The sequence below is a fragment of the Acomys minous genome (genome assembly GCF_964271855.1).
Source record: "Acomys minous genome assembly, chromosome: 6".
Classification (NCBI taxonomy): Eukaryota; Metazoa; Chordata; class Mammalia; order Rodentia; family Muridae; genus Acomys; species Acomys minous.
In genome coordinates, this window is record NC_140487.1 from 116,236,013 (window position 1) to 116,290,364 (window position 54,352).

A 54,352-nucleotide genomic window follows, 5' to 3' on the forward strand; every position below is an offset into this window, starting at 1 on the left:
GCCTTCAGGTGACAACAATACTTGGATAGGAAATGTCACCTCTCCTGAGAAGGCTGCAGGCTTTCTAGTAACCTGGATGTGACTCTGATGCCATGCTCCCGTGCCACCTCTCAGAGACAGTACACAGTATCTGTCCAATCCCTGAGGCAGTATTGTGTCCCTAGTCTGTATGTGAGCACATATGTGTGTGGGGGTGTATGTACATGTGTATTTAGAGTCTAGAAGTCACTGTAGGCTATCATCCTTGAATCCTCTTCATCTTATTATTATCTTTTGTTTGTTTGGTTGGTTTTGGGTTTTTGGGATGCTGGGCTGCCTTCCTGCAGGAGCTGTGGATCAGATGGAGGTGTGAGAGATGAGGGAGGCAGTGTGCTGATGGACACAGGACAGAGACTTGGCTGAGCCAAGAGGAGCAGGGAAAGGCACAGAAGGCAGCTGTGTTGGTTCAGGACTTCCACCAGCACACTGCTGGTACAGTGTAGGATTGAATGCAGGGTTAGAGAGCTGTCTGACAGTGTCTGCTAGCACTGACTTTGCTTGTGTCTGTTACTGCAGTGATCCATTTCTGGGGCTGTACCCAAAACAGACAAGTAGGTAAGTTCACCAAAAGCATCTTTGAGAGGGTCTGTAGCAGCACCTAGCACCCCCGATCTAAGGAACAACCCAGGTGCCCCCGGCAGCAGGATGAATGAGTCCACCCTGAGGTGTTTATACCATGTGACAGGACACGGCTGAGGAACAAAAAGGTGCTGTACGCACACTGTGTGGGAGAATCTCACATACAGGCAGGGAGAAATAAGCTGAGGACATCATGTGCCAGAACATGGAATTCTAGAATGGACTGGAAAGGAACCAAGGGTGAGAAGTGTCTTCACACCTCTGGGAGCAGATTGAAAGGGAACAAGCTGGAGCTCTCCCATGTGTGGGATGTGGTCTGGTGAATAAAAATGTACACTGATACATTTGTTTAGCTGGGCACTTAGTACCTGCGCACTCACCAAATGTAAGTTATGCTTCTGGGCAAAGTCAAAAGAAGAAGCAAGAAAGGCTCCCCAAGAACTGAAGCTATGATAAGCAGGAGCCAGTCATCCAGAAAAGCTGGGCATTGAGTTCTGGAGGGGGGGGGGTCACGTGTGCAAAGGCTCAGCATCATGAGTACATGAGGAGGTTGGTTCTGGGTTCACAGATGGCGCAACCATCCCTTTCTTCTTCTTTTTCTTCTTCTTCTTCTTCTTCTTCTTCTTCTTCTTCTTCTTCTTCTTCTTCTTCTTCTTCTTCTTCTTCTCCTTCTCCTCCTCCTCCTCCTCCTCCTCCTCCTCCTCCTCCCCCTCCTCTTCCTTCCTCTTCCTCCTTCTTCTTCCTCATCATCTCCTCTTCCTTCATCTCTTCCTTCATCTCCTCTTCCTTCATTTCCTCCTTCTCCTCCTCTTCTTCCTCCTCCTCCTTCCTCTTCCTCGTTCTTCTTTCTCATCATCTCCTCTTCCTTCATCTCCTCTTCCTTCATCTCCTCCTCCTCCTCCTCTTACTCCTCCTCCTCTTCTCCTTTTGGTGAGGCAGAGTCCCTCTGTGTATACCTTGCTGTCCTGAAACTCACTCTGTAGAACAGACTCAAACTCTGTAGAACAGATGCCCCAGCTTCTGCCTCCCGATTGCTAGGATTCAGGGTATCACCACCACCACCAGCTCATCCTTTCCTTCTCTATTCTTCTTGCTCATTTGAAGGTTGCTGAAAGCACAATTCGTTCCCTCACCCCCTTTAACATATTATGGGAGGGGCCATTGAGATAGCTTAGCCAGTAGATGCCTGGCACTAAGCCAAAGGACCTGAGATCCACCCCTGGGAACTACATTGAAGTAGGAGAGCATCGCCTCATACGAGTTGTCCTCTGACCCACACATGCATGCAGTGGCACACGTACTCACATATGTACTGCCCCATACACACTAAATAAAACTGTAGAAGAAGGTGTTATGGGAGGGGAATATAGGCAGAGCAGGAGGGCCGGCTGGAAGGTCGGGACTTGGATTCAAGGCTGAGCTGTGTCAGCTTGCTTCTCTATCTATAGGAATGGTCTTTGATAGATGGTGTTTTCGAGAGAGGTGGGGGTGGGGGAAAGGACACATTCAACAGATGCCTCTCCTGTTTGTGGGGGCAAGTGCATCCCTGCATGAACAAACATGACATGAGCATGGCTGTGTTAAGGACACACCAATGCTCCAGACCCATGGCAAGGCCCTCCCCCCCGGCTCACAGTTGACCTTTATCTAAAACTAGTATGACAGAAAGTAAGGCAGTATGTCCCACCTCCTCCTCAGGGGTGACTGCATCCTGAGACCACTCTCTACAGAGATCCCCTCCACTGACATTAGCTAACACCTCTTGCATCTACCACCTGTGTATAATAAACACACCGAGTGGCCCAGTCGATGCTGCATCCTTCCTGTATGAGGCTGTCATTTCTGCATCCCCTGTCATCTGAGTGAGGTCAGTCCTGTGGGAGTCAGGGATAGAGGCTGATTGCAAGGCTCTCCAGTTCTGTGGCTCTCCATGGAGTGACCCAAGGTGGCACAGACTTGGTGCTGGCCCATGACAATTAGTACATCACAGCAACCCTATAAACAGTCCCCACCCCACTTTACAGAAGGGGAAACTGAGGGATAGGGATGTCGAATAACTTATCCAAGATCACAGTTAATGGCCTGAGGGGCCTGGCTGTGGGGCCCCTGTTCCCAACTACACCATAGAACAGACAGTGGCACCCAGGCTAGCATCCTCCATTGGAAAGGTGCCAGAAGCCACCAGGGGCTCCCTCAAGACTGCTGACCAACATCAGCCCTGTCAGGGCATCCAGCAGGCACCCTGACTTTAGTGAGATCCACACCCTTTTCTAGGAAGGTGAACTCACCCACAATAATTGTGGAGTGAACACACAGCCAAAGCCGTGTATAGCCTGGAGGTCTCAGGAAAGACAAGGTTCGTGCAACGTGCCGCTGAGCCCAGATGAGCCTGGCTACCCTTTCTGCCAAGTTTTTTTTTTCTTTCTTTCCTTTTTTTTTTTTTTTTTTTTTGGCTGCTGTTTTCATTATTGTTTCTTGGGGGAGAAGGAATGGGACATCTCAAGAACGGAGCCTGTGCAAGTTAGGGATGGCTTTTCATCTGGCACTGTGAGAACTCATGGACACTCCCTCCCCTTGGTGCCGTGGTGCTTTACCACACTCTTGGGTTTCACTGGAGAGGAAGCCTGACTTTAGACTGTTCTAGAAGCCTCCCAGGCAGCAGGCTGAATTTAGGTATCGGTCAAGGTGCTGCATAGAGTTGCAGAAGATGCTTCTCAGTGCATAACGGGCTTTCCCTGTTTGCTTAAGCAAACAGCGCAGAATAATGATGTCACTGGCAGTCACTGCTGTCAGGAAGGCCAGGGAACAGAGGCCTCAGAAGCTTCCAGCTCTATGTGGGTTGCACGGGCCACAGTTGATCTTGCGTTTGGGCACTGACTGCTGGCATCAAGAAAAGCTCTCAAGTTCTAGGCAAACTGGAAGGTGTTTGGTCCCTTACCCAGTGGGCTATTTGGTATTTCTCCCTCTCACCTTAGGCAAAACACGCAGGGCTCTACAGCTCACTGCTGTAGATGCTGCTACCACTCTGTGGTGAACAAGCAGCATCCCAGCTCTCTAGTTTGTAGGTATCGCCTCTGTGTACAGCTCTGTTGGAGCCCTGTGAGCTCAAGTCCTCTCTCTGTAGTCCTCTTCAGATCTGCTCTCTATACAGCATCACCTCCTTCACACCCTGGAAGGTCTAGTGTCCCCGGCAGCTCCTCTTCTAGCACCTTCCTCAGCTTCTAGTCCAGGACTGTGCCCAAGCAGGACTCCATCCAGGGTCATGGGATGTCTGAGCCCCTCAGTGCTCGGGACAGGGCTGTCCCTCCCCAAGAGGGCTTCACACCCCACTAGGGCAACTTGGTAGGATAAAGCTATTCTGGAAAAGCCTGTAGGGAGCACCTTTAGAGGTGTGGCTTCTTAACCTTTTCTGTACCAAAGCTTCTCAGACATCAAGTAAAACCTACAATCCCTGCTTACAATGATTTATAAGAATGCATTATAAGGGGCTACAAATGGTGGTGTACATCTTTAATTCCGACATTCCAGATGAAGAACAAATAGGTTTCTGAGAGTTCAAAGCCATCCTGGTCTATATAGAAAGTTCCAGAACAGCCAGGGCTACATAGAGAGACCCTACTGTCACAACAAGCAAAGGAAAGAATGCATTTTGATGTAGCTTTTGGAAAAATGATTGCCTAGCCTGCACAGGATATTGATGCATAAACCATGCCTGATGTCCTATGCCTCTATTCTCAGCACTTGGGACATGGAGGCAGGAAGATCAGAAGTTCAAGGCTAGCCTAGTCTCCATGATACCCTGTCTTGAAAATGAACAAACAAATGGATTCTGACAAAATTCATGCAATGAAAATAGTTTAAAGCCGGGCGTGGTGGCACACGCCTTTAATCCCAGCACTCGGGAGGCAGAGGCAGGCGGATCCCTGTGAGTTTGAGGCCAGCCTGGTCTACAAAGTGAGTCCAGGACAGCCAAGGCTACACAGAGAGACCCTGTCTTGAAAAACCAAAAAAAAAAAAAAAAAAAAAAAGAAAGAAAGAAAGAAAGAAAGAAAGAAAAAAATTTAAAATGTAAGTCACCAAAGTATTCAAAAAGCAAATTTGCAGCATCGGGGTATATACATTTATTTGCACATTAAATAACGGGGCTTGGGAGATGGCTCTGGGCAAAGCCCTTGCTGCTGTGATATCCTGAGTTCAGATCCCCAGGACCCATTATGTAAGACTGGATGCAGTGGCAAACATCTGTAGCTGCAGTGTTCCTACGACAAGATAGGAGGAGACAGGAGACTCAGCAGAACCTCCAGGGCCAGCTAGTCTGGCGTAGAGTATCTAACAAGAGGTCCTGTCTCAGGCAAGGTGGAAGGTGAGGACCAGCATCTGAGGTTGTGGCATGTGTGTGCTTGCACACAACACAGACATACACATGTACACACACACACAAGATTTTTTCTTTCTTTCCTTCCTTCTTTCTTTCTTTCTTTCTTTCTTTCTTTCTTTCTTTCTTTCCGTTTTTTGAGACAGGGTTTCTCTGTGTAGCCTTGGCTGTCCTGACTCGCTTTTGTAGACCAGGCTGGCCTCAAACTCAGAGATCTGCCTGCCTCTGCCTCTCGAGTGCTGGGATTAAGGGCGTGCACCACCATGCCCAGCCTAGATTTTTAAATGCAATTTAGGGCTGAGGATGTGGCTTAAGCAGTAGAGGCTTACCTAGCAATTGGGATGTGCTGAGTTCCATCCCAAACACCAGATACAAGCAAACAGATAGAGCAGTAAACCCAATATACCTTTCAGAGTATTGGTAGCTTAGGTCTCAGGATATTTACAGCAACTCTCGCGATATGGGAGCATCTGATTTCTGAGGGTGGCAGAAGACTTCATTCAAAATCAGAGGAAATGCTGCCTAGCATTCAGAGACCATAAGGGTGGGAACTGGATCTATCCCAGGGTCAGAACCCTCTCAGAATTCTATCCTCAGTCCACCTGGGAGCCACAACTGCAAGGCAAAGGCTTCTGGATTCTTTGCGGGTAGGTAAGGAAAGTATTAAAGATTACGTGATCTAAGGCTTAAGAGCAGTGACCAGGAAGGGTTGGGTTCAGAGGAGGAAGGCCACCAGAAGGGAATGCCAGAGCTCAGAGATGAGTTCATTTGGCAGGGAGCGAGGGAAGGCAACATGACCAAACCTGAAACACAGCAGTAACGTCAGGGCACAGCACCGCCCCAGAGCACAACGCTTCTGTCTCCTCTGTCACAAAGAACACCAAGGCATTGTCCCTGTACACAGGGTACCTGTCCATAAGCTTACCCACAGCAGACAAGACAAATATGTAAGTTAGTAACAAGAGAGAATGGCAGTGAAGAAAAAAAAAAGATGTGGCTGGAAGAATCTAGAACATGCCACACATCTGGTTAAGAGCTGACAGTGTAAGCCACAGGCATTCAAGGTGGGGTCCCTCCCTTATGAAGTGTGTGGGGAGCACCAAAGGCCAGCAGCTCAGAAGGCTGGTTAGAGCTTGCTTTGAAATGGTGGTAACTACTCAGATCTCAGTGAGATCTGTAAAGTGGAGGTAATACTTATGTAGGCATCTATTATATGCTTGTATTGGGTGCAGGAGACACTGACTTTAGGGGTGGTAGGTGTGAAGACATCTGAATGGATGGATGGATGAATGGATGGGATGGATAGGTGTGTCCTCCACACTGCAGCAAGGCAGAAATGATGGACAGACCCTCAGCTCTGGGCTCAGCTATAGGGCCTGCCTGTGAAAATGTGGTGATGGGTCGTGGTTAGTCAGGGCTGTGAGGACAGTCACGATCATTGCTTGCTTTTCCCCAGCCCACCTCTCATCCCTGCCTCTGGGTTTGCCATGAACTAGTGGGCTTGAAGGCTGCTAGCAGAGGCTGGCCCGGAGCTCTGAACCTGCCCAGCAGGGGACAGGAGGGTGATCTACGCCCCCGAAGGCTGGAGTAGGGCAGCTGGCGTGCATGCATCTTCGCACACTATGGTTGTCAGACCTTCGCAGGCTACAGTCACTCGCATGTGTGAGAATCTGGGGCAGTGAGATTTGGGGCGCGTAGGGAGGGCAGGCAGGAAGTCAAGCCCGCCAGGCAGACTTGGTGGGACAGGGCTCCCCAGGAAGGCAAGTGAGCGGACCAGGCCATCTCCCTTTTCAAGAGGCTGCAGCGCTTGGCTCTGCCGCGTTCCCGATTGCAGCTTCGCATGCAGACTGCGCTAGATTATATGAACCCCGCTAGGCCTGCAGCGCCGCACGCAGGCAAGGGCTTTCTGGGCCGTTGGTGAGAGGAGTCTGAGCTGGCAGTAGCCGAATGGCGCCTCGCAGACAAGTAAAGCAGCTCGTGGGTAGGAGGAGTCCAAGGACCTGTGGGCGTGGCCGGGGCTGCAAGCCTGGAAGCGGAGTCTCAGCGGGTGAAATCGCTGCATTGGGAGGATGGGCGTGGCCTACGTCCGCAGAGGGCGGTTCCGACAAGGGGGCTTGGCCTTCGCCTATAGAGGGCGGACCAGGCAGGGGCGTGGCTTTCGCCTGCAGAGGCCAGCCGGGAAGGGGGTTTGGTTTGTGTCTGCAGAGGGCGGGACATGGAGGCGTGGCCTGTGCCTGCAGAGGGCGGGGCCCGCCGCAGAGTGGGCAGCGCCAGCCGAGAGTCCTCTACGCGCCGCTACTGCAGCCGGTCCACAGCAGTTCTGACAGTCGCGGCACAGGCACCGAACCTCTCGCCAACCCCACGCATCCACCGCGACCTCCAGCTCGTCCCACCATCTCTCCCAACGCCGCGGAGCCGCATCTGGCGCGCACCTGGCACCACCCCGGCCGCGCTGGAGCCCGCGCCCGCCCTTGCCCGGCCGCGCCGGGAACCCGGCCCCGAGCTGGAGCCGCATCTGGAGCCGCGGGCCCGGGGCCCTGAGCCACGCAGCCGGCGCATGGTCAATTCGCTGCTGTTCGGGGAGATGGCCTTGGCCTTCGGCTGTCCGCCGGGGGGCGGCGGCTGCGCAGGCGGCGGCGGTGGCGGTGGCGGCGCCGGGCCGGGGCCCTCGCCGGTAACGGCGGCGCTGCGGGACGATCTGGGCTCCAACATCCACCTCCTTAAGGGGCTCAACGTGCGTTTCCGCTGCTTCTTGGCCAAGGTGCACGAGCTGGAACGACGCAACCGGCTCCTGGAGAAGCAGCTGGAGCAGCAGCAGAGCGAGCGTGACCGGCGGCTGCGCTACAAGACCTTCTCCCGCGAGCAGGCCGTGCAGACCGGGCCCGAGCTGCTGCGGCCGCCGGCTGCGGGCGGCGGGCAGGCCCTCGGCGCGGCCACCGGCGTCAACGCCAACGCGGTGGCCCTAGGTGGCCTGCCTCCCGGCGGCGGCTCACACCCGCAACACTACGGCCGCCTGCCCGGGACCATCTGGAGCTACACGCAGGTGCGGCGCACGGGCGGCGGCGGCGTGGAGACGGTGCAGGGCCCCGGCGTGTCCTGGGTGCACCCAGACGGCGTAGGCGTGCAGATTGACACCATCACGCCAGAGATCCGCGCTCTCTACAACGTGCTGGCCAAGGTGAAGCGCGAGCGTGACGAGTACAAACGGAGGTGAGTGGGCGCGCCCCTCCTCCGTCGCTCTCAGGACCTGGAGCAGGGCCTGTCAGGTGGGCTGCGAGCTGCGAGCTGCGGGGAGGACTCGGTCATCTAAATCCTCCAGCGCAGGCGCGCGCGGGATACCTGGGCGCCCCCCTCTCCTCCGGGGCCGGGCACATTGTTTCCCAGGGACGCAATAACCAGCGGACTTGCGGTGATCTCATTCTGTCCATATGACAATGCGGTGTGAGGCAGCCTTGTCCCCATACTTCAGATGAGGAAACTGAGGCGAAGAGGTACTAAGTAGCTTGCCCAAGGCGGCTTAGCTAATCCGTGGTGAAAGTTAAGACTTAATCTATTGATGGAGTCCTGGCTGGTGTGTCTCCTAGCCTAAGTATTTCCCGAGGTGTTGGTGGTAGATTCCCTTGCCATAGCAAGTGTAGAAAAATACCCTCAACTAGCTTATTGCCAATTTTTGTCCTTGAGTTTAATTAGCTCACTTGCGGAGATGGATGGATCTGGTCCTAGGGCTCTGGCATCTGCTATCTTGTTCCAGGTCTGTAAGGCCCAGATCCCTGGGCTGCAGAATCAGAACCGGCCAACCAGCTTTTTAAAAAATTCATCCTCCTATTCACACTGTCCCAAGTCTCATGGTTTATTGCGGTCCCATGAGTCCAGCCTAAGAAACCGCCAGGGAAGGGACACCTATGGGTTAGGTATTGGGTGGACCCAGATGGTGAGGTTCAGCTGGAGGTCATGGGTAGACTGCCTGCAAGGTGGCCAGTGTGTTCCTTGCCGACCGTCCAGTTTCCTTGGCTGCAGCACTGACACTGCTTTCTGCCTGCAGCCTGGCTGACAGTACTGTCTGCTCAGCTTTCTGACACAAGGTGGGGGAAGAGGGTCTGTGTGGGGGAGGGGCCCTCTGGTCTTAGGCTCAGGTGTGTGTAACTCTACTTTTGTTGTCCTGACTCTTGAGGGGGTGGGGCCATTCCCCCCCCACACACACATCCCCCATTCCTACAGTCTCCCTGGAAGCTGGGCTTGGGTCTCGTTTCTTCCCCCCTGCTGAGGGTTCCTGACTGATGGGAAGAAGTCAGGTGCTGTAGCTCCCATCACCTGTGGGGGAGATTGTCAGCCACTTGGAAACCTATTTATTTGCTCCTCAAGGGGAAATGGGAATAGAAGACTCCAGCCAGTGTTCCTGAGGAGAGTGGGATGAGGCTCGTGTGTTTTGGAAGGTGTAAAGTAATTACCTGTGATAAGCAGAAATGCCTGGATTCCTGGTTGCCCATGCCGGGCCTAGCTGGGAGACACTTTTATCTCTGATCTTGGGAATGTCCGTGCCATTCATAGGGAGGGCACCCATCTGCCCTAGGTGTTCATCCCCAGTCAGGGCGGGCTAGGGAAAGAGACACTTGCTTTCGATGGTGAAATTCAAGAAGGAGGGATGGGCTGGCGCTCCCGTCTGCCACCTTCGACTGTGTAGGCATGACATGGGCTTGCGCTGTGTTTGCTTAATTGTTTGTGTGCTTTTTGGCCCTGGCTACTAAGGTGATAGAAAGCCTGTGCCCAGGCTTCGAGGGAGATGGTATTGAGCAATGAACCGTTCAGGTGGCACCCAGGGTGTGGGCTGTGATGTCAACTTCTGGCACGTTCCTGGTATGAGCCGGCCCTGCTGAGACAGGTGGGGGGGTGTGTGTGGACGTCTTTCTTCCCGCCTTTCTGGGAGGCCCATGGACACCATCCATCCTTTTCTTTATTGTCTTATGAATTGCCAAGACCTACCTTCTCTGAAGTTGATTCAAAGCTTTGTATTTTTCCAAAGCCAGTATTCTGACTTCCTCGGGCCTCAGTTTCCCAACCTGTGAAACAAGGTGGTTGGACAGCAGCTGTGTTTCTTGAAGTTAATAAGAATATGGGGCCTGTGAGATGGCTCAGCAGGTAAAGGTGCTAGCTGCCAACAAGCCTGATGACCACAGTTCTGTCCTTGGGACCCACACGGTGGATGGACTCCTGCAAATTGTTCTCTGACCTCCACACGTGTGCAATGGCATGGACGTGTACACAAACCAAATACACACACACACCCACACACACACCCACAGAGAGAGAGAAATAAATGTAACAGAGAGCCCCAAATACATCAAATGTTAGTCCAGTCATGGAAGTGCTCTTGCTTTTACACTGATGTCCGTGCACCTGATCCCCCGAGCATGCTAACTTTTAAGTCTTTAGCTCCAAGTAAAAGCCTCTTTCTTTGGAGACTATTGACCAGGCCGGCTGCTTGCCCATCATCTATCTGAGTGCGACAAGCTACTTCTGATTTTCTGCTCATAGCCTCATCAGTTGCGTTCACTGAACCTAGAACAGATAACTCCTGTACACATATATTATAACAAGTCTACTATATAAATATAGCGCCACACAGCTTTCTGTTTTCACTTGCCGCTGGATTGGAGTTTCTCCTAAGGCTTTTTTTTTTTCTTTCTGAGAGAAGGTAGGAAGACAGTTAACTATTTAAAAAAAAAAAAGTTAAAAAAAAAAACTCTCTGGGCTACATGATCTGAGGGGACTGCCGAGGCTTGTCATTATATGACATTCCACGACAGATCTTTGGCCTAGCGTGCAGGGGATTTTGGGTTGCAATAAGTAAATATATCTGAGCTGCCAGCCTACTTCTGGTACTCTTGACTATTATGAGGTCACAGTCCAGGGGATGAGACCAAAGTGTTTGTCTACCTGGTCTGTGGATGACTACCAAAGGCATTGTAGCTTTCTAGGGTGTTTAGTGTGGAACCAGCCCAGTGCTGAGAACCAGACAAGTCCTGGCTGGAGAGGAAAGGGCTCTAGGGTTCTCTAGCATCGACCCAGAGGACCCCAGAGGCTCCTGCTTGCTACATGGTAAGCTGGATGTCAAGCCAGTTCTGTAAGCTTCAGAGCCTTGTGATCCCATCTCATGATTGGTTCCTAGCCGTCTACACCTGCAGCTTCTTGGGTTTGCAGAGGTAGAGTTGGTCCATCTTAAAAACACCCACTTGAGGTTCAGCAGTGATCTTTAGAAAATTTAGGGTCTAGTTTAGAACATTCGATCCCTCCCCTGCTCCCCAAACTCCTTCCAGTCTTTTTGCAAACAGCTACCCTCTGCAGCAGTCACCAACCTGCCTCCGTGTCTCTCTGTCCATCTGCTTTTTCTGGCTGACTCAGAAGCAGGAAGCCCATGATATGTAGTTCTTTTTGTACCTGGCTTCTTTGACATAGATAGTGTTTTAGGGGTCCTATTGTTGTACTTGCGTGTATCTGTAGAATGTCCCTCACTATTGCTAACTCACACGTTCTGGCGTGGTCCACCGTCAGCAATACCCAGCAGGTCCTTTGCACACACCAACCCGAATCAGAACTTCTGGCTCCGTGTGCCCCCACCCCCTGCCCTAGCTCTGCTCACTGCTTCACTGGTTTCCCTTGGGCGCAACCTGCTCTTTACTGTGTGGGATGTGTGGTCACCGAGACTGTGTAGAGGGCAACGTTGTGAGGCAGTGTTGATCTGGAAACCAAAACAAACACCTCTCTCCGTCACCACCCAGGGCTGCTGAGATCTCTTGTTCTGAGTTTGCAAGTTGGGGACTTTCCCTGGGGGGGAGTCCTGTCATATAATCTGAACTTTAAATACATGCATTTTCTGAGTTAGCCTTTACGGGACTTGGATTCCCTTTCATGATCCCTGGGTCTGTGTCATGGCTGGTCTTTTTGCCTTTTCAGATGACTTTGTGTTCATTGTGCCTCCTATGTCTTGGGCATCTGGTCTCCTGTCTCTGCTTTGGATGACCAGGGCCTATACCATAGCGTCTTTCCATGACATCCTCTCTCATTTACTGGGGAAAGAGGGTGGGTCACTTTCTGGTTGTAAAGCAAAAGTTTTGTGTAGGTCCCACCAGCTGTGGCAGGAAAGTTGCCACAGCTGTTCCAGTAAGTAACAATTACTGGCAGAGGCAGCCCAGCTGCCGGCAGGGCAGGGTGACTTTCTAGTGTCCCAGGTCCGAAGCCCCTAGCCCTGTAGGCCCAGTATGATGAAGGGCTGGCTGGCTTTCTTGCCTCTCTGTAGGTAGGCAGGCAGGGTTTAATGTGCTCTTGGCTGGCTTTATCTTTGGCGCCTGGGCTGAGTGGACAATTGTCGGAGGGTCTGAGGAACCTGTGTGGTTTTTTTGTCTTGGTGGATTTCAAGTGGGCCCTTCAGATCTCTGGAGCCCATAGTAAGGCACCCCATGGGTGAATCTGGGGACAGTGGGAGGCCGAGCCTCAGAGATTTGATCCATGCTGACCGCTGGCTGCTTTTCCATGACTCTAAAGAGTAGTCTGTATGGAAACAGGTTTGCTATTGGTAAAAGAAAAAGAAATCACCAATTCTACTGTGTGCTTTGATTTCAGAGGTAGGGAAACTGAGGCCAGGGTGGGGCTATCCATAGCTGGCTTTGGGCAGACCCTCTCAGCACGCCCCCCTTTTTTTTTCCAAGACAGGATTTCTCTATATAGCTTTGATTGTTCTAGACTCACTTTGTAGACCAAGCTGGCCTCGAACTCACAGCGACCCACCTACCCCTGCCTCCCTGAGTGCTGGGATTAAAGGAGTATGCCACCACACCAGGCTTGGGCAGCCCTTTTAACTGTCACTTACTGCTCTCATCCTAGCTCTGATGTGATGGCCCCACCAGTCTCCAGCAGCGGCTTCTCAGAGGCTTTCCACCTTCTCCTGTGGCTGTTTTCAGAATTCTTTTTAAAAAGCTCATTCCCAGGATAGGACGGACTTCTGTCACAGCTATTTCTGACTGCGAGACGGAAGGGGCTGGGCTGCCAGCTAAAATGGAGGGCTCCAAAAAGAGATGCTAAGTGGGCAGCTGGAGTGCCCCTGCCTTTCCCAGCATGCTCCAGGGAGGCCCTCCAGCAGGTGAGCGCTGGCCCCTTAATGCCCCAAGATCCAAAGACTGCCTCAGAAGATTGTCCCTAGGCCAAGCGCCCAATAATAGAAGGTTTTTTTTTAAATAATAGGGCCTTTAGTTTCCCAGTGAGGCGGCCCGGGATGGTGAGAAGGTGATCGAATCCTGCCTCTGCCATTCTGTAGGACCAAGGGCAAGTCTCTTGGCCTCTGAGCTTGCCCCTCTGTACAGAGGAATGCCGGGAAGGAATCAGTTAGTTCTGTAGTGAAGGCCTCCATGGTTTGAGAAGCTCGTAAGGATGTGCTTCACTGTAGCCTTCAAAGTCTGTTTCCTTAATTTATGGGGCCCTCTGGGAACAGCCCTGAGCTGCCCAACAAATCCATTTCAGGACACATTGCCTCTCTCTGTGTCCCATGGAAGGCGCCAGAGATGGTGTTGGGGGTGGAGGAAAGCCAGGCCGCCTCTTTGTCCTGCTGAAGGGCAGTTGGGCCATTCTCAGTCGTGATTTGTGCCTCCGGAACTCTCAATACCCCCACCAGCCCTTTGTCTCAAAGGAACCCGCACCCACACCCCCTCCTTCTGGGACCTCAGTTCACTAGAGAACCAGGTTACTGAGTCTCTTGGCCATGTCCCTGGGGACAGATTTGGGACGGACTCTCAGAGCCAGAGGGGAGGGGAGGGAGGGAAGGAGGTCCCAGAAAAGAAGGGAAACCAAGGGACAGCTGACTCTAAAGATTCCTTCCTTCCCAGAGGAATGCAGGCGAGGCTTTTGCCAGGGGCCCCACCGGATGCATGCCTACCCGCCCCCTCCCCCAGCCGCTGTGCCCAGCCACACGTGCACAAATGCGCTCATACGTGCATGCAAGCACCTGGTCTCTTGAAGGACACGGAAGGGTAGAGCAGACTATAGCAGCATCTCGCGTGTATCCTTTGCTGCAACCAGACTCCTCGGCTTCCAGCAGAACTGATCTCAACTGGTATCAGGTCCTGGAGGGTGGGACTTTGCAGTCCTGTCTTTTGTTGGCGTTGGGGACAGGAAGCCAGGCTGGCATTCTGTGTAGGTTGCGGAGAGCTGGAAGCCTGAGACAGGCCTACCTTCTATTTCCCCTGCGCTCAGCACTAAAGGGGTGAGCCCATAGTGTTCCCAAGACCACACTTCCTCCCACCCTGGAGCCCCCACACGCTGAGCCCCAATTGCCCGGATGTGTCCGCTCCCCCAATGCACTGGAGCTCCGCTACTCCCAGCTTCCTTCTGGTGCTCAGAGTGCTCAGACAAGCTGACCAGAGTCCACGCTGAGTAAATATTTGTGCAGCCTGGGAGGACTACAAGTCTGGCTGCTGTATGCTACGAGGCTACCCAGGAGACTGGGAGGTCAGATGACGCAGAATGGGCATCTAGGGAGTCTGGCATGGTAGGAGGAGGGGTCGGCCTCTGGAGTCAGAAGACCCTGCTTCAGTCCCAGCTCAGCAACTCCACGAGCTGGCAGGATGCCCAGGCCTAGCACAATAGTGAAAAGCTGTGCGAATCTGGCCTAGGTGCCGAGCCTCTCCCAATCTCAGTCTCCCCGTCATGAGAACGGGAAGGCTCCCCTTTGTGGTGCCACACATCAGTCATGCCAGCGCTCGGGAGGCTGAGGCAGGAGGATCACCATGTGTTTGAGGCCAGCCTGGGCTACTTGGAACAGCCAGCACTACAGTGTAAGCGTGTTTCAAAAGGCAAAAATCAATCAGTCGGATCGACTCAGGAAGCTAAGCTCTGTGCCCAGGATGTGGGAGGAGTCTGTGGGCTCACATGGCCAAAGGTTACATATACACAAGGAACGAATTGTGTGGGCATAGTGTGTAGGGTGGTGTGGGAGCTGGGCCATTCAGCCCCCTGCCCTTCAGAGATGCCCCTCATTTGGGGGAGGGGAAGAAGACCTCTAAATGAGGGGGGCTCAAGGCTGAGTGAGCAACGGTGTCTTTGGGTTGCCCGTGAGAGTGCTTGCTCAGCACTCTTACCACACGGGCACAGAGAATTGCACACCTGCTCATGGCTCCCCAAATAGTCTCAGCCCCATGCAGCAGTTTAGTGGGAAGGCACAGGGCCCCTCAGTGCACGCTGAAGCCAGGCCAACTGTGTGTATCACAGGCTCTCTGTAAATACTCCTGCTGTCCCTAGGACAATGACTTGAAAAGTCTTTTCTGTTTACAGCAGGCAGGAAGGAGCTGGAAACATTTTGAGGGTAGTACGGGAGCTGGAGGGCCCCCTAACTTTTTGCTCCTGGTCACATTGTAAACTTCGCCCGGGCATCAGGTCCTGGTCAGCGTCTTCTCTTGTCTCTTGCTGGGGATCTTGGGCCTGGTGAGTATGATTGTCAGAGAAGTCAGAATTCTGTCCTCCTCATGGCAGATGCTCAGCACTTTACCTGAGCACCAGGGAGCAGCCACCCTCTGCTTCTGGAGCTCGGTGTCTAGGGCTGATGGATGTGTCATGACGTGTGGTAGTGACACTGCTGCGTGCCACGTGCCTGTCAAACCATGCCTCTGCATAGGAACCCCTTAGTTAATTTCATAGACATATATATATGTGTGGCATTCACCTGTTAGCAGGCTCCACTCAGAGAAGGGCACTCACATCTAATTCCCTGAACCTCACTCCAACTTGAGAGGTGGGCACCCTCCTCAAGCCATTCTAGAGATGCTGAGCTGATGAGGGAACTGGACCAGGCAGGATTTAACCCAGGGAATCGGCCTTCAGACCCAGCCTTTTCACTGTGCTCAGAGAAGGGAGCCCACAACAACCCTCAACTTTCCCTTCTGTGAAAAGAGTGAGCAGGCTGACCTCAGGAGGCTGGGCACAGCTGCCCTGATGCCTGGGGACTTGCCTTCTGTGCTGGATCTGACACGGAGCTTCCTCTGACTTCAGTGCCACCGGGGTACCCCACACTCCGTGACATGCTTCTCCCTCTTGCCCTTGCCATCACAGCTCCCCTGGACCTCAACAGCAACCGTCATTGTTGGATGAGAGACTTGTTGAGGGAGGCTCCTTGGAGCAGGGCATTTGCAGAACCCATCCGGAGAAGGAGAAGGAAGGCCTTGTCTCTCAGAGTCTCCTTTTCTTTGCCTATGGCTGGTCACACACACTGGGCCGACTGCACTCGAGGAGCCATGGGGGTGGTGGCGCTCAGGCCCTCACAGCTGCTCTGGATCCTCAGCCCAGGCTGGGGCTGGAGAGAGGAACAAAGTAGGCCCAGAGTGGCAGTGTGCACTGTCCCTCCAAGTACTCTGATTGCAAGACCGCCTGAACCGCACCTAAGATGTGCGCTCTGTGTGTGCTCCGAATCCACCTTGGCCCAGCCTCTGCCCTGCCCGTCTGTCGCTTGGTGGGAAGAGGCTCCTGTACTGAACATATTGCCTTCCACCCTCCTCACTGGTCATTTTTATTATTCAGTTTATTCAAGGCAGTTCTTGGCTCCCTGCCACCTATTGGCTGTCTTGAGGGAGAGGAAAGTTCTGGACCTTGTGAAATCCCCTGGCATTCAGGCTCCTCTCTGAACAGGGACAACACAGCTTCCCAGACCCACTGGGAACCCCCTTTGTGCTCTGGTCCACTGCAATACTGGGCCGAAGGCCATCCTGCCCGAGTCGGGGCAAAGTGGAAGTTTTGCAAAGTCAGGAGCAGAAAGTCCTGGAACTCTGACTTGGGCATTGGTGAGGCTCTGGGGTACCTCCCCCCACTAGAATCAGAATTCCAGGAATTACCCTAGCACAGTGAAGGGCCAATCAAGGAAGGCTCCCCAGAGGAGGCAGACAGCGGTTACATCTTGAAGGGCCAGTGGGAGAAGCTGAAGAGGAAGGGGACTCCAGCTGAGGAGAACAGCACGTACTGAGGCCTGGAAGGGTGCTGCCGCCAGGGTCGCGAGCTGCGCCTGCGCCTTGGTCTTTTATTTTTCAAAGCTCTTCTTGATTTCAGTCCTCCATCATGGTCTTCCATGCTCTTGGCTTCCGCTCCTCTTCTCATCTCTACTGCTCTTTCTGGTTCCGCTTCCGGGCTCCGCTCTTCATGGCTTGTGCTCCTGCCCGTCTGAGGCATCTCTGGATGAGAATAGGTTGATGGGACTGCTGGTGGGAGTTGCTCTCTCAACCTACAGAGGAGACATTGGAGGTCGCCCCCAGGGCTCTCTGCTTACATCCAAGGGCACCGAACCAGGCTCAGCCTCATTTTGAGGTCTTGGGGTATTGACTGATCCCCCTGTCCTGATCTGCCAAGCATATGTACAGTGGCATTGTTTTTCTGTGCCTCAGTTTCTTAAGTGGAGTCTGGTGGAGAGACCAACAGGGCCTGGGCCTGGGTGCTGGGCCTCTCCCCTGGCCTCTAGGAGAGGCCCCGGAGTTGTAGTTTGGGATATTGGCCAAACTTTCTGACCCTTGACCCTACAAAACCATGTCCCCAGAGCCCCCCCACCCCCGTTTCTGCCTGGGGGTGTACCTAATGAGGGGGCTTTTTCCTTCGTAGACACCTCCCTCTGAACATCTTAGTTTTCTTGGCAATGGGGCTACATCTGTCTTTAAGGAGAACATATTAAAAGTGCCAGGTTTACCTGCCCAGTGGCAGCAGAGATCAGAGCTCTGGCTGTGGACCCTCATTCACCCAGTTCAAGGCCTTCCAACTTGCAGGTGCTTCCTTCCTGGGCCTTAAGGCACAATTAAACTGTGGGGACATAGAGACACTGCTCTGGTCTGTCTTAATTGGGGGTCACCATTGGCCCATGTAGAGTGGGAGCCCCGACCTAGGTTCAGGCAACCAGAGTTCGCCTCACTGCCCCCGACCCGACCCTGGCAGCCTCTGTCTTTCTTTTTGGCAAGTGGGAATGACCCCTTAGACATAGGTTGTCACAGGGTTTCTGTGGCAGAATGTGTGACAAATGCTACTGCTCTGCCTTCAGCTCTCCCCAGCCCCCACACAATGGGAACTGGTCTACTTCCTCCTGCTCCCAAGGCTGACTGGCCTTTTGTGTTCTGGTTTCCTCTCCTTAGCATGGTCTGGTGTAGAGGAGGTCATGCCCTGTCCCCCTCTCCAGCACTCTGGTCATCAGGGTGCCCAGGAGACCCGGCATGGCTTGGCATTCAGGGCACAGGCTGCGGCTGCCAAGTGGCAGGAATGGGGGAGTGTCTCTGTCCCTGCCTCCCTGGGGATCTTGGAATGTCACTGCCCCTTTTTTGTGTGGCTGTGGAAGTGGCCCTGTTGGCCTGCGGGCTGGTCGCGAGGGGGAAGTGAGCCGTTTACCCAGAGGACTGAGCTCACTCTACCAGGCTGAGAACTGGGCTCCTTGTCTCCCTGGGGTTGAGAGGCAGGCATCTGATTACAGGGTTCCATCTGGGCCTCAGGGGAGAGACAGGTAGCCTCCGAGGACCTCATGGAAGGCCTCTCCCAGGCCCTGGCAGAGAGGTGACATTGAAGGGTGGCTCGGTGTCGTTTTTCCAGCACTGACGTCAGGGCTGTGGTTTAGAGTTCCTTCCCAGACAAAAGCTGCTTTGTAGCTATGGGAATCTCACTCCAGGTGAGAGGCCAGGTGGAGGAAAAGCGGGGCTAGGCAGAGAAGGCCTCAGAGGCCTGCCTGCCCTCAGATCCATAACGCCATCTTGTTTGCTTCCCAAGAGCCACTGCGTGCCCCTTCAGACGGCCTCTCTTTGCCACCATCATGCTCTAGGAGTGAACTGGGCTCTCACCCATTGCACAGATGGAAAAGCTGAGTCTTGGAAATGGAACAACCAAGTTCTGGTCTTAGCCAGAGCAGAGCAGAGCAGAGCTGGCAGTGGGCTTGTGGGCTTGAGTGTCTTTAGCTTCAAGGATTACCTGAGGTTCAACCCAAATCAAGCCACCAGCTTTTTTTTTTTTTGGCAGTGTGTTTAAAAAGTCCAGGGACTCCAGGAGAAAAACAGTGTAGGCAGAATCAGCTTTCAGCAGGGACAGATCTGAGATTCTGAATTGGAGTGTGTGTGTGTGGCATGTGTGTGTGTGTGCATAGGAGTACTCACACGTGTGTACATGTTAGAGAAAGGGGATTGGTCACGGGAGGGTCTGTAGTCATTGGGAATGATTCCAGCGAGGCCTTGTGGGCAGGTGTAAGTAGTCATCCCAGGGACATCTAGAACCTTCTGCTTCTCTTTTCCAGGATCCATCTATCCACCCATTTTTCATCTTTTATCTAGTCATCCATCTATACATCCACCCTTCCATATATCTATCCAGCCATCCACTTTTCTACCCGTTGTCCATCCACCCATCATCCATCCACCCACCCATTTAGCCATCCGTCCATCCATCTGTCCATCTGTCCGTCCTTCCTTTTTCTGTAGTCCTGTGCTCATTCCTTGAGCTTTGGGAACAACTCTCTGTGGACGGGGCCCTTCCCAGTGCCTGTGAAATCAGAGCAAGAAAGAAGCCTTATAGGTTATTCAGCCCTGCCCCCCCCCATCCCCTTTTACCAGCGACTGTCCAGGTTGCACAGTAAGTTAGTGGCAGATCCAGCATTCAAGCCAGCCCTGGGTCTTCCCCTTTCTGCTGGGGTGACAGACAGCTGTCACCCTTAGCTGGCAACGCCCTTAACCTACCCCCTTTCCCCTCCATTTCTTTCACGTTTGCCCTCTGTTTGGAGACATCGAGAGACAGCAGGATGCAGCCCTGGGCTGGAGCCCAGATTAGCTTACCAGCTGCGAGATGCCTTCCTCAACCTGCACGCCCAGTTAGTGGAGCTCCCGGGAGGCCATCTTTTCCTTGTTGGACCAGTTTGAGGGTCCAGAGATCGTTCAATCCTGTTCCCTGGAGGCTAGAAATGTTGAAAATCCTGCTCACCATTCACAGTGCTTGGGGCCTGCCCCTACACTTCCAGCCACCTTTCCTGTTGGGAATTATGTCCTGGTATCTTGACAATGTCCTGGATGTGCCGTTCCCCTTTGTTTGGTTTTCTACAGAACAAGGAGAGGTCATCTGAGCATCACTGCCTGGGGTAGTGGAGGCCCCTAGCGGGTCTCATGCAGGCCTCAGACCCTCTTCTCTCCCGCGGCTTTTGCTGCTGGCCTGAGGGCCTGCCTTGACTCAGGCACACTCTAGGGCATGCTCTGTAAGGAGGATCTGTTTGAGTTTCAGGATATGGCTGGTCCTGGGAGGAAGATAAACTCCTTCCTCTGGACTCACGAGTCCCTCTACGATAGAACTGGCATGTCTCCCCAGCCCAGGCCCACCCTTCTTGGTGCGGAAACTGAGGCCCAGAGAGGTTGAACCATGTGGCTTTGGCTGCTCAGCCAATGCAGTGGAGCTAGGCATTCCCCAGTCAGATAGAGCCCTGGACTCCCAGCCTGAGGACTGTGGCTGGAGTGGTGGTGGGCTGTTCTGGACTGCTATCCCGAAGAGAAAAAGCCAGTGCCTTGTGGCACCATCGGCACTTCCATAGATCCCTGATGCTCCGGGACTTCTCTCACCTGTGTGTGTCAGGAGGCCCAAGGTTCCTAGACCCTAGACCCTCACTGGGCCCCAGGGAGGTCCCTCAGTTTCTCACTCTAGGTGGGTAGCCCGAAGGCCTGAGAGTGCACTTGTGAGTAAGTGGTCTTTGGGATGTGCCCTTGTGGCAGGGCAGGAAGGGGTTAAGCAGTTCTGTTTTCCAGGCCTAGGTTCCCAGCTGGTGTCTTGGCCCCTCAGGTCAGCCAGGCCATCTGGCTAACAGATGCAGTACAGTGTCCCATCTGCCCCCAAGGCAAAGTCACCAGGAGGAGACACACGCCTGCTGCCTTTGTGAACCTATGGGCAAGTCGACTCCCCACTGTCTGTCCCTGTGAGAGGACCCATGTCCAGCAGACTGGCCTCTGGTCACTTTCCCTGCTGCCTGGGGTAGCTGTTGTATGGTGCCCCCCCCAAAGTGAAAGAGTCTGAGCTTTCTGTAAAGAGGTGCAGGGACAGGCCCAGGATCACACAGTGAGTCAGTATAGGCAAGTGGGGGGGGGGGCGAGGGGCATGCACCCACTCCTGCTAGGCTCCTGCTCTCTCCCTTGTGGCTCCTAGCAATCATCACCTGAGGGTCTACTGTGTGCTTGGTAATTGGAACGTAGGGTACCAGACCTCCCCAGCATCGGGGAGCAGGGACTATAAGAACAAAAGCTCCAAGGAAGGAAGGGCACCCTGCACCCTGGCACACACCCAGGGCCTGGATGCTGTGTCAGCTCCCCCTAGCAGCCAGCAGCTGGCCCTGGGCACATCCTCACAAGCCAGTGTTGTTACCCCATTTTACAGATCAGGAGACTGAGGCTCAGAGAAATGAATTCACTTTTGCTAGATCCCTGGCTGGTGGAGTGGGGCGTCGTGTGTGGGGGCGGTAACTGAGTTGATTCATCCTTTGCTAATTTGTCTGATGTCAAAGAGTTGGGGACAGGTAGACACGGTCTCATCCCTGCTGTGACACAGACTCCTTATTTTTCTGTACTGGAGTGTCTCCCTTTGGACATTTGGCTGAGTCCAAGCTTCGGGGGTGGTCATGAAGTTGGAAGAGCCAGTCTCAGAGTGAGTTTCAAAAGGAGATAGCTCAGTCAATAAAGTGCTTGCCTTGCAAGGAAAGGGATGTGAGTTCAAGCCTGGAACCCACATTTTAAAAAGCCGAACACAGGGGCATGGGCTTCTAATCCCAGAGCTAGAAAGGAGGAGACGAGGGGGTCCTTGGAGTTTGCTGGATAACCAGCCTACCCTAAATGGCCAGCGTTAGGTTCAGTGAGAGACGCTGTCTCCAAAGAAAAAGACAAGAAAAAGGTACACGGCATCTAAGGAATGACCTCTGGCTTCTACGTGCATGTGCACACGTGTGCGTGTATGCCCTACGCATATACATACTCATACACACGTACATATATGTACATGCATACATGCACAAACACTTGCAAACTGGGTGGGAAAGGGCAGCTATTGTTGCTGTACAGCAGGGTTGGTGGCCTTGCTGGCTTACCTAGACAACACGTAGGGGACTCTTTGGGTTGTTAAAGGAGCCACACAGGCCATGGCATTTCTGATCTTGGGGAAACTGAGGCACTCCTCATCCTTCTCTCTTCTGGGAAATCACCTAGCCCAAGAAAACTAGCCCAGGCTTTGGGATCAGAGAGATCACCCCAGCTCAGAGGAAGCAGGGAAGTCTGCTGGCCACGGGCACGCACCTCGGAGCCAGTCAGGAGTCCAGTCCTGGTTCTTCCACTGCCCAGCAGTTGTGACCTTGGCAGTCGCTTTACTCCTCAGTCTTTGTCTTCTTGTCTTTACGGCGAGCACAGTAGTAATTCCTGTCTCATAAAGCACCTCTGAGCCTCAGTTTCCCCTCCAGCCAAATGCAGATAAGGACGTGGGAGACCCCAAAAAGATACAGTGCCAGGGACCACAACATCACAGAAGATTCCCTGGGACTCTTTGCTCCAGCTTATCCCTCTGTCCTCAGGAAACTGACCGTGTGAAGGAGACCCGGTCTCACAGAGAGTTGGTAGCCACCCTGGGTATTGAAGTGGGGGTGCCTGTTACCTATCTCTGTCCTTCCCTATGGTTTACACCAAGTTGACTGCCAGGGTTGCCATGGTAACCCAAGTTTGCTAATAAGAGACAAATCCCCCCCACTCCCCCCACCCCCACCCCCACACACATTGAGCAATGTTGAGTCACTAAACTCTTCCCCTTCTTGGGCTAACCCAGGCTAATTACCCATCGCAACACAGCCTGGAGCCTGCCTCTTCCCAGCCAATTAGAGTGATGACGGGAAGGCACACGCAGGCAGGCGCTCCCTGCTGCAAGCCCTCTGCGGTTGCATCAACTCATGGGTAATTGGCAGGTCCTCTCAATCTTCTGCCTTCTTCCTGGAGAAATCTCAGAAGTGTCTTCTTCCCCTTGTCAGAGGCATGGCCTGAAGCACGCCTACTTGTCCTCCCCACCTCTGAGCTTCCCCTTGAAGAATGGCCCGGACACTATGTGTCCCCTCTGACGTGATGGCACCCTGTATTCTGGGCTTTTTTTTTTTCTTCTTCTTCATACCCCTGGAGAGCCACTTTGTGCTTGACCATTCTCATTAGATCCAGGGAGGGTCTCTCCCACTTAACAGATCAGGAGACTGAGGCCTGGGCAGGGGACCTGACTCCAAGCTGAAGAGCCCGGTGGGAACCCTGTCTTTGCCTGGCTGCGGACCCTTCAGGCCTCAGATGATGATACATTTGGGGTCTAGCCAGTGACATGGCTCTGATGGGACATCACCCGAGCTCCTGTCTCACACTGCCCACACTCACCTGCTGCCACTCAGCCACTGGCAATAAACAGTGGAGAGGCCCAAGGTGCATATTAGCTTTCCAGAATAGCCTTGGGGGTTGCTTTTCTCAAGGCTGTAAACATATCCCTGGGTGAGGCTCACACCCTGCTGGGCACAGGCCCTTGGAGCCTCCTGCTTCTGGGCCTGCGTGTGCAGAGATGTGGTGCCCAGACCCTCTGCTGGCCTCTGACACTGGGGCAGGGAGGGGGGAAAGTCACTGAGAGCTTGGCCAGGCCCAGGCACTGAGGCAGTGTCCTGCAGACAGCTGTGGCCCCAGAGTTTCCAGAGCTGGGTAGGCCCAGGCTTTAAAGTGGACAGGAGAGAGTGGCAGAGCTGTCCTGTGGCAGTCCTGTGGAGACTGGGGCAACTGATGGGAGACCATGCTCAGGGCTACAGGGAATCAGAACTTTGCAGTGGACATCTCAGGAAGGAACGGGCCTGGAGGCGATAGCTGATAGAGTCCTTTTATCCAGCGAACACTTATGAGATGGCTGTGTGCCAGGTTCTGGGCTGGACACTGAGTTGCGGGCTGCAAGTTTGAGATTGGCCTGATAGTGTAAACCCTGTGTTAAGTGGGGGAGGTGGGGGGGGGGAGATGTGCAGGTAGCAGAAACTCTCTGAATCCAGTGACTCAGAACCATGTATACAAGAAGGGGCTTGATCCTGACCTAGGATGGGCAGAGGAAGATTCCCAGAGGAGGCCGTGTATAAGCTGAGTCCTGAGCTGGTATTAGATTAAATTATAACAACAACAACAACAAAAAAAAAAAAAAAAAAAAAAAAAAAAAGAAAAGAAAAAAGAAAGAAAGAAAGAAAAGAAAGGGATATATATATGTGTGTGTGGAACCTTCTAGACCAGCGGTTCTCAATTTGTGGGTCACAACCTCTTTGAGGGTTGAATGACCCTTTCACAGGAGTCGCATATCAGACATCCTGCATATCAGATATTTATATTACGATTCATAACAGGAAAGTTGTTACAAATATGAAAAAGCAACAAAATAATTTTATGGTTGGAGGCCACCACAACTGTATTAAAGGGTCTCAGCATTCGGAAGGTTGAGACTGTTCTAGACAGAGACCAACTCACAGGCAAAGGCCAGAGGGGAGGGGAGGGGCCAGGGGTGATGGGACAGCAGGAGCTGGGGATGGACGGGAATGGGGGATCTTGCTTTCTCTCAGAAACTCCCCGGGGCAACTGGGAGCCTGGTGTGGAGTGGGATGCCAAGTGCCTTCCCTCTGCTGCTGTGACCCATGAGCGAGTAGCCTTGTCACACCCAGACTTTGGAGGGTTACAAAGGCCTTTTCTGAGTCTGCCCTTGGTCACAGCAACCACTGTGGGAATAACATAGCCAGCATGTGGATGTGAGTGTACAGAGATGTTCTGTGCAGTGTGACTTGCACTACTAGGACACAGGGATGACAGTGAAGGACCCTTAGTTCGTGGTGCCACACCCACCAGCTGATTCCGTAACATGAGCTGGTGAAGACGTGGGGCCTGTTAATGGGACCCCAAGTCTTTAGGAATGGGGATTTGGATGATGATGATGATGATGATGATGATGATGATGATGATGATTATTATTATTAGTTTGGATCCTCTGTTTTTGTTTTCTCTTGTCCGTTCCAAGTCATTGTAAAACTCTCGCGCAGTTTCAAACAGTGGTGGGGGTGGGAGAATGAAGGAACAGGTGGCTTTGTTTCGTTAAAATTGAAGTGGTTCTGATGTGTGACATCATTCAAAAGTCAGAAGATTCAGAGGGCAAATGTATCGGCCCGTCATAGAACACCCGAGACTAGGTAACTTGAAAAGTTTGGTTCAGCTTGCATGTTTGGAGACCGAAAGACCCAACAGCATGGCGCCAGCCATGTGGCTGTGTTACTTCCAGGTGGATATCTTGGAGGGGGTTGTATTGGGAGGAAATGATTGCCTGATGGGACAGGAAGGCAGGGAGCAGGGAGGAGGTGGGCGGGCTCACCCTTCTATAACAACCTCTTGAGAGAACCAACCCAGACCCGTGAGAACCTTAATCCCTTTAGAGGGAGGCCTGGGAGTAGAAAGGAAGTCATTAGGCCAGGGACCAAGTGACCTGGAATATTGAGGTCTGAGTTCTGTTCCCACTACCTTGAAGGCAAGTGTCTTTTGTTCCCTCACTGTCTCCTGCTGGTCACTTTAGACAGTTAGAAAAGAGCAGCTGACTCAGGCGTTGTTGATTTAGGAAGGTTCTGGGTCCTGAGAGGTGAGTTCACAAGCAAAGAACATATCCTGGCTGAAGAGCCCTTGTCCAAGTAAGTGACCTTGGTTCTGTGTACACAATTGAGTGAGTACACCCCCCTCCACTGCCCGACTCCCCCCACCCCTGGCACTGTAACCCTGAACATTTCCTGAGCAGTGTGCTAGGGCACCAGACTAGGAGTTTGTGGAGCCTGGAGCATCAGTCTTACCACCGACACTAAGGAGCTGCATGTGGCCCGAGCCTCAGTGTTCTCATCTGTAGAGTGGGGTGGCAGTGCCTGTCTCAGAGGTGCGGGGAGGACACGAGGAGGTAAAAGGCTCAGTGCATGTTAAGCATTGTGTGGTCAAAGCACGTCTCTCCTCACCTCTTGGGAGTGTGGTGTGTGACCACAGTGGTAGGAAATAGAAATGTATGAAGCTCTGGATGCCAGAGCCGAGTCAGGGCTCAGGGCTGAGAACTACAGGACGGACATAGCAACAGCAGCAGCAGATGCAAGGGAAAGCAAGGAAGGCTCCCTGGAGGAGGTGATGGAAATATCCTAGCCCTGGAAGGGGTTGGAAGTGGTACCCCAGGAACCTCACAATGGCCGGCAACTTGGGGCCCAGATTCTTTGCTAGGAGATAGCCCAAGAATCCCTTTCCTTTTTGGAATGGGGCAGCGAGGGCAGGGGCTTAGTCAGGGACGCTTGCGAGAAGCATCATTGGCCAGCATTGGCTGTCCAGCATGCCACTCAGGAGATTGCTATTGTGAGTATCCTGAAGCTGCCCCAGGTGTCCCTGACACTGGGAGGCAAGACACACAGGGACACTAGACAACAGGACAGTGGCTTGTAAAACAGTCAGGTAGTCCACACCCCTCTGGAGCCTCCTTTGCCTGAAGATCCTGCAGCTGGCCTAAAAGGATATTTTTCTTTCTTTCTTTCTTTCTTTCTTTCTTTCTTTCTTTCTTTCTTTGACAGGGTCTTTTTATGTAGCCCTGTAGACCATGCTGGTCTTGAACTCACAGAGTTCCCTCTGCTTCTGTCTCAAGGCCGCTGGCACTAAAGGCAAGTGCCGTGACGATGCTCTTAATGCCTTGTGCCGGACAACACATCTCACTTGATGCCCTGGGGGCCCTGGTTGGGACAGCACTCAAAGGACCAGGCAAAGCCCACTGATTCTTAGGGTGCATTGTGGGTGTGGCAGGCAGATGCAGATGTTTGCCCGCAGAACACTGGGTGGCATCAATGCCTGCCGTCTTTTCCTCTGTTGCCCATCCCTGTGTGCTGTTGGTCCCCCACCCAGGTGAGTGACACCTAGCTCATCGTCACGGCCATCACTAATGATTATGCTGCTAGGCACTTGGGGGCCGAGTAGCCCAGATACCATCTGGCCTGTCACTCACAGTGTTGCTGAAATGTGTTCCCAGTCTGACTGTCATGAGGGGGTCCTGAGGCAAAGGCTGAGGAGCGGTCCGCATGCTCATGGCTTCCCAGCCCTGTTCTGGACTCCTTTCATACGGTGTGTTCTGACATCCAGAGAGGGTTGGTAACTTTCTCAAGGCCACACAACTGCAATTAGATTAGACCCAGGACCCTTGGTCACCAGGGCTCCTCATCTTTTCTCCATATGCTTGTTGGATTGACCTTGAGGGCTCATGTGCCAGCTGATGCTGAGACTTTGGGGTTCATCACAGGACCATGTATGTGGCTGTTGTATGTATTTGTCTAGGGACCACAGCAATTGGTTTCTGCTTGCTCTCGTGGGTGATGATTTGGCCTCCTGCGGTCACTGAGAGGTAAAATGTTTGCATAAGATCACACAGCTGGACAGGGGCAGACCCAGGATGTCCTGCATTGCCAGTTGCTGAACATCTGGGGGCGGGGAAGTACAGGAGTCGGGGCCAGCTAAAGTTGCTATACTTTATCTCTGTGCCTCCCAAGACCTAGTGGCTACAGACAGACAGCCCAGAGGCCACCAGCTGCCCTTTGGGGGGGAGGAGATTGTTCTTGGTCGCTGGCAGACAGGTGATGGCCATAGTCTTTGGCTCTGTAAGTCCTGAGCGGCTTGTGGTTAGTGGCATAGGAACTGCTTGCCGAAGGAAAACGTAGGAACAAGCCTATGCATGCTCCTACCCTTGCCTGCAACTAGGCAGAGGAGATTTAGGGTACCCCTTGCTGAGGGTGGGCAGCTGAGCCAGGTACTATCCAGGGCAGTACCGCCAGTCACATAGGGTCATGGCGAGAGTATGCAAAGAGCACTGTAGATGCCATACCCCGAGAGATTCCCCCTCAGGCTCCCACCCTGAGACAGGGTCCCACCCTGAGACAGGGTCCCATGGGGCCTAGACTAGCTTTGTATTCCTTCTGTAGCAGAGGCTGACTTTGAACTTCTGATTCCCCTGCCTCCCACCCTGGAGTTGTTGGAATTACAGGGGTACGTCACCATGCCTGGTTTACATGGGGCCAGAGAAAGAGAGAGAACCCAGGCTCTCACGGGTGCTAAGTAAGCACTCTGCCAGCGGGAGCTACATCCTCAGGCCCGAGAGGGATTCTTGATGATGCTATTATAGATAAGTGGGCTGAGGCCCAGGGTCGAGAAGAGACTTGCCCAGATTATGAAGTGAATTAGGCACAGCCAGTACCCAAGGACCTCCTGACTCCTCACTCTGTACTCCCCCCCCACCCCACCCTCCCACGCACAGAGAGCTTCCCTGTGGCTTTGCGACCCTGTCTACCCTCTGCCCAGTAAGGCAAGGCACGGCAGCAGCCCTGCGGGATGGGTCAGGGTGTGAATAGGTCTCTGTGTCTGGTGGCCAGCGGTGTGCTGGTGGAGGGCTGTGCCGGGTGTGGGGGTTCCTTAAAACCCAGCCCCATTATCAGCCTGCCGTCTGGGCTCTGGCCTCCTCCATCTATTACCTGCTGGTGGAGGGCTGTGCTGGGTGTGGGGGTTCCTTAAAACCCAGCCCCATTATCAGCCTGCCGTCTGGGCTCTGGCCTCCTCCATCTATTACCGCCCGCCTGTAATGGGATCGGCCGCCTGGGTTAAGTGTTCACATTAAATTAATACCGCCTCCGCGGAGACAATCAGCTGGCATTTAATTTGTGTTTCCTTCTGAGAGGCGGAGTGCAGCTGGGCAGCCCTAAGTGGGCATGCCTGTGTGGCAGCATCCCAAAGAGGTAGTGAGGTGGGGTGGTACCCAACAGGCCAAGTGAGCAGGTGCATGGGAACCGTGGGAGTGCAGGGCTTCCTACTGGCGGGTAGCTTGAGGCCTGCCGTCTTCAGGGGAAGAATATATGCTCACCGTCCAGGGAGAAGGAAGCCAGGAAGAGAAGAGGAAAGGAAGTGCCTCATGGGTTTGTGGCTCAGCCTTTAGCATCCTGGGGCATGAGTTGGTGGTTAGTGGTGCTGGGCTCTGTCGTGGTGCCCCTCACCCCACCCATTCTTTCTGTATTCTGCTGCAAACACAGAGGGGCTGTGGTACAGAAACGGGGTGGTGTAGAGCGAGGACCTAGACTCAATCAAGGCTTGTGAGCCCCTTTGGAGGATGCAGGGAAGCCGCGTGTGAGGACTCTGGCCCTCCCAGAAGAGCCAGGCCTGGGTTGCGCAGCCCAACACTCCCTGGTTGGTCTCTTCTGAAGCCCCTGTCTAGCACAGAAGGGCATCTAGCTGAGCCTCGCTCTGCTCGGAACCCCCTTATCTGCTTATACCTGGCCCTGCCACTGAGCAGTGGGGTGAACTCCTCTTCAGGAGTACAGTGGAAGCAAAAAGTCCTAGGCAGAGCATGGGGAAGGAAGCTGCTGTCCATCCCCACCCAGGCCCACGCTTGGCCCAGAATGAAGTTTTCCATGATGGCTCCAGCCCAGCGTCACCTGTGTGCATCACCTGAGTGAGTTGGCCTGGGTGTGCCTGCCGCCAGGCGCGGCCATACTTGCTGGCCTCTCACCCTGAGGCTCCCGCCAGCTTCCCTGCCAGCTAGGCCTGCTCTGGGAGCCAGGCTGAGGTGAGCTGAGCTGGTGGGTGTGAGGCTCTGCCATGTCTCAGGGCTGGGGCTGGGGGTGGGGGTGGGGGGAGTGTCTTCCCCCACCTCCTCTTCATGCAGGCCCGTTCCCATCCCTATCCTCAGTAATGGGGAGATGTTTTCCACCAGCACCCAGAGAGGGCGATGGACTTGCCCAGGATCTCACAGCTGGGGAATGCGGAGACAGGAGTGGAAACATTACCAAACTTGGCACCACAGCTATACCCAAAGAAGCCAAGTTCAACCACCCATCCTTGAGAAGATAATTAAAGCAACCAAACTAATAGTGTGAAGAAGGAAATGTATTCAGTGTAGCCACATTGGGAAGAGGGATAAAGAAATCCACTGACACCCCCCCCCAAGTCACTCTTGGGGTCCTGAAGTGAGGTTACATGTTTAAATAGGGGGCCGGGAGTCTGAGCATCTATCCAGCCCTGGACAGAGTGTGATCCCTCCCACCACTGACCCATCACTGTCTGGCTTCACTCTGACAGTTGTTAGAACTTTGTGGAATCCTTTTCCAGGAGAAATGTCTTCAGGCTGTGTGGCCTTTTCCTTGTCCCATTATGAGAGTCCTGGTGGGGAAAATTCCATTTCTCCAGGTCCATTGTTTCTGTAGTCAAGTTGAGGTTTCAGTGTCTCATTTTTAGAATTCATTCATTTCTGCCACGCTACTTCTGTCTCTATGTCTAGGGGGCTTCAAGCCTGACGCCCTATGGGTCCTGGGTTGTCTATGGTGCTCTAGCTATTTGCAGGGGCTGCACCCACTTTCTTCCCGGGGCCACTGAGCCTTTCTCTGACTGCACAGGATGTGAGAGACCCATGAGTCAGCCCCTAGGCCAGCGGCTTCAGATAGAGTTTCCGCTTCTCCGCAGCCAGGCTTTGTGGGCTCCTTCCTGCGTCTGTGTGTCATTTTGAGCTCATGGAGGAGGGGGAGCCACAGGCCTGGTTCAGGCAGCCCGGAGTCGGCAGGCTTTAAAGCCCCCTCCCCCCTCCCGCCCCCTGCCCCCTCCCGCCCCTCCTGACTCTCCCCTCCCTGCCGCCAGTGGCCAGCTGAGACTTCTCATCCGTCACGTGGTCCTAGCACTGGCTCCTCAGGAATGCTGAGAGACCACATCTGGCTGTGACGGGGCTGCCGCCTCCCCCTTCAGCTGCCAGTCTCCCACATGTGCCTCTTCCGCTTAGGTGGGGGTGGGGCCTGTCTCTCGGAGGCTGGCTGGTCCCTTCTGTGGAGTCATTTCCTCTCGCTGCATTGATTGTCCTGATTCCCTGCCTCCCCTCCTGGCCTTGAAGGGTTCTAAGCAGTGGGAGGAGAAGGTCTCTCATGTGCAGGCTTCCTGTCCTGGATATGCAACCCCTCCACGCCCCCACCTCCCCCACCTTCCGGGAGGGACGCTGGAGCCAAGTGGACATAGAGAGAGCCTGGGTTGTGCTAGGAATTTGGTGGTGGATTCCTCAGGCTGGGAAACAAAAGATAAGATGCAGGGGCCAGGGCTTAGGCTGAAGGAAGGGACCTGAGTGTGGACCATAGCATCCAACCACGTTCCCAGTCATCCTCCCACCCACCCATCCATCCATCCACCCATCCATCCACCTAGTCAACCTTCTCATCCACCCAGCTAATCCACGCATCCATCCCATTCCATTCAATAAGGGCCAGCAAGGCGGCTCAGCGGGTGAAGGCGGTTGCCACCAAGCCTGAGTTCAACCGCAGCACCCCACGTGGTGGAAGGAGCAAACTGACGCCCATTCCATTCAATGGATATCCCGCTCCGGCCCCAGAAGGGGTAGCGATGCTGCTCCCCCCTCCCCCCCAGCTTTAGACCCAGCTCTCCCTTTGTAGAGATCTCATTTAAAAAAATATATATATATATCCTGCTTTCTTCATTTAGCCAGAGTCCAGGTGCTCAGAGCAAGGTGAGGTGGAACCCTCAGGCCCTGGCATGCTCAAGAGGGTAGAGGTGGCCTCACTTGGAAGCCAGCACAGCCCTGCCTTCTCGGACTTGTATCCCTCGGGAGAGAGCTCTGAGCTGGGTACCTGATGTTCCAGGCTGATTTAAATGGAATGAGCTAATAGCAAGACAAAGTTATAGTATGTAAATGCAGGTTTATTGGGAACAGCTATGCAGAGGCCTGGGGGTGGGGGTGGGGGCTCATGAAGAAAGGAGAGAGAGGAGGAGGAGAGGAGAGATACAGAGAGGGGGGAGGGGAGGGGGAGGGCAGGAGACCAGGGAACCGAAACTTCTGGATTATACAGTGAAGGGAAACCCCTGCCCTTGGGGTGGAGAGTTCAGGGTGTGCCAGCCGCGCCTCCCCCCCCCCCCCAGCTGCCTTAAATCTGTGGCATTCTGAGAGGGGAAAAAAAAAACAAAAACAAAAACCCAGTGTGGACATTGGAGAGGATGCAACGGAGAGAGATTGATGCTTGGGTTCAGCCTGGGACAAGGGAGAAGCTTACAGGAGGCAGAGGTGGAGAAAAGGAACCGACTGGCCTTTACCTGGAGGCTAAACCTGCTTCCTTATCTTCAACATGGGAGCAGTCCTTGGAGGATTAAGTGCACCTGACATGGGAAGACACCCTCCCCTCAGTTCTTGCATCCGTCATACCACACGTAAGAGCAGCTGGCAGTTGGAAGGATTGAGGGTCAGGACAGTGGAGAACCAATCACCCTTTGTGCCTCACGGGGCGGCGGGGGGGGGGGGTCTCTTGAAGGTGACCCCAGCCACCTTGTCTAGTGTGGAGCCACAACCAGATAGGAGTCTAGGCAACAGAGGCTTTCAGGAGAGAGCGTGTCCACCAAAGCCTGGCCCAAAACTTTTAAGCGTGTGTTCCCTCCTGGTGGCAGATGGTCCTGTCCCTTCCTGCTGCTCTGCCCCTCGTGTTTGCAGGTCCCCTTCCTGGCTTAGCCTCCCTCTGTAGACCACCCTGGACAGGGCTTGGGTGGTTTCTGGGGAGACACGTGCTGAAAACTCAGTCAGCCACTCAGTTAACAAGATTGTGGTGAAGCTGGTTCCTGGAGAAGATATGCCACCTGTCTGTCCCTTGATAACCCAGGCAGCCAGGGATTTTATTTATTTATTTATTTTTTTTTTTGCACTGTCAACATGGCAGCCAGCTGTGCCAGGTTTTCCTGTTGCCAGCCCTGGGAGGGATATATTTTTGGGGCAGTGGGCTCAATCTGTGCAGCCAGCTCCTGCCCACAGTCAGGGTCTGTCTTTCATCTCCTAGGGGGCAGACAGCCAGCTGTACACCTACTCCAACGTTGGAAATAAAAGGCCCATGAAGTCGTTTGTGCAAAGCCATCCTTGGGGTGCAGTCTGAGAAACATGATGGAAGTGGGTGCAGAGCACAGGGTGGGAGGGAGGGGAGCTGGGAAGTTGAGAGGTAGATGGGCAGAGCACCACCTAGGTTGGCATCACCTGGGAGCTGTTGAGTTGGGTTTTGCGAGGGGGCAAGATGGCCAGGATTCACCTGCAGGATCCAAGCTGAGTGAGGTTTGGGTCCCAGCCCCCTGTTACCAGCTGTGTGCCTTTAGGAAAGTTGCAGCGTGTCTCTGAACCCCAGCTCTGTCACCTGCAAAGCAGTTTTGGATAAAAACCAGAGGAGAATTAGCGATTCACGTGAAAGCCGGTGTGCGTGTGAGTAAATGAGTCTTGTATGTGGGTCCTGGGCAACAGTGGCCAACAAATGGCTGTTGCTGCTGTCTGCAGATCCAAAGATGGGCCTGGGTTGATGTGGGGTAAGCCTGGCTCCTGGCTAGATGGATAATCGGGGGTGGGGGGTGGGGGGAAAGCTTACAGTTTGCTGCATTCCATGGGTGTCTGGAGGACCGGTCCATGGCATTCTTTTCTCCTTCAAGTTTTGCTTGGTTGCTCCTGTTGTTGGCATGAGAGGGAGGGCCTGACCCCAAAAGCTGGGCTACAGCCAGTACTACATGCTTTCTCTCTCTCTTGGGCCTGCTCTCTCCTCTTCCACCAGAGCAGTGTGGCCAGGAGTGATGATTCAGCCTGGGCCTGTGTCCTGGGCCTTCACCTCCCTTGAGGGAGCCCCAGATGCCCTGTGCTGCTCGTAGGGGTGAGTGTAGCCTGGTGCCCCTGCCCTTCATAATGGCCTTACACTCCTCAATGAGAGATGGCTTGGCTTTGCGTTCAGCCTCATCCCAGACATACTGTGTAAACTTGAGCAAATATAGTCTAGGTCTCAGTTTGCCTCTCCCTTTGGGGATGGAGGGGAAGTCATCTAAGGAGATGGGCCCATTCATGTGAGGCCCTGAGGTCCCCTCTGTGTCTTCTGTGCTCTGTAGTCCCAGACTCAAGCTCAGGGAGTTACAGGCCCTGCTATGCAGCTGATTGAGACGGAAGCTGGACCCATGTCCCTTGGGAGCCTGGCAGGGCAGGCTTGTGTGGAGAGAGGAGGAATTTTCCTCCGTGTGTGCAAACAGTATCCATTTTCTCTTGTTTCCAAAAGCTGATGATGTAACCAGTCCTCCCCTCTGGCCTATTTTTAGCCTGGCCCGGCAGCATCTTAAAAGACTTCAGACTTCCTTGCTCAGCGACCATGTAGGGAGGGTAGTGTGGAGTAGTGAGGAAAGACAGAAGCCTGTCTGTTTGTCCCAAGGTGGAGGAGGGCAGGCACAGGCTGCCAGCTCCTCCAGGCAGGGAGGGGGATCTTAGTGGAGTGCTTAGCTTTGGAGGCTGAGCCCTGGCTCTCCCTGTCCTTACCGTACATCAGTAAGGGTCTCTCAGTCGTGCTCTGTTTCTCTGCTGAGACAAGGATAGCGGTGGCATCCGTCCTGCACACTGCTGGAGGCCTGACTTGCATCATGTTAACCTCGCTAGAGGAAACCTGGTGCTGTTACCTTTGCTAGTGTTCCCCTGGGTTGTCACAGCTCCTGAGAGCTCCTCCTCCTTATTTCATGGTTAATGTTGGGGTACACCTCAAACCCCGCGTCCTCTTCAGCTTCAGTCAATGGGTGTGTAAATGAAACGGTGTGCTCAAAGTTCTCGACTTAGGGTCTGGCATACAAGAAACATTGGAGCAAGGGAGGCTGGACCCACCCATACCGGTGGATTAGGGGTGTGCCTTTGGGCAGGCTAGTGACCAACCACAAAGCTCAGTCCCCACAGCTGTTAAGAGTCTTAACATCTGCACAGGCATTTTCTGTGGCCTGTAGGGTGCGCTGGAGAGCACACAGCCCTCATAATAGAGGGTGTAGTTGTGGAAAGCTTGCTTTCCAGGGCACAGGGAAAAGCCCTAAAGCCCAGCGTTTGTATTCTATCTGTTAGCAGCAGCTGGGCCAGCAGCACCTGTGTAACGCTTCACAGTTTGCATGGAAGAGGCATGTGTTCCCACAGTACCATGCTTGTGCCTGAAAGGTGGCATTTGTCACCACCTGGCCTTTGTGGTTGGCACCAGTCCACTGTCTTGTTGCTTCCCCTACCTCCAGGCTGGGAGCCCCTGGAGGGCAAGCAGGCTTTCCGAGGCATCTTCCCCACCTTCGTGGATGATGAGGGTGGGACCTGGGGGACTGGCAGGAGAGGCTCCTCTGACTGTTTGTTCTTCTTGGCTGTTGCAGATGGGAGGAAGAGCTGGCCAAGCGTATGAACCTTCAGACCATGGTGGACACGCTGCAGGAGGTAAGAATTCAGCCCCCAGCCTCCAAAGTTTGCGGGATAGCTGTGGGGCCCCATGGGAAAAAGCTGGGCAGAAGGGCCTAGCATACAGCCTCTGTCCCATCACTCTGCTGCCTCAGCCAAGCATTATAGGCCAGAAGAGCTCAGGACTTGGGAAGTCTGGGTCTTAACTGGATGACTGGGGTCAGCTACTTCCGTCTCCTGCCTCTCGGCTCCCCACGTGCTGCTTGGGCTAAATGGTCTTCAGGTCCCTTTGACCATCCAGCTGCAAGTTCCTCAAGTTAGGACTGATGTCTTGGGGAGAGCTGGGGACACACTTCCTGGCAGTCCCCAGCCCAAGCAGGCTCTGTGGCAGACATGAGAACCTCCCCTTGTCGCTCTCTCTGGTACCCCACATTTGGGACTGCACCCCTCACATGTTTACGGGGAATCCTAAGCAGCATGCTTTATCCTCAACCTGTTTCCCTTTTTTCCTCTGTCACATGGTCAAGACCAGCAACACTATGAAAAGGCAATGCAGGCTTAGTTTATTATTATTATTTTTTTAACAGCTGAGTGTGGTTGCTCACACCAATAATTACTTGGGAGGCGGAGGCAGGAGGATGAGGGATTCAAGGCCAGCCTGGACTTCATAGTGAGTTCCAGGCAACTTGGGTTTCATGAGACCCTGATTCAACAAAACAAAACAATGTGTTTTTTAAAGTTGCATTGGAGGTGTGTCTCAGTAGCTGGGCACTTTGCCTATCTTATGTGCAGCTCCAAGTTTGATCTCTAGTACAGAGGAAAAGAATTAAAATTAGAATTTAATTAATTCTAGGATATTTAAAGATAAAAATCACTTTCTGATGCTTAAAGTATTTATTTTCTAATAAAGTGAGAGACACAGCTCAGTTGGTTGAATGCTTGCCTAGCGTGCACAAAGCCCTGGGTTCCGAGTGTAAACATGGTGTGGCGGACACCTGGAACGCCAGCACTTGAGACGTGGAAACAGGAAGATCAGTTCAGGGTTGAGCCAGGCGTGGTGGCACACATCTTCAATCCTAGCACTCAGGAGGTAGAGGCAGGCGGATCTCTGAGATTGAGGCCAGCCTGGTTTACAGAGCAAGTTTCAAGACAGCCAGGGCTACACGGAGAAACCCTGTCTCGAAAAACAAACAACAATATGAGCAAAAAAGTTTAAAGTCATCCTCAGCTGGGGTATGGTTCAAAAAAACAAAACAAAACAAAAGCGGAAAAAGACAAATCATTGATGTTTTGCCTGAGTGTATGTCATGTAAGGATGTCAGAAGCCCTGGACCTGAAGTTACAGACAGTTGTGAGCTGCCATGTGGGTGCTAGGAATTGAACCTGGGTCCTCTGGAAGAGCAGCCACTTCTCTTAACCACTGAGCCAATTCTCCAGACCTCCTCTTTTTTCTTTATAATAAAAATTTAAAACAAACAAACAAACAAAAAAAACAAAACAAAACATATTCACAGTCAGACGTTGGAAAAGTCCACAAAATCACATATCAAAATTATCTGTAGTTCTACCTTCTGGTGTGTCAGCTTTTTTATGTGACCTCCCAGCCCTTTCTACACAAACAGGCCACATCCAAACACACACCCTCAGATGCCTGTGTTAGACAAACAGACGTGAAGTTACCATTTTCAAGGCCAAAGCTGGTCGGACATTGGCACCTGGTAGACTGCGGGTTGTTTTAAGTGCTGGGGACCTTGCCGGCCTTAACCTACCGTTTGCCTCTCATAGCTGCCGTACATTTTTCTTTGCCACAAATGACCCCCTGGACGTGTTAGGAGCAGTCAGCACAGCTCAGCAGCCAGGTGGGGCTGAGGGACACAGATACTTAGTATAGTTGACACCTAGCGTCCAGGGCTCCGGGCCCAGGAGTTTCTCCTTTTGTCCCTTTAAGCCTGCCTATCTTCGTCCGTCCGCAGGCAGCGCAAGAAGCCGAGGCCATCCAGGAGGAGATGAACGAGAAGATTGAACGGCTCAAGGCCGAGCTGGTGGTGTTCAAAGGGCTCATGAGTGACGTAAGTGGTGTGGCCATCACCTTAGGCATCATGACTTCCCTTGACCCATCATGCCACATGCTTCGTTCACTCCGAGGCTCGAGCTCGGCTTATAGTTACAGTCGTGGCTGGCTAATTTGTTCTGATGAGGGGATGCATCGGGGACCAGGTGCCTCCCTGCCCTCCCCACTTTGCTTCCCTGTGTTTGAATAGAGTTGCTTTAACCTGCTGCTTAACCCATCACCCTCCTCGGGGACCCTGACCCTGTATGTGTGGCTCGACTCCCCAGGTCCCCATATGGCAACCTCGGTGTCTGGAGAGCACAGGTGACCAGATGGTCTCATCTGTGCCAACCCAAGGGATTTCAGGCTCAGGGGACCCACCTTTCTGTGGGGTGTCCTTGTTAAGTTGAGAACGGCTGGTGTGTGCGTCTCCTTGGCCGTCCCGGGGCTCTGCTGAGTGACCGACCATGGGTGGAAACGGCTCTTAGCAGCATAGGCCTCCTCGACTCTGGGACCTGAGTTTCTTGCCATCTTCACGCGGTGGGCAGTCTGCCAGGAGAGGCCACCGAAAGAAGGAGCTTGAATTTGGTGACTCAGCCTGGCTCAGCTCCTGGCTTTCAGGGACGTGTAGTTGAGAGTGTGGTTGGAAGAAGAAGCTGTGGGGCCAGGTGAAGGCCACCTGTGGGGCCAGGTGAAGGCTACCTGTGGGGCCAGGTGAAGGCCACCTGTGGGGCCAGGTGAAGGCCACCTAGTTTCCCTTCACTTGGGTGCAGAGGGAACCCTTGTTCTTTCTATGTGACCCCCCCCCCCCGCTGTCACCTGTGGCAGGAATCGAGGGAGAGGGAGAGAGAGAGAGAGAGACAGACAGACAGACAGACAGACAGACAGACAGCGACAGTGTTGCTGAGGCAAGCATGCTGTTGGGGACAGTGGGGCATGAAGGTGGGAATGGAAGGGGAATCTGTGTAGTGTGTGTGTGTGTGTGTGTGTGTGTGTGTGTGTGTGTGTGTGTGTGTGTGTGTCCGTCCGTGTCCGCCCATGCGCGCGCTGGGGAACTAAACCCAAGGCTTGGCCTTGTTAGGCAGGTGCTCTTTCACTGCGCATCACCCCCAGCCTTGGAAGGATGCCTTTCAGCAGTCACAGTGGTCTTGCTTGTCTTTTGCTCCAACGAAACCAACATTGCTGGGCCCTGCATCCTTGAGAGGGGGACCAGCACACACAGCCTCACATCTTCCTTCCTCAAGTCCCCAAGTCCCTTCCCACTCTGAGCAGTGCTGACCAGCCTTCCTCCCTCAGGAAAGACGCAACACCCTCCCCAGCTAACTCCAGGGGCTCCCCCACTCCCCCCTCATGCTTGCTCCATCCCTCGCTCACGTAACCCCTGCTGTCCTCCCTGCAGCCCATGACAGACCTGGACACAAAGATCCAAGAAAAGGCTATGAAAGTGGACATGGACATCTGCCGCCGAATCGATATCACGGCTAAGCTGTGCGATGTCGCACAGCAGCGGAACTCGGAAGACGTGTCCAAGATCTTCCAGGTGACCAGGGCCGCCCCCACCCCCACCCCTGCTCACCAGTCTCCACCTCAGCCTTCAGCCCCTTAGAGCAGCTCTGACCTCCACCACACCCTGTCGACTCCTCTTTCCCTCCACATTTCACTCACCCGCCATCCTGAGAGTCACCTGACCCTCTGACCTCCCGTAGGGAAACACAAACTTGGGGCTTTGTAGTGTACAGCTGAGGAGACTGAGACCTTGGGGGGTGGAGGAGGAATGATAGGACATGGTAGAACCTGCTGGAACCCAGATCTCCCAGTCCTCCAGGATGTGTCCTCAGGCCCACTCTATGCCCATTGCTTTCCGTGTAGCCTTTTTCTCTGAGACCCCATATTGGTTTCTATAGTGATAGAGTCCTGCCCAGGCCGTGGAGAGCCCTGACAACTGAGCTTCAGGATTCTCAGGGAGAAGCTGTTAACTTTTGCCTACTTCTCATTTTCTGAAAGGGTCACTGTATACGCAGCCCCCACTACCCACGCCCCAGATTTCTCATGCAAGAGACAAGGTGGTCGGTTGGCATCAATGTTCAGTTCTGAAGAGGGACTGGGTGTGGTCCTTCTGACCGGGACATGCGCCATTCTCTGGAGTTTTCGGTCAAAGTTTGGCCTGTGCTTTAGTCCAGGGCAGTGCAGTGTGTTGTTGCTTTCTGTGTGTGACTCTGGACATAGTTGGGGGAGGGCGGGGCCTCCCCCAGCCCTTTCTCCATCTCATGCCTTCTTGCTGCCTCCTGAGGGATTGATCGCTGAGGGGAGCTATGCAGCCCTCATTTGCTTGGGTCTTGTCTGCTTGGAGAAGAGCTTGGTGAACCCTCCGTGCCTTTGCTTGTGAAAGGAAGGGTCTGGAAGCATGCAGCTCCTTTGACCTTTGTCAGGGTTTCTTGGTCACTCTGGCTGGCTTTGAGACATCCCAGGTGATGGTGCCTTGGTCTGGCCTTCCCTTGTTCCAAATCATGGGGCTGCTTTTCTGGTGATGAGCGAGCTGAGCTGGCCCCATCACCAGGCCTCCTAGGGCAGGTCTTGGTCCCTGTGTCTGTGTTCTTCACCCTGCATGCTTCATGCTTCCTGCTTCTCGCTAATGCCGCCTGCTTCATAGAGGACCTATGCAGCTCCCTGCGGTGGTGGCTGGCCCCAGCCATATTCCATCCACTCCTTGGGACACTGGCTCCCTTCCAGGCTCACCCCAACTCTTCACCTCAGCCAAGCACACCACTTACCTTGGTCTCTACCTTCCCTGTCCAGGTGGTCCCGAAGAAGAAAGATCGTAAGGTGGCTTCGGATGATGACATCTCCGAGCAGGATGGGGAGGTAAATCGGTTCTCAGATGAGGAGGTCGGCTCCATGAACATCACAGATGAGATGAAGCGCATGTTTAACCAGCTGTGAGTACCCAGGCCGTCCAGCCGGCGAGGGTGTGTGGGGGTGGGCAGGTGGGGGAGGGGACACACATTACCAGTGGCTGGGCTGGGAAGAGCCCCAGATGTGATGTGTTCTGGAAGAATCCGGATTCTTTGTGTGAGTGTAGATGCACAAAAGTGAGAGAGCGATCTTGGGTGTGGTTTCTCAGGTGCTGTCCACCGTGTTTCTTGGAGTCAGGGTCTCTTATTAGCTTGGGGCTTGCTGGTTAGTCTAGGCTGGCTGGCCAGTGAGCCCTGGGAGCCCGCCCGTCCTGGGGTTACAAGTGTTCACCACCAGACCAGGCTGGCCCAGAACTCACGGGTCCACCTGCCTCTGCCTCCTAAGGGCTGGAATTAAAGGCGTACCCCACCACTGCCTGGTGGTGCCACACCTGGCTTTTTAGTGTGTTTTCTGGGGGTTGAACTCAGGACCTCATCATACTTGTGAGGCAAGCACTTTACTCACCAAGCCGTATGTCCAGTCCCAGATTCTTTTTTTTTTTTTAATGTATTTATTTATTTTTAAATTTTATGTATTTTTGTAGTATGAATGTTTTGCCAGCGTGTATCTCTGTTTGTCACATGTGTGCCTGATTTCTGTGGAGGTCACGAGAGAACATCGGATCCTCCAGAACAGGAGTTACAGAAAGCTGTGAGCCACTGTGCGGGTGCTGGCATCAAACCTAGGCCCTCTGCAAAAGCAGCGGCAAGTGCTTTTAACCACTGAGCCCCTATCTTCTCATTATTTTTATTTTATGTGTGTATCTTGCCTACATGTATGTCTGTGCACCATGTGTGTGTCTGGTGCCTATGGAAAGCAGAAGAGGTCATCAGATCCCCAAGGGTTGGAGTTACAGTTATGAGCCACCACGTAGGTTCCCAGTTGAACTTGGATCCTCTGGAAGAGCAGCCAGTGCTCTTAACAGCTGAGCCATCTTTCCAACCTCTGGGTTCTTTATAATTATCAGGGTCACTATTAACCTTTTGAAGGCTCAGAGGGGGCTCAGCAGTATGTGACAGACTTGGGACTCACACCACAACCTGCCTCTCAGTAGCAGTTCCTCACCGGGAGATGCTGGCTGAGTGGCAGGGTCTGGCCTGAGTGTACAGATGATTGGCAGAGCCAGCTGGTTCCAGCCCTTGGAAGGTGTGTGTGTGTGTGTGTGTGTGTGTGTGTGTGTGTGTGTGTGTGTGTATGTGTGTGTGTGTGTGTGTGTGTGTGTGTGTGTTTTGGTACTTTGTCCCCTCAGCCGTCTTCCTGCTTGGAAGAGATGCCTGCCTTCCATCTGCTCCCTCTTTGGCTTTAGCTAGGTGCTCAGGATGAGCAGGGTGGTATTGGGAATTCCTCCCCCGATACCGGATACCTCCTTTCAAAAAGACCCTACGTTTGCTGTCGCTCATGCCAAGAACTCTCCTCGGCTCTTGGTTCATCTTTCACCTTGAGCCTCCCTCCAGATCTCATGTTCTCACTTTTGCTGACAAGAGGACATCCTCCCCCCCCCACCTTTTTTGGTTTTGTTTCTGAGAGAGGGCTCATATAGCCCAGGCTAGCCTCAAGCTTGCTATGTGTTCTCGAATGACCTTGAACTTCTGATCTTCCTGCCTCTACCCCTCTGAGTATTAGGACTCACGCCTGGTTTATTCAGTGCTGGGGGTCAAACCCAGACCTTCCCCACCGCCGTGTGTGATAGGCAGGTTGTTAGCTCTAAGCAGCTTCACAAGCCTGCCTCTGGGTTGCTTAGCAACCAATGACATTATCACCTGCTGCCAGGTGTGTGCCAAACTATAAAAGCGCCAAACTGCCACCTTGTCTGTCTCTTACTTTGTCAATCTTTCTCTTCCCCCCCACCCCCAGCTGCCAATATGTGTCTTTGTCTCCGTCCCCCTGGGTTGCCCCCCTTCCGTCTCTCTCCATGCGTCTACAATAAATCTTATACCTTGTGTGTTGTGTGGTGCCTATTTAACACAAGCACTCTTGCCTCAGCCCTACCCCTAGGCTTTTGAAAAGAAATGTGGCTTGGGTCCAGGTTTTCCCAGTGTTGCTCTGGGGATTCCTGAGCCTAAGCCATTGTTGGATGCTCAGACACCCCAAATCCCCTTCGTTTTGTAAAATAAACGGGCTCCTTGGAAGAAATCAATTATCTGTATTTTCATGAAGTTCTCAGGGGATTGTTAATCTGGTCAGAAATGAGGTGCAGTGCAGAGATACCCATCCAGGGAGCTGAGTTGGGGGCACCTTTGGTGAGGGGCTCCCTCGTGGGTGTGGAAAAAGCATTTATCTGTGAGTAATGCAGAAGAGATCCCTCATGTGGTGGACACTGGAGCGTTGACAGGGTTCAGTGGCTAATTACATTTGTCTGGCTTTAAAGTTGCCTAAAGTAAAAAATAAAAATAATTATTTGATCGCCCCCTACCCCTATCCCGTTGCTCTAGCTGGTGTTAATGACGATTCCATGGGTTTTTTCTTCCCATCTGATATCTCCATGAGCCCGTGGTCCAACCCCACCCCAGCCAGTTCTAGTGAGTCCTTTGAATGACTCCTAGTGAGTCCTTTGTTTTGATCCAAATCAGTGGCTTGGGCTTCAGACCAAGGATGAGAGGAGGATTTTTAACTTCCTTCCAAGGTCTTGGGTGGGGGAGTGGGGGGAGCCGGGGCTCTTTCCGACTCTGCTCTCATCCATCTTCCTGTCTGTTCTGGCTAGCCATCCCTCAGTGGGGCTTTCCTTCAGATCTCAGACGTTGGAAAGGAAGTGAAGTCAGTAGTGGACTGTGTGATGTGCTGATGGGTGGACCCCAGGGCCTCAGAATCTCCTCCTTCTCCAATATCTTCCCTCCGCACTTCCAGCGCCCCCCCCCCAGCTTTTTCTCTGACTCACGGGCGCCACCTACAGGAAGCTTTTTTATTTTATCAGAAATCCCTCTGTGTCACTGCCATTTGGTCCCCAACTCATAGCTTTGTTTACTGATGTAGAGCAGAGCTCTAAAAGAGCCGGGAAAGAATGGAGAATGAGGAAGCGTAGACAAATGGGAGAACCCTGGCATGGAAGTCTGCAGACCTTCCTGTGCCACTGACGTAAACTCAGAGCCCAGCATGGCCATGGTGGCACAAGCGTGTAATCCCATGGACTTTCTTTCTCTCTTTCTTTCTTTCTTTCTTTTTCTCTTTCTTTCCTTCATTTTGAGACAAGATTGCTCTTGCTCTATGTAGCACTGGCTGGCCTAGAAGTTGCTATGCAGGCCAGGCTGGCCTGGAACTTTCAGAGAACTACCTGCCTCTGCCTCCAGAGAGCTGGGATTAAAGGTGTGTGCCACCACATCCAAAAAATGGAATGGTTTTTAAAGGGGCCCCAGTTGGAGTAATCCCAAATTGCATCTTGGGAATTGGTCCTGGGGAAAAAACATGTATAGTTAGTCCCTTTCCTCTCTATGCTAGCTAACAGAAAAGGCTTCAGAGTCACTTAGATATTTAATTGAAACCCAATGTTAGCATATATCCATTCAGAAGGACGGCCAGTCTTTCCTACACACAGTGGTGGTTTGGGGCAAATGCATTTCCTTCTGAGCCCTGGTCTTCTCATCTGCAAAATGTGAGGAATGTGGTTACATTACCTTGCTCAACTGTGGGGGCAGAGGCAACCATTCTTCTTTTGACCAGAAGCATGTCTAAAGGAGAGAGAGAGAGAGAGAGAGAGAGAGAGAGAGAGAGAGAGAGAGAGAGAGAGAGAGACTGATTTTATTTATGCATTTATGCATATGAATGTTTTGCCTGCACATATGTCTGTGTCTGTGTGCCATGTGCATGTAGTGCCTATAGAGTCCAGAAGAGGGTATTGGGGTCCCTGGAACCCATGTTAACAGACAGGTGTTTTTTGTTTGTTTGTTTGGTTGGTTGGTTTGTTTTGTTTTTGCCTTTTCTAGACAGGATTTCTCTGCCCTGGACTTGATTTGTAGACCAGGCTGGCCTCAAAGTCACAGAGATCCACCTGCCTTTGCCTCCCCAAATGCTGGGATTACAGGCATGCAACACCATGCCTGGGCTGTTAACAGACAATTTTAAGCTGCCACATGGGTGCTGGGAACTGATCTCTAGTCCTCTGCAAGAGCAGTAAGTGCTCTTCATAGCTTCGCCATCTCTTCAGCCCTTGGGGGATTTTTGAGACAAGATTTTATGCATAGCTCAAGCTGATCGGAACTCACTATATAGCCTGGCTGGCCTTGAATTTGACCCTCCTGTCCCACCCTCCTGAATTCTGGGATTATATACATGTACCACACTGCTCTTGACCTAAAACTGGACTTCGAATTGTGCAAACACATTCTGCATTCTGAAAGACTAAAGTTCTTTTAGGATAATTGACCTTTTGGCTACCACCCACCTTTCTTGAGGTCACCCATGGGTGCACACTCACTGGGGAAGGTGCCCCTTTCCGTCCTCTGTATGCACCCCAGGAGCCTGTATTCTGTTCAGTCATGCCCTCTGATGTCCCCCACAGGCGGGAGACCTTTGATTTTGATGACGACTGCGACAGCTTGACATGGGAAGAGAATGAAGACACATTGCTGCTATGGGAGGATTTTACTAACTGTAACCCCACCATTGACCTGCAGGGCGAGGTGAGCCTAAGAACTGCCTTCTGGGGGGGGGCTGGTTTCCTCTCTCCCACGATCCCTCATCCTTGCCCCTTCCCATGAAGCCTTGCTCCCCAGCTAAAATGTCCCTTCGATCTCCCCAGCAAGAAGAAAACTTGGGCAACTTGATTCATGAAACTGAATCCTTCTTCAAGACGAGAGACAAGGAGTACCAGGAGACAATAGGCCAGATCGAGGTGAGCGCTCAAGGTGCAGGACCTGCTACGGCGTCTCCTGGGGGCTGCATAGCTGAGCTCCTGGGCCATCAAGTGCTCATGGAAATGCAGGCTTGCAAAAAACGGGGCAAGCAAGGGGGAGCCAGGAGTCAGGAGCCTAGAATTGCATACCTGTCCTTATTAAGGAGTTAGTTTCCTAATCTGGAAAATCAAGCCATGATTCCTGCCTTCCCTAAAGAGGCTGAGGCAGGAGAATGCCAATCACAGGCTCATCCAATGCCTAGCATCATTTGACGTCACTCAGAAGTCAGCCCTGCTCATCCTTACTTCCTCCTCTGCTTTAAGGACTCATACAGAGGAGGAAATCATATCCAAAGAGGCTAAGTCGCTATTCCAGTTTCCCAGTCAGGAAGCAGTAATCACGAGAGTGTGCTTGGCCACTGCTACACAAGAGTTAGCGCTCTTACTCTGTTGGAGAAGAAGGCCAGACTCCTCCCTCCTCCCTGGAGGAGCAGGTGCCGTGGTACAGGAGAAGACTCAGAGACTTGGAGTTCTCTGTTCTAGTCCATAGCACGCTCCCCAGAGATGCTGAGCACAGGGAGGTGCCCCAGTCGGGGGCGGGGGGCTTAGCTGGACAGACCCTCCTCTGGGGTTGCTAAGCAACCATTCCCCGGTTGACCAAAAGCATGTCTAAAGAATATTGACTGGCATGCAGAGAAGAAGGAAGGTCGATTCCCCACAAGGCGGGGCCCGGATGGCGCCACCACCCGAGGTGGAGAGGAGGAGGGCGACGGCAGCTGCAGGAGGTAACCTGACTATGGCAGCTTCCCCCCTCACCACCTTTATTCGCCATTGACTCCTTCCAGCTGGAGCTGGCCACAGCCAAGAGCGACATGAACCGACATCTGCATGAGTATATGGAGATGTGCAGCATGAAGCGAGGTCTGGACGTGCAGATGGAGACCTGCCGCAGGCTCATCAAAGGCTCTGCAGACAGGTGCGGCCCGCGCTCCCCCCTGCCCCACCCCCACCCTAACCCCACCCCCTGTGCTGCCCCTGCCCCGCCCCCTGCCCCACCTCCACCCCCTGCGCTCCCCCTGCCCCGCCCCCCGGGTTCCAGGGTGGAGCCTTAGAGAGACCTTCTGAGGCTAGATAAGCAGCTTGCCTACATTTTCATTTTCCAGACCGTCTTGGGCTCACTTTCCACCCCCCCTACACACACACACACACACACACACACACACACACACACACACACACATCAATGGTTGTGTTACAGCTGGTAAAATCCTCCCATAGCAGCAACGTGTCTTCATTCTCCTCCCATGACAGGCTGTCACAGTCATGTGCCCAGCCATCCAATCATCCATCACCCAGGCCCCCCAGTATGAGCATACCTACCATGTGCTAGATGACTTATGTACATCGTCTCATAGAGTTTTTATAAAAAGGAGAAAAAAAAAAATCAACCCAGCAGATAGTTGATGGAGGCCCGCTGGGTGTGAGACCATCTGGGTTAGTGTTCTGTTTACACGATAAAGTACCCTGACCAAAAGCAAGTTGGCTTACACTGTCCGCACTGCAGTCCAGTGTTGAGGGGGGTCAGGGCAGAACCTGGACTCAGGAACTGGAGCAGAGGCCATGGGAGGACTGCTGCTTGCTCAGCCTGCTTTTTATACCACCCAGGACCACCTGCCCAGTGCGGGGCATCATCCCCAGAGGGCTGGGCTCTCTCTCACATCAATCATTAGTTAAGAAAATGCCCCCTTAGACCAGTCTGATGGAGGCATTTTTTTCTTAGCTGAGGTTCTTTCTTCCCAGATGACGTTGGCTTTGTGGCAGGCTAACCAAAAGCTATCCAGCACAAGGTCCCACTCTGCCTTTGGGGAGTGTAGTCCCCAACTATCTGCTGAGGTGGGGGTGCAGGAGGCGGGCAGGGCACACCTCACTGTTGGCTGAAATGCTTTCTCTCTCATCTGTCAACCCAGCCCCCATGGGTCTGCCCCTCGGAGACCAGCATGCGTCCCGTGTGGAGTGCAAAGGCAGATGCCCTTCAGAATATGCGAACTTGTTGGGGGGACAGACACCTAGATAATAGGATGGGACTGCAGGGCACAGAGCTAATTGTCACTGTGTATGAGGGAGCAGTGGCTGTATAGGACTCCCCTAGAACCCACTGGCATCACAGGCAAGTGGAACTGCTTGCCAGAGACCCCCTCAGGCACCGTGACTGAGCCCAAACTGAAACCCAGGGTTGTTTCCTCTAGTGTGTGCCGTCTCCCAGATGCTCTGTTATCTGGGGTTTACTGGGTACCACTTTGTGCTCAGACCAGGAACGATGGATGGGTACAGCATAAAGAATCAAGCTGAACCCATGACCCCCCCACCCCCCCCACCCCACTCCCAAAGACAAGACACACAACTAGACTAAGCAGTAGCTAGGGCAGTGGTCATGGCAGGAGCCCCTCAGAGTAGATCCTTTGAGTTTTTGTTTCTTCGCTGCTGAAAGTAGACCCCAGGGCCTTGTGCACACTAGACAAAATGTTCTGCTCACCCCATCCCCTTAGGGTAGTTTTTTTTTTTCCCTTCCAGTTTTTTGAGACAGGGTTTCCTCTGTGTAGCCTTGGCTGTCCTGGGCTCGCTCTGTAGAGGAACTAACAGCGATCCGCTTGCCTCTGCCTCTGCCTCCCGAGTGCTGAGGGTAGGCTTTTACAGGCGTGACTGCCCAGAGTTCCTGGCCCTGGGCTGGCATGGGGCTCCGCTGCTCTCTGAAAGTCTTGTCCTTCTTCTGCGCTTTGCAGGAATTCACCGTCCCCCAGCTCTGTGGCCAGCAGTGACTCAGGAAGTACAGATGAAATCCAGGACGAACTCGAACGGGAGGCGGATGTGGAGCCCATGGTCAGCTGATGACGGAGGCCCCTGCGCACCTGGAGGTCCCCAGCCTCCTGTCCCCACTGAGCCGTGAGGGCTCCTCCTCGAACCTGGGCTCCTCCTCGAACCTGGGCTTCAGTCCTCGCCACACAGACGTCTGTCCTCCCTTCTCCGGAGGCCCAGAGGGGACCGCTGCTTCCTTCCTTCCTACACCGCCCACCACCCACCCACGGAATGGTGCTGTCGATTTTCTATTGTTCTCCACATCACAAATGCAGACTTCTGTGTGACGATGCAGTGCAATTGTGCCTTCTCCCTTAAGCTGAGCCACTTTGAGCTCCAAAGAACTCTTCCTAGCAGGTGTTTCGGTTTTTTTGTTTTTATACAAAACTCTGAGGTGAGGGCGGGGCCTGAGGTGTGGTATCTTGGTTTTCTCCCTCCCACCTGCTCCTCTGATTGGCCATGAGCTTTGCCCTCCCTCTGTCTATGCCGGCCCTGACTAGAAGTCTAGTCAGTGGCCATTTGGTGGGATCTGTCTTCCCATGGAAGGAAGCTATTTATTTCCAGACCTGAGTGAGGAAGATTTCTCAATACTTCCTGACTCACTGAAAGAGAGAGAGCTGGATGGAATGGAGGGAGGGAAGACCAAAAAAAAAAAATTTTTTTTTTCTTTCTTCTTTTGGATCTAGTGGCGATGTGTTGGGGCAAGGCACTGTGGGGGAAGGTAAAGCCTCACTGTGTTTAAACTATGCAAAAAACAAAAACTAAAAGCAGCTTGCCTTATATCGCTGGAAAAGGCAGGCCCCCCTCCCAGACTCTCGGGAGCTGGGAGGGAGGCCAAGGTTAGCATGAGACCCTCATAGCCTCTGAGGGTGAGCAGTGGATTTGAGAGTGGTCCCATTCCGATTGCCGGTGAGGCCTGCGTTCTGTAAGCTGGCCCACTGGGCTGTTGGCTTTCTTGGGGACCACTGTGGGTGGGGTGGGTGGTGGGTGGGGTGGTGGTGGTGGTCTTTTATTCTCCTGATGACTTGATGTTCTTTCCCGCCCTCTCCGGTCACCTGCCAGGTTCCACAGTTGTAATTTCTCTGTGAGAAAGTATGAACGGGGCCAGGCCTGGTACCCACTCCGTCCGCCATGGCGCCATCTTGGTCCTCCATTGTCTCTCTGGCTGGACAAAAGCCTTGTGAGGGAAGAGGAGGCAGGTGGTGAGGCTGCTGGCAGGCTGGTGGTCGCCGGAGAGAAGCCCCAAGTGAGGGCCGCCCTCATTCATATGTAGGCTTTTCCCATACTCAACGTGGCTGGACTCTTGTGGCATCACTCTGAGCCAGTGTTTTCCCAAGGGTCCAATGGGCCTGAATTAAAGGGGCCATATAACAGAGCATCCATCTAGTCTCAGCAGGGAACTCACGTATCAATCAGGTTTTTTTTTTTTATTTTATTTGTTCTTATTTTTGTGGTTTTGATGGCCTGTTGTTTTTTTTTATTGACTCAGCAGCTCCCTCTGGAGGTCAAAGGAACAAAATGTACGCAGGGATCAGATCCCATGGCCCTCTGAGGCCTGTGTGTTGAAGGGCAGGGGACTCTGGGCTGGAGCCATAGTGGTACCCAGATCATCCTCTGCATCCTTGTCTCTCAGTGGCTCCATCTGTTTTGCATTTAGAACCAGTGTATGTAATAGGCGTATGTATGTGTAGAGGAGAGAGAGAGGATGTTTGTTGGTGACTTCCTAGTGTAATTTATCTGGATTTATTTGGTGGCCTTTCTCATGTGTGTTCACCATGGGGTGGGGGAAGGGGCATCCCATCGTTTCCTCTGTTGCCTGGCTGCAAGGATTCACTCATCATCACCATCATCTCCTGATGGCCAAAAGGTCCCTTCTGGCAGGTACTTGGAGGGACAGTGGTTTAGGAAGAGACTCAGCCCCTTTCCCCACCCCCACCCCCTTCCTCACCATCTCTTCTTCTAAAGGTTACAGGGTTCATTTGCTCCCGGTTAGTATTACTGTGTATTGATGATGTTACTGTTTTGTTTTTATTTTAACCAAAGGGTATCAGTGCCCACTGGGCCTGGACCTTAGCTGCTGTAAAGATTTCCGTTTCCACGAGGGCAGGAAGGTGGCTGCCCTCATGGGTCTCCTCGGCTGAGGCTGAGGAAGGTATCCATCCAGTGGTAGAGTCTAGAAGTTAGGCAGGCAGAGTAGTAAGCCAGCCCTTAATTGTTATTCAAGGTGGTGGTGGGGTGACACTTATCTCTAGAGTTAAGACAGTAAGCAACAGTATAAATATTTGGGGTGATGAAGATTACCCTGGAAATTGGTGTCCTCTGGTGTTGTTTTTGCTTTCCCAACTGTATACATAGCTCATTTGTCTAGATGAGAAAGGCAGGCTCCAGTAGGTTCCTTCCTGCCTGCTGGCTTTCAAAGCCTGCTTTCTCCTGGGGAGTGAAGCGCTGAGGCAGGAGGATGAGGGGAGAAGAGCAAGGGAGTGGTAGATGTGCCTCCTGCGCTGGTTCAGGGGTCTGGGCCTGGCCTCCTCTTTGTTTTTTGTTTGTTTATCTGTTTGTTTGTTTGTTTTTAGTTCGTTGCCAGTGGGCCCTGCTCGTCCCCTCACTGTGAGCCCACAGCTTGCCAAGAAAGACCCCACTGCTAGCTGGGGCAGCACCTGCCCAGTCTGGATGAACTTGTCCATCCTTGTAAACTTGTACATAATTCCTTTTGAGTTTTCTATTTCTGAGCCCAGTGTCATATTGACACTGGTGTTTCAGGGCTTCTCCAATGGGCTCTCCATGTTGCCCTTGGTCACGCTCCTAGTTTAGGGGTCGCGGACATAGCATGGCAGGGAGACAGCATCCTTTCAGGTCCCTGGTCGGTCACGAAACACACACACACACACACACACACACACACACACACACACACACACACACCTCTCACACTCCACTAAGACTCAAAAGGAGAAAGATGGGGAAGAGGTGTTATCTCCCTGTGGCAGTGTGCCTGGAAGGCATGTCCACTTTGGACTCTGTTCTGGGGGTAGAGCTCAGATGGGCTATGGAGAATGAAACCACATTGACTTGGGGTTGGGAGGAGAGGGAGCAGGCTAAGGGATAAAATAAGGTGTAACTTAAGCTTAAACGTATTCTATTTATAAAGCAAGAGACTCTATTTTTATGAAAGGAAAAGGTTTTTAATCTAGGGCAGGCAGTCACGGTGGCACTGGCATTGGATGCGATGGGGTAGGCATTGCCGCGGATGAGACAGCGCCATGCTTGTTGACTCGGGTGTGCATTCATCAGTTCCTCTTTCCTCACCTTGCCTTCTTCCGTCTGTCTTCATTGGCCATCTTGCACACAGCTGGGGGCGGCAGTGACTTCCCTCTTTCCTCAGCCCTCAGCCCTCCTTTCCAAGGAGCTGTGGGGTGGGGGTAGGGGTGCAGGTGGGCTGCGGGAAACTGAGGGTGAGGGAGAGGTGCTTCGGATGTCCCAACTCCTTTTTGGCCAGACCTGCTCCCCCACTCAGCTGTGTGGAGAGAGAGGGACGCGCTGTGGGCGGGGCCGGCTGCCTCTGAAGTTGTCAGGCAGCTGCAAGGGGCATGGAAGGGACCAGGAGCTCAGGCCTGTCTGTGTCCACTCCAGGCCCAGGTCGAGCTTGCAGTCTTTGCTCCCTGGATGAAGGATCAGGGCACTGGAGGGTTTCCTCAGACCTGGCTCCTCCCTCTGGGACCCCTAGCTTGGCGTTTGAAGGGTGGTGACCAACCTAGAAAGGGGTGTGGGGAGGGGTCTGAGCCAAGCTCCTCTCTGGGAGGGGGATTTCTCCAGGCTCAGCATGGGCTGTTCGTGAATCTTAGGCAAACCCCTTACCTTTCCAGCTCCCTCCCAAGCTCTCAAAGAGATGTGGTGAATTCCCCACCATGACCCCTTTATGCACATTGTAGCATCTACCTGGTTTTTAGTCCCATCCTATCCCACGGTTGCTGTGTCTGTCAGCTGGGTCTAAAAAATCACCGGGAGGGGTTTGTACTCACTAAAGACTACTGACCCTACCAGAAAACCAACCTGTTTACTGTACTGTTGTAAATATTGTGCCCTTTATATCCTGTATATTGGCTTCTTTTAAATAAAATGTCTTAGAACAGATGGTGTCTGCATCTTTGTGTCCTGGTGGCTGTAGGAGGGGTAGGAAGACTAAAAGCAGACTTATTAACCAATCAGTGAGAAGATAGGGAACTGCCTATGTACATCTCACAGTAAGATCTTCCAGAATGCCAACCATTGGTGGCCGAGGCAGGTGGATGTCAAGGCCAGCCTGGTCTACAGAGTGAGTCCTAAGGACAGCCAGGGCCACACAGAGAAACCCTGTCTCAAACAAACAAACAAACAAACAAACAAACCCAAAACCAAACCAAGCAACCAACCAACCAATCAGACAAAACCCTCAAAACCAAACTAAAACAAAACAAAACAAAACAAACCAGAAAAACCTCCCAGGAGATGAAGCAGGAAGGATTTGGATGGAAAAGACCCCGAGAAATCCCAGGCTTATTAATTGGTGCTGTGTGGTATGAAATTGAGGTCCCACCAGCTACAAAGCCCCCACTTCACAGTCCTCCCCGGGGTGTCTTACAAGGACTTGCTGGACTCTGGATTTGATACTGTCCACTGTTCTCGTGGCTTTTAACTAATGGCCGCATTCAAAGGTAGCATCACTCCGCTGTGAACCGCCTTCTCAAGGACGAAGAGAAACCGCCACGTGGCCGTATGCGTGTGGTGCCCCTTTGGCACTCAGATCTCCCAAAGTGTCTTAAACGGTGTGATTGGGAGGAAAAGGAGAAGCCCAAGTTGACAGGGATGTTCAAGGTAGGTATTTTACAGAAGAGGAAACCAAGGCCCAGAGGGGCTGGACTAGAGAGGTTTTTATATTAACTTGAGTTAAGCTGGAGGCATCTGAAAGGAGGAACCAAAATTGAGAAAATGCATCCAAAAGATCAGGCTGTGGGCACGCCTGTAGGGCACTTTTCCTTTCCTTTCCTTTCCTTTTCTTCCTTTTTTTATTTTTAGTTTATTTATTTATTTATTTTTTGGCTTGTTTGCAACAGGGATTCTCTGTAGAGCCTGGAACTCACTATGTAGACCAGGTTGGCCTCAAATCCAGAGATCTGCCTGTGTCTACCTCCCAAGTGCTGGGTTCAAAGGCATATGCCACCACCGCCCATTTGGCAGTGACCGGTGTGGGAGAGTCCAGCTCCTTTTGGATGGTGCCACCCCGAGGCCGGTGGTCCTGTGTTCTGTAAGAAAGCAAGCTGAGGAAGCCAGTAAGCAGCGCCCTTCCACGGCCTCTGTATCGGCTACCTGCCTCCGGTTTCCACCCCTGACTTCCCTCAGTGATGAACTGAGAATTTAGATATTTAAGTCACATAAACCCTCTCCTCCCCACTCACTTTTTGGTCATGGTGTTTTGAGGCTAATTTGCCCAGAACTGGATAGATGCGACCCCGCCGTAAATGCCCCAGTCATACTGTCAGAGAAATAAAAACACATCATCATTAGAATATAGTAAGAAGCTGGGTGGGGTGGCGCACGCCTTGGGAGACATCTACAGAGCGAGTTGCAGGACACCCAAAGCTACACTTGAAACCCTGTCTGAAAGAAAAAAATTAAAAAACAAACAAAACCCAAAAAACCAAAAAGAATAAATTAAGTAAACCCATACTAGGAATATAGTGGTTCCCACAGGGATCATCCTAAGAGCAGGCTTCAGGAAGCAGCTTTGGCTTTTTTTTTTTTTTAACCTTGGCTGTCCTGGACTCGCTTTGTAGACCAGGCTGGCCTCAAACTCTCAGAGATCCACCTGCCTCCGCCTCTCGAGTGCAGGGATTAAAGGCGTGCGCCACCACCGCCTGGCTCAGAAGCAGTTTTAATTCGTATTCATCAAATAACTTCTCCTGCAGAAAGCTGAAAAATTTATGCGGGGGGGGGGGGGAGGCAGAGGGGCAGAGGCAGGAACAACTGGTTTTTGTGGCCAGCGGCTTTTAAGAAAATAAATAAATAAATAGATAAGGAAGGAAGGAAGACTAAACGCTAAATGAGCACAGGCCCGCTAGAGTTTTATCGCCTACTGATTCCAGTCTGGAAGGAAGCAGGCTCTGGCAGCTGGCTTGGCCCTTCGCCAGGCTGGCAGGCAAAAGAGGGCAGATCAAGCTCCATTGGGGGCGAGGGGCGGAGACAGCCCTTGGGGTGGCGGCGGGGAGCTGGCTTTACTGTGGCTCCACGGACTCGAGCCGAGAAGTAGCCCGCAGGTGGCCAGCCTTCCAGCGGCCAAGGGCCCGGGACACCTGCTGCACCCGTAGAGCAGACTGGTCCTCCTGCCCCTGTTCCCCACTGAGCACGTGCCGCGTGAGGGACTTGTCATTGGCTTTTACAACTCTCC

General features: G+C 52.9%; 1 protein-coding gene across 1 annotated transcript; it reads left to right on the forward strand.

Annotated features, from left to right (window-relative positions):
- Window positions 1–5,273: 5,273 nt before the first annotated feature.
- Window positions 5,274–52,060, forward strand: IFFO2 (intermediate filament family orphan 2). The gene is made up of 9 exons (XM_084785303.1): window positions 5,274–8,203; window positions 35,230–35,290; window positions 37,225–37,320; window positions 38,701–38,841; window positions 40,098–40,237; window positions 44,746–44,866; window positions 44,986–45,078; window positions 45,924–46,054; window positions 47,859–52,060. Exons 1-9 carry the CDS (start codon window positions 7,209–7,211, stop codon window positions 47,962–47,964), a joined length of 1,884 nt encoding a protein of 627 aa, XP_084641429.1. The 5' UTR covers window positions 5,274–7,208; the 3' UTR covers window positions 47,965–52,060.
- Window positions 52,061–54,352: the final 2,292 nt, after the last annotated feature.

Excerpts from the sequence above, each read along its gene's own strand:
- IFFO2 (XM_084785303.1), top strand. The coding sequence starts at position 7,209 with ATGGAGGCGTGGCCTGTGCCTGCAGAGGGCGGGGCCCGCCGCAGAGTG. Across the intron at positions 44,867-44,985 it reads CCATTGACCTGCAGGGCGAG|CAAGAAGAAAACTTGGGCAA; the intron begins GTGAGCCTAAGA and ends CGATCTCCCCAG. Across the intron at positions 45,079-45,923 it reads AGACAATAGGCCAGATCGAG|CTGGAGCTGGCCACAGCCAA; the intron begins GTGAGCGCTCAA and ends GACTCCTTCCAG.